We start from the raw sequence: 72,089 nt of genomic DNA on the forward strand, positions 1-72,089 counted from the left end.
AACAGAGAGCTTATTATCTTTCCTTTTAGTAATTTAGTCTAATTTCTCTGAAATGCCATCATCTCTTTTTATTTAAAATCTTTGGATTTTGCACATCACTAACAACATCTTGGCCAACAATCCCCCATTAAAATTGGTCATTTGCTTCAAGATTGTTTGTGGGATATTGCTGTGCGCAAATTGACTGCCGTGTTCGTCTACAAAAACACATAGTCATTTTGCAGTATAGTCCTGTGAAGCACTTTGGGACGTCCTAATGTGAATGTAACGATTATTATGATTATTATTATTAAAATCTTTATCGGTTCAGCAACCAGTTCTATTTCTTGGGAATTCAGTAAAGGCTAAAGGTAAATGTGCTGTATAATCACTCAATTTTCTTAATTGTTACCTCCTCTCCTTTCTTGAAGCCACAGATCCATGTTGCCAATTTCGAAATGGCCATTCATTTTATGCGGGTCTATTCAGTGAATGTGGGTACTCAGCAAAGCCAGATGCTGTCTTCATCTGACAGTTATACATACTTTCAACGAAGGCCACAGGATAACAGTAAGGAACCTTGTTGCTTGGTTCCATCCTGAAGCCAAGAGCGGTGAGGAACATTATAACATCCTAAATTAATAATATAGTAATCCTTGCAGTTGATACACTGACTTGTTGCATCATCGAAATGTCTCAAAGTGCTCATAGAATTTTATACATGTAATCACTGTGGATTTGTACACAAATGCAACAGCTAATTTTACACACAGCAATGTCCCACAAACAGCCATGAAGTGAATGGCTGGGGGATTGTTGGCCAGCACACCGGGAGAACAGTATGAGAGTTACCACAATAATCCCTCTTGTCTTTGTTTGTAAAACTATTTTGTCTTATAATGTAAGATTGTGCAGGATTATTTTTAAAAAATCATAAATTTAGCCTTTATTTGAAAGCCATTTTACTTTGGTCTTAAAAAAATAATCCCTACTACCAACTTAAATTCTATGCCGCTTAAATTTTAAGGTAAACTCATATCCAGGCTGAAAAGGAAGTAGGATTTTGTGGTCTCTGCGGACCACACACACTGAATGCACTGGCCTCCTGTTTCCTTTGCAAAATTCAGACCCATTTTTGGAATATTTGACGTCTCAGCACTCAATAGTACTTATCAGTATCTTCTCCACCAACAAAAGCATGAATAAATCTCCCTCCGTGAAATGCTTTTTTTTCCTCTTTGAGACAGGCTTCTGTAAATCCAATGTTAAAGAGCGAGGGCAGGACATTAAGCAGGTAGAGCACTCAGCTGAGGAATGCTGGACTTTGCCTGTTGTAATTGGTGACACTCCTATTATAACTGTTGACAATCCTAATATAACGTGTCCCAGAAGAAACAGAGGATTCGGGTCAGCTCCACGCTCCCAGCAAAGTATATTTTCAAGCAAGCTTTGAGTAAAATAAACAAAGTAAACAGTGGATTTTTTTTTAATGATTCATACTTACAGGTTACAAGTGGGCTGCAGCAGGAGGAATTTGAGACTGTTCTAAATAAATATTGAGTTGCTGGATTAGGTTTACTACACACCAGGTACTCCACTGAAACCAGAGCCATTATTCAGCTGCCTTGAAACAGAGACACTGCTGAGAACATAATCTGTTCTTCATTTCATCCACTGCTTTGTTGCACATCTTAATAATTCATTCTCTTATCATAAATGCTTCACAGTCTATTAGCAGAGCCTTGAGATTTCATTGAGCTTTCCACTGCCTTGAACTCCTTGCCCCATGTGTGATTATCACATATCTAATAGCGTTTAGACTGCGACACTGGCAAATTGTTGATATCAATATTAACTTCCTGTAGTTCTTAAAAGTACTTTGGATGAGACGTTAAACTTAAGACCTGCTTGTCCATTGAAGATCCCATGACAAAATTTGAAAATAGAAGAGAGTTTCTCCTGATATCTTGGCTAACTATCCCCCAGATAAAATTCTGCGAAGTACTTTGAGAGTTCCTCTTGCCACGAAAAGCACTTTATTAAATGCAAAGATTATTATTTATAATTAAGTTGTCAAAATCGTAAGACTAAATGCATTATGATATGAAAGCAGCTTTTTACTTTCTGCATCCTATGGTTAGGGTGTATTAAATATACACTGGTGAATGATAATTGTGCATTTAAAGTAACATCACAGTAGTTTAAGCAACTATGGTACCCTTAACTGTCCTGCAATTGCCATTACAGTAATAGAATTCTACGCTTGGCCAGCTATGATTGGTTGACCAGTGGCACTAAGCCCAGTGGTCATTTATTGCTAGAAACAATTTATATAATGCAGGAATATCCAACGAACCCCAGGGGATTAGCTGAAATGAGCAACCCCCCCCCCATTCAATACCCCCGTCCTTTTTTTCTGCTTAGTCTAACACAGAAGCTGGGCTAGATTGCTTTCCAGAGCAACCCAAACTCTTCTCTTGTTCCTTGGTCACAGGTAAGCAGTAGAAAGTTAGGTCTCAGTCTTTTCATAGATATCACACCGACCCGTAATCAGTCCAACATGGAACATTTCAATAAAATAAAGCAATATAGTTATTGGAATTCAGAGGGACTGTTTTCCACAATATACACACCACTGGATGAAATTACTTGGTTTGAAAAATTGTGAGGCTCCGCCTTCTACTGCATCTTTTATAGGATTTGTTCTGGAAACAGAGTACAAAAACATTAGTTACAAAGATCAAAGTAGTCAGTCTGTGACATCTTTTCTCCAGCAGCTTCCGTCTATATTAGGTTTCATGAAACTGAACAGGCTGGGTTGCAGGAAAACCTCAGAAGTGTCACAGTCATTAGAAGCTACCATTAAAATGAAATGTTAGACAGCACATGCTCTAAAGAGACGAAAAGTCTCTACGGAATCCATTACCTGTAAAACTCGTAATGAGAACTGAAGCTGGTGTATGGAAACACTAACCTTCAGGAACAACTGACTGTATATTTGCACTGGTAAGGATTCCTATGAATAAAGATTAGAGCTAGATCTGGGAACGGAAGCATTTGTTCTGTGCCATTTGCTCTGAAGAGGCTTGAATTAATAATAATAATAATCCTTGCATTTGATATAGCGCTTTTCACGTCGGGAGGACGTCCCAAAGCGCTTCACAGAACACACTGTAAAGTGAATTGACTGTATATTTGTGGGCGAACACGGCAGCCAATTGCGCACAGCAATGTCCCACAAGCAGTCGTAGATTGAAAATGGCCAATTTATTATTGGTTTTTTGGAGGGATTATTATTAGGCGTGTGGAGTAAGGAAACTTGCCCAAGGTTTCGCCCTGCCTGGAATTGAACTCAGGTCTCTCACTTGCAAAGCGAGTGCTCTAACCACTGAGCTACAGGACTCCACAAACCAACACTCGCTAAGCTTTAAAGTAACTCATTGTTAAATACTTGCATGTGGTTCGATGATATAATGTGCTTTATTGAATGCAAGTATTATTATTCTCCTAGAAATTGGTGTCCAAATGTTCCCAAATACTCATTTGTTCCAAAGAGCTATGAATTCTCCATTATAACATTCAACACTTTAAAATAACTTTTTGTCAAGCACTTTTGTATATTGACACAATAAGCATAATATTAAATATTATCATAGAAATATGCATTTCAATGCTGTTAAATGCCTGATGTTTATCTAAGTCCAATATTCACAAAGATAAGTTCTAAACATAAACTTGTCCTTCCGATGAGACTTTAAACCAAGGTCCTGTCTCCCTGTTCAGGTAGAAGAAAAAAAGCCCATGGGACTACTCGAAAAGAGAAGGGAGTTTCTCCCTGTGTCTTGACCAAAATCCCCTGAATAAAATTGGTCAATCATTTCATGGTTGTTTGTGAGGCATTACTGCTGCACTTATATTAATTAACTGTGGGAGCAATGGAGAATAGGGAACAGGATTTGGAGCATTTTGGGGAGGGGGTGGCAGCTCGGGTCAGGTGCGGAGATGAGGAGTGAGGGATTAAAGTATCAGAAGGGCATGGAGGTGCTAAGGAGAGAAGCACAGGAGGGTGAAAGAAAAAACAATTGTGGTTCTTTGGTTATGGGTAAATCATTAATAGATTAACAAAAAATAAAAAGTAAAAATAAATATTCAGGTCTTGGTCTGAGATTATTAGGTCTGATGGTCCCACTATCCTGCTGGACTTTGTTCCCTCGCTGGCCCTACTCACACTTTCCCACTCTCATCCAGCCCCGCTCACTCACCGGTTCTGCTGATCCCACACTCTTGCTTTTTTGGTAGGTCTGTGGGTCTTGATATGATCTAGCATCTGGACAACAGTGATCCCAACATCATTAGGTTTAGAATACTTATGGAAAGGGACAAGGAAGAATCAAAGGTGAAGATACTCAACTGGAAGAGGGCTAATTTCAGTCAGTTAAAAAGGGCCCTAGCCAAGGTGGACTGGAAAGAAAGATTGGCAGCTAAAACAGCTAATGAGCAGTGGAAAGCCTTCAAGGAGGAGACAGTTCAAGGACAGAACAAATACATTCCCACAAAGAGGAAAGGTAGGGCATCCAAACCTCCCTGGATGACTAAGCAAATTGGAATTAAAATAAAACAGATAAAGGAGGCTTATGATAAATGTCAGGCCCACAATACAGAAGATAACCAAATAGAATATAGAAAGTACAGAGGAGAACTAAAAAAGGAAATAAGAGGGGCAAAGAGATTGTATGAGGAAAGATTAGCGGGTAACATAAAAGGGAACCCCAAGGTATTTTATAAGCAAATAAAGAATAAAAGGTTAGTCAAAGGTAGAGTGGGTCCAATTAGGGACCAAAGAGGAAATCTTCTTGTGGAGGCAGAGGGTATGGCTGATGTACTGAATGAATACTTTGCATCTGTCTTCACAAAAGAAGAGGATGCAGCCAATGCCACAGTATCGGTGGAGAGGGTAGAGAAATTGGATAAGATAAGAATAAACCGAAAGGAGGTACTTAAAAGGTTGACGGTGCTCAAGGTAGATAAGACAACCGGTCCGGATGGGAAGCATCCTAGGTTACTGAGGGAATTAAGGGTGGAAATAACAGAGGTTCTGGACAGAGAGTGGTACCAGAGGACGGAGGGTTGAAATGTTACTCCCCTGTTCAAAAAGGGACAGAAGGATAAACCTGGGAACTACAGGCCAGTCAGCCTAACGTCAGTAGTGGAGAAACTTCTGGAGATGATAATCCGGGACAAAATAAATTTTGACTTAGAAATATATGGGTTAATAAAGAACAGACAACATGGATTTGTTGAAGGCAAATCATCTCTAACAAACCTGATAAGAGTTTTTTGATGAAGTAACAGAGAGGGTGGATGAAGGTAGTGCAGTTGATGTGGATTTTCAAAAGGCGTTTGATAAAGTGCCTCATAAGAGACTTATAAGCAAAATAGAAGCCCATTAAAGGGATAGTAACAGCATGGATACAGAACTGGCTGGAAGACAGAAAACAAAGAGTGGTGGAGAATGGTTGTTTTTCTGACTGGAGGCATGTGCAGTGGTGTCCCGCAGGGGTCAGTATTGGGACCACTGTTGGTTTTTGATCTACATAAATGACCTGGACTTGGCTATATAGTGTACAATTTTGCAGATGATACTAAGCTAGGAAAAGTAGTAAACAGTGAGGAGCATAGTAGCAGACTGCAAATGAATATAGACAGACTGGTAAAATGGGCAGACACATGGCAGATTAAGTTTAATATGGAGAAATGCAAAGTGATGCATTTTGAAAGGAAGAATGAGGAGGCAATATAAACTAGATGGCAGAATCTTAAAGGGGGTGAAGGAACAGAGAGACCAGTGGTTTCATATAAGTAAATCTTTGAGGGTGGCAGGAGAGGTAGAGAAAGCTATTAAAAAAGCATACGGGCTACTAGGTTTTATAAATAGGGGTGTAGAATACAAAAGTCAGGAAGTTATGATGAACCTTTATAAAACACTAGTTAGGCCTCAGCTAGAACTGCGTTCAGTTCTGGGCACCACACTTTAGGAAGGATGTCAAGGCATTGGGGAGGCTGCAAAGGAGATTTACCAGGATGGTACCAGGAATGAGGGACTTCAGTTATCAGGAGAGGCTAGAGAAGCTAGATTATTCTCCTTGGAGCCGAGAAGGTTAAGAAGAGACATAATAGAAGTTTTCAAAATTATGAGGGGATTCGATAGGGTGAACAAGGAGAAACTATTTCCACCGGTGGGTGGGTCGGTAACCCGAGGACACCAATTTAAAATAGTTGTTAAAAGAAACAGAGGGGAGGTGAGGAGACATTTTTTCACACAGCGAGTTGTTTGGATCTGGAATACATTGTCTGAAAGGGTGGTGGAAGCCGATTGGACAACAACTTTCAAGAGAGAAGTAGATAATTATTTGGGGAGGACAAGTTTGCAGGGCTATGGGGAGAGAGCGGGGGAGTGGGATTGATTCTATAGCTCTTTTGAAAGAGCTGGCACAGTCACGATGGGCCGAATGGCCTTTTTTTGTGCTGTATAATTCTATGATCATCCAATCCGCTTAGCTCCCACTCGCTAGTCTCACAATACTCGCCAGCATGAAGGCAAACTTTACGGGTCTCACACCCAAAACCCAGACACATGCACCTACCAGCACAGGTTAAACCAGACAAACAAGGTGTTTCCTACACAAAATACACAGTCAAAATGCACTGTATATCCTGAAGTGCCTTGAGACATCTTATTGCGTCAATATCAAATGCAAGGATTATTACTTCAATGGAACATATATATTTAAGACCATTCATAAAAGGGAATTCAGATCTGAGGCCAGATAATATAGCTTAATGATTAGCTAGTGAATTACCCCTTTCACGTTGATGTTGAGTATTTGGAGTTTCACTGTTCTCTTTGCCCCAGACCCCTCCAAAAAAGGGTTAGGCTCTAAGTCAATATAAAATGAGAGCATTGCACATAAACACAGCAGAACTGACTGCTGAGTCCAGTAACAACCTCAGACAATACAGTCCTAAAGAAAAAGCTTAAGAAAGTCATCCAGGAGAAATATCTTCAAAAGAAAAGCGAGGAACACTGGTCTTGAATTTCACATTCATTTAACTCTACAGAAAGATTCTGGCTATATTTCATTGGAAGAGACCTGGAGTAACAGATGCGATCAACAGGTGCTTGATAATACACATTCATTACAGCCAAATGCATATCAAGGAAGAATATGTGGCAACAGATGCTTCTGCTTTTTATATTTTCTCCTAGCAGGATTTCTGTTAAACTGTAATTAATGAATGTGTAGTCTTTTCTAAACAGGCGTTTTGTTCGTCAAACACCTGTCCCTGAATATAAATGTAATTCTAATAGTAAACTCCATTGCTGTCGAGGAGCTGTTAAACAGTGCTCTTATGTCCCCAAACAGCAACAACTTGCAGTTATATAGTGCCCTTCACATGAGGTAGCGTCCCAGAGCAATTTTCAGTGGCAGAGTCTGACACCGAGCCGGGGAGAGAGAGTGGAGAGGTGACCCTAAGTACGATCAAAAAAGAAGGTCTTTAGGTAGAAGTTGAAGGTGAGGAGGGAGGGGGCAAGGTGGAGGGATTGAGGGAGAGAGTTCCAGAATTTCAGGCAGAGTGGCTGAAGGCACGGCCACCGATGGTGGAGCAGAGGGGACGAGGGATAAACAGGAGGCCGGAGCCAGCCAAGCAGAGGCAGCAGATGGTGGAGTGGGGGATAAGCAGGTCAGATAGGTAGGGAGGTGCGAGGACATGGAGAGATTTGAAAACGAGTGAGAGATTCTTGAAATTGATCAGTTTGGCAATTGGGAGCCAGTGGAGCCTGGCAAGGACTGATGTGTTGGGGTAAATAACTTTTCAATATCAGGATGAAGAATAGCATTTGTAAATCTTGTGTAATGTAATTTACACACTACATTTCATCCCCTCAAAAAATATTTAATCAATGCAAATTGTATCTATAGACTGTCTTAAGAACCATAAAGGAATATTAATTATAGAGAACAAGTTTTTAAAAATTCCAACCTATAAACATCATCTGGTTAAGCTTTGCTTGTGGTTGTATTATCAACCATATCATATCATAGATAATCCAGAACTCTGCAGCCCGTGTCCTCTCCCGCACCAAACTCCGTGACCCCATCTCCCACACTCTCGACCAACTCCATTGGTTCCCTATCCTTCAGAGAATCCAGTTCAAGATCCTGGTCCTCACCTACAAAGCCCTCTATGGCCTCACCCCACCCTACCTCTGCGACCTCCTAACCCTCTACCAACCCTCCGCTCAGCCGGTTCCTGTCTGCTCCACGACCCCCGACCCACCCGCCCAGAGCCTTCAGCCACTCCGCCCCCAACCTCTGGAATTCCATCCCCCAGTCACTCCGCCTCGCCCCCTCCTTAGCCTCCTTCAAGTCCCGCCTCAAGACCCTCCTCTTTGACCATGCCATCGGCCCCCTCCCTTCCCTTCTCCCCCCCTGATCCCAGCTCGGGTCTGACATGCTGTACACTGTGCAGTGCCTTGGGACGTCCATTGCATTTTAAATAAGTGAATCTATGTGGATGAATGGCAAGTGCTTTACAAGGTTTGAGCTGAGAGCGAGATGATATTACCTTCCAGTTGATGAACAATTAGATACTGACATTTCAGATTTGTATCTCATGCCATTTTTAAATAGCGACATGGGATCTGATTAAAAAGAACCCTGGTTTCAAGTCTCATCCAGAACACAGTACCTCTGACAATTCAGCTCTCTCCTATTACCACATTCAAGTGTCAGCCTAGACTGTGAGCTCAAATTGTGACATAAGCTTGAACCCGCATCCTTAATCAGAGCTGCAGTACTACCAACCGAGGTGAACTAATACATGGACAGAAATGATGATTTGTTAAGCTCACCGATTCTCTCTCAGCGCTGCTTTCGAATGTCACCTAGACAGAGTTCCAAGTCTCCACGTGGAGCTTGAATCCACAACCTTTTGACTCAGAGACGAGAGGACTACCAACTTATCTTGGCTTAATCCATTTTGGGTCATTTCATAGTTCGGAATTAATTGCAATGTTTAAAACGTACCGTTCTTTGACCACCAGAAACACACAAGTCATTTTGTTAATGTGCAGTAACTTTATTTACATATTTAAGTGGGAAATCATTTCATAGAAATGGTTTTAAAACACTTCTATTACATTTTACATAAATAGTATTTAATTATAAACAATGCTAAACGCGCTCAAACGAGAAAATATTCAAGGTGCTTCTAAAGTTTTATCCAACCACAATCCCTTTGTGCTCAGACTTGGGCTAAGAACATTGTGCTGCTCTGAACCAATTGGTTGCAAGATAATGCGTGTGGAAGAAGGTACAACGCATGTGTCCAACACATGCATTGCACAATAGTCTAACAGCATTTGGATTACGGAGTATTTTTACTCCCAGTGACTATACCCCATCTAGAAAAGCAAGTTTTTATTAAAAAAATAGGTAGGGTAACATGAACACCTCTCTCCCTGTGTAACACTCCCTCCCAGAGACAATAGGAATGTTGCAGATCACCTATAGGTAAAGGACAGGCTGACATAGAATGCTTCATTGCACATATGATGGAAAACTGCAGATTGTTGAGAAAGAAGGTCTGTCAACTAAGCAAAGGATTCAAGATTTCATAATCCCAGACTCTGACCAGCAGAGAGTTAATTCAGAGTGTACAGTATTCCAGAGATTAGACTGTATGGTGTTTCAGAGTCGAAACCTGGCAGGCACAATGCATTGTTCTTTCAACAGTAGATCTGAGCACTTCACTCAGTCTCTTCCAGCAGTCTTTGTAGATTTTTTTGTATCTGAAGTCAAAGAAATAGAATTTTTTAAATGAATAACCTTCTTATACTAGCAGGATGTGCTCATTCATTCACCACAATGATGATCCAATTCTAAATGACCAAATTCATAAAATGCTCATTAGTTAATTCAGAACACTTATTTAAACACAATAAGGACCCTTTCCTTCAAAACAACATGTCATTGGTATGGAGTGTGGGGAAGAGAGAGAAAGAAGGTGGAAGATTTAGAGTCACGTTATTATATTGGCAGAATTAGGGCTGGGGGAGGGGAATTATTTTGCATTTTTTCAACAGATAGTGGCCCTAAAAATGTAAAAAAACAATCACTGTTGGTATGCTTTGATGCATATAAGGAAGAACGAGAGTGAGTAAGTGGTTTATATGCAGGTGTAGTTTCAAATTTGGGTCCACTTTCCATACACACAATATAAATCCTTGGAAGGGTAAGAAAGCTCGTAGTTAGTCACATTACACCAAGCGTTAATGATGAATTTACTCCGTTGTAATGTAGGAATTTTGCCCCACCCTTACTTTGACCTCTCATGTTGCGATGCAGTTCCATCAGCATTTCTCTGCTACTTTATAAGAACCTGATTTAGGATTCAATTTTAATGTAGAAATCCAGACAGCAAGTTTCATCATGAGGGAAAAAAATAACCTTCAAGTTAAATCCTGTTCTGACAGCAGCCCTGAATCACTGAATAGGAGTAATAAAAGTCTAATGGCAGACATTTGAGGCAGATTTCTAACAAGATATCTGAAGATTCTTGGTGGAACATTTTTTTTAGGTTTAGTTAACTATCTGTCGACAGAATGCAAAACATACCCCCTTACCCCTTCAGGAATCTTGCAAATGAATATTCACCATCCTCATATCAGTACATTTTCCTCCCTTCTCTTCCTCCCTTTCTGAAGACAATGACCATCTTTGAAGCACTGTTCAACTGGCATACTAAGCTGTCATGAGCAAGTCTGGACAGATACCATTGGAAGGTAAGTGGATCACTACCAAGATCCAACACATCCTTATCTGACTGTTTATAGTAACACAAGGAGCCAGAATCTTTGGCTGATAGCCTTCCCCCTTCCTAGCTTAAAGGTGCTGAAAGTCATTTTAGGAACCAAATTACTATCACAGCTAACTGCACAGCTCAAGGATCATTCAGGCCCGCATTGTACAGAACACACAATAACTGTAGGAATGAAGTTTTGTGGGAGGCCATCCTGGTTTTATTCATAAGTAGATAGGTTTTATTTAAAAAAAGCAACTCACTTTTTCCAATTTTGCGAGATTTTCCGTTAATTCGTCGTAGATCATGTCAGTATTAACTTGGAGCTGCAGTCCCATGTCACGCCGAGAGAACAAGCTGCACAAATCAGAGTGAAGTATACTTAATAAAAATAATCACTCCTTAAGTATTTTTGTAGGACATTTTCTTGGATAGTTTTAATAAAGTTCTATCAGACTTATTTTTGTGGTGAAACTGAAGTTTTTTTTAAAAACAGAAAACATTTGGTCATTACCAAGTTGCCATATTCAACATTTAGTACAAACTTTTACAACAGAAGGAAATTAAAAAAACACGAGTGACTTTTTGGGGTTTCAGTACTTATCAGCCAACCACATTACATGTACCTTTCTCCTTACCATAAATAACAATTAATCATTGGTAAACAGTGAGAACTTACTATATATTTAATGTTTTGTTATCAAATTGTTTAAACATTGAATTCACTATGAATGCATTAGTGAATATGAATACATTATTTAGAAAGTCATAACTGCTTATTGAGGAACACCACAAATTTAACCTCAGTAAGAACCCAATCTGGGTAAACTATTCATTCAAAGCCATATTCATTGTACATCGTTCAGAAAAAGTGGGCAGGAAGCTCTCTGCCAGTAACCAGAATGGTCATTTGCACAGAATAAAGAAACAATCCAGATAAGCACTTCCACCTTTCTCCAGAAGAGGATCAACTTTTTAGGAATGCTCGGATTACCGCACCATGTAAATACAATGCATTTACTTTTATATAAACGCCTTTCACGTGAGGAGGGCATCTCAAAGCATTTTACAGAGGTGGCTAGGCACCCAAGCTGGAGATTGGGGGAGGGGGGGGGAGAGGGGCAGAGCTGAAGAAGGTGGGGAAGGCAGATGACTGAAAGTGCAGTCAAAGAGAGGGCTGTGAAAGTAGGAGGGTGGGGGCAAGTTAGATATTTACGATGTACAATACTGTATATTGTATAGACTCAGTGCAACAACTGGTTCTAATATGGAGGAGCTATGAGAATTAACTTGTGATTTTCTGTGTGTAGCTGAACGTTTGATTCAGTTCTTTTAAACACTTTTTTAAAAAAATCACAGCTTCATTACAAAGCTTTACGTGCCTCAGTTACTACACTGAAGAGGAAATCCACGAGTCAAGGAAAGTAAATACTGAGGCAGCAGGTTTTAAGGCTACACAAGATCGTGAGATACACATGCGTGAGATACACATGCATCAGTGAATGGAATTCCATAATTACAGAACACAAAATGTCTTGCTGTCTCATGGGAATGATCTACTTTTGTCTACAAATACAGTCACTACACAGAGACATTGTCAAAGTGATAAGGGGCTATATAAATTGCAAAGGTTATTTTCAGCACAGTTTGTACAGGTTGGTGTGATGTATGTACTCCTGATCCCCACTCAGATTATTTAAGGAATCCTTCTTAGAAATTATGGCATAATGCATCAGACAAGAGGCAGTGTTTCCCAAAGCTGCATTTCTTCATTTGTCACATAATATCGCATTTGATATTGTGCCTTATCACATGTCGAGACAAAGATCACAAAAAGCTTCACAGAATTTTACTGTGAAACGTAGTGCTGGTGCAAATGAACACGACAGCTAATTCACACACAGTAGTGACCCACAAACACAAGAGACAACATTCCAGAATTCTAAAAATGAGCACTTAAAAACTGGTAAATCAGTTATGCTCACTTTGCAGTTGGAGGGCAGTTAGTACTAGAGGCCATTAATTTCATGTGAGGCACTAGTCAGCATTGCAATCAAAACTGTTCCAGGGAAGAGGTCAAACACCCCATCAATCCTTATTATTGACCGGACTTACAATCATTCCTGTGCTTTCAGTTTTTAAAAAAGCCTGGTTACAAAAGCAAAACAAAATAAACAGAGGCAGCTTCGCCAACTGGAAGGGAGCACTTACTCTTTGTGATGGTCCTGGTACTCTGGTAACGTTCCCATTGAGGCCAGGCGCTGCTCCAAAGCAATTATCTTTAAGCCCATGTAGCAAGAGGAGATAACCAATATAACAACCCTGTAAAACAGAGCAATCCTCTAACTTTGTGTTGCTTGGTGCAGTAAAATAAACAGATTCCTATGCAACTTTACACATGTTCAGAAGCTATTTAAGTTCAACATTTCACATTTGCAGTAGTAGCTATTGTATCCAGCAACACCTTTTTCTGAAGACCAGATTTATAGTCTGTTCCCGGTTTTAAATCAGCCATCCAGCTAATAACAAAAAAAAAGGTAATTTAGACTATTTCCCTCACACTTGATACAAGACAACAGCCTGGCTCAATTGGTAAAAATCTTGCCTCCATATCGGAAGGTTGTGGGTTCAAGCCCCATATCCCAGAGATCGAGCTCAAAGTCTAGGCTGACATTCCATTTCCAAGGTCGGGCAGCACTACATTGTAAATATGGCTCAAATTGTAGCAGTCTTGCCTCCAGACTAGAGGATTCAAACTCCACATCAAGACCCAAACTCAATGTAGACTGACATCAGATTGTACTGGGCAAGTGCTGCATTTCTGGGGTTTGGGTGAGAAATTTAGTTTCTCTCTGCCTGGATATTTGTGGAGTCCTGTAGCTCAGTGGTTAGAGCACTCGCTTTGCAAGCGAGAGACCTGAGTTCAATTCCAGGCAGGGCGAAACCTTGGGCAAGTTTCCTTACTCCACACGCCTAATAATAATCCCTCCAAAAAAAACAATAATAAATTGGTCATTTTCAATCTACGACTGTTTGTGGGACATTGCTGTGCGCAATTTGGCTGCCGCGTTCGCCCACAAATATACAGTCAATTCACTTTACAGTGTGTTCTGTGAAGCGCTTTGGGACGTCCTCCCGACGTGAAAAGCGCTATATCAAATGCAAGGATTATTATTATTATTATTATTAAAGCTTTTTGAATGAAGAGAACTACTTCCTCCTGCTGTCCTGGAGATGTGCCCTGTTTTTAGTGACCCTTCAAATTCTATTTTCTCTCACACACAGAGACTGTCAGGAATCTTGTATCCTAGCCAGTAAACCAAGACCACTGCTAATTCAATTTTAATAACCATTAATTTCTAATCAGATGATTTGTGGGATTATTCTAATAAAACTGATGTATGTTTGCCATCTCCATTTCCACCAAAGTTTCACTTATTTAAAATGCAATGGATTGACTCAAACAAAGTGGGATTTGGGGGGGGTTGGGGATTTTTCAGGAATCAAGTAAATGAGTGTTACGTTTCCCTCCAACTACGCCCTCCTCAGTTTTGCCAGTGCCAGGATCAAGAACTCCTTGATCAGGTGTGGCAGAATGAATGCCCAATGACTCAACCACGATTTACAGAATCCAGCATTTCCCACAATAGTCATCTTTGTGACCGCTTGGTAGGACTGACCCATTTTGACTAGTTTTGTGCTTCAGGTCTAAGCCTCATCAGAACCTGGCTCGAGACGGTACAAACCACACTGATTTTATAAAGATCCATTTACAACTCCAGAAGGAAATAAAGCTTCATTCCATAGGGGATAGATTCAAAGGCTGAGACAAGAGCTGGAACAGCAACTGCCTAACTTTAATCCAAGAAGCTGCAAAAACTCTGTAGCACCTCTCCAGCTGTATTGCAAAATAAATGAAGATCATACTCACACGATCAGGTAGAGCCCCAACAAGCTATTCACAGAGATGTATTGCAATACATCGTTGGGCTTGGCTTTGTCTGAAACATCCCACACCACTGAATGTTCTGCAAGGAGGAGAAGATCAGAAAGATTTGCTTCATCAAGAAAAAGGGATCACGTACGAGAAGCTATCAATAATTAGGGGTTGGAGGAAAGGAAAAATAAACAGTATTTTAAGGACACAGCAATACTTTGCTAATTGTTCACTCACTCTGAGTTTGTATACATTGCCAATGGCAAAAGTCACAGAATCCTTCAGTGAGATCGAACCAAACTCCTAATCTTGTATGTCAGACATTAATACCTTACTTTGTTTTTAAAAGGAGCACCACGCAAAAATACAATTTGATCTTTCATTCGATGCCTATCATTTGGGGAGCCACTGTTAAACTACGTAAGTTAACATAGTTGCAAAACTCTGAAATTTTTTGATTCTAACTTTCTTGTGAAAGTTGCCTTTTTGTCACATTATCTATGTTTTGTGGCTGGGAGCAAGCTCTTTTGTTTTCTTCAGTAACTGAAGCTGAAAGTCTATACAATGTCGCTTTTTTGGTTCTTTATACTGTTGGTCGCTAGTATGAGTGGGTCAGTCATGGTATGAACTCTGCCCCAGGGATCATTCCCCCAGTATTCTCAACACAACATCTGGTGTAAATGAAACTTAACAATAAAAAGCATCTTGCTTCAGAACAAAAGCTCCCACAGTGCAGCCTGGTGCTGGCATCTATTACAAGTGTGGCCCTTTGAAGTTTCCCATTACTGATTTTTTTTTAAAAAAAATGAAAATTTCAAAACGATTTCATACGTTTTTAAAGAAATGAAATGTATCAAAATAAGTAACCACTGAAGCTAACTTTCTACAGTGCATTTTCTGAGTTTCTTTAAACCAGAAAGTGAGGTTTAAAGTCAGGAATAAGGGGCAACATAAACATCGCTTCATACCACAAAACATCCCGAGGATACAACTCCTCCAAGGAATTCCAAGAATAACCTGCTGACTCAAGATAAGAGCAAAATTCTCCCAAGTCAGTATAACATACAGGATTTCTGCAAGAGATAAGCTTTATGTACTGAAGCTTTTTTTAAAAAAACTGAAATCCCAGAAAATGTATCTTTCAAAGTTTAAGAAACAATTGCCTTGTTTCCTCATTTACATGAATTAGAAAGCAATTTAAATCAGAGACATCTACTCCACATACAAAGGACATCACATACATAGGTGCAGAAACCTACAAACACTTAGCTAAAAGTGAACCATGTACTTTGCTAGACATTAGGTCACATACCAAGACATTAGAGAAGGATGTCTTTCGCCGGGTCCTGGCCAACAATCCCCCAAATAAAATCAGTTATTCACTGAATGGCCATTTGTGAGACATTGATGTATGCAAATTAGCTGGCAGATTCTTCCCAAAATACAGTCATACCACTTTACAGCATATCTTGTTAAGTGCATCGAGATGTTTCCACCTAAGGCATCGAATGCATAAATAATTATAATGTGTATTGTGTAACCCGATTATATACATGGATGAGAGGAAACAAAAAGTGAACTTTTGTAGAAAAGAATCCATTTCGCAATACATGCATCAAGTCACAAGGTAACTAACTGGAAATCATACATAAGAGATAGCAATGTTGAAATGGGTTTTGGGCCGTCCCATTAACCTGAGTCACTGCAATAACATCAGGCTCAGAAAATTCTCTTGAATGTAAAGACTTGGTGAACTCCTCTCACTGAATGAATTGCCAACAGAACTCACTATTCTCGTGGCGAATGTTTCTCTTTGTTTCGGTTGTGTCTTTTACTTGGACATCAGCTGACACAGGAATGTCAACATTCTTTGCGATTTTCAGCAGGGTTTGGGTCTCGGCAATAGACTCTGTTGAAAAAGAGATTCAGTTACTTGTAGTAGCTCATGCTGCAAAGTATAAAAGCTGCATTCGGAATATGTGAAAGATTGCTGCAATCTGGAGTGTGAATTTTGTACAGTTTGTACAATTCAGGGTAGCAATGCAACACACCCAGAGCATAAACAAACAACCCAATAACTTTGGCTGCATTGTTGAATATTCCAATCGCATCTGAGATTACTTGATTTAGAGATCAGACCACTTACGTATCAAGCAAACACTGAACTATCCAACCCTTGGGATGACCCTTTGACATGAAAGGCACAATCTAAATGTAAATTTGTTGTTGAAGGACTTTACAGGACAGTATGGAATACCAAGAAAATTGGAAAGGAGGAAAGTGACTAAAAGGGATGGTCGATTTGAAAAGGGTTTTGAAGACCGGGAGAGAAGGTGCAAGCCAGTGCAAGTTCTGGAGAGCAGGATCATCAGCTAATTCAAGGTATTCAAGCAGTCTTACTAAAAATGGCAGTCAGTAAGTTTATAACTTCAATTATACCTCTTGTGGGTTTCAAGAGGGAAGTGACCATGTACTAAAGATAGAGGCTTTAATGTGTATGGGGATATGGCAAGCAGGATTGAATGAACACCTTGCTTTGAGAGCTGGTGAAAAGTCAATGGGCCAAATGGCCTCCAATTTATATGAATGATCTACATAAATGATCTGGACTTGGGTATAGCAAGCACCATTTCCAAGTTTGCGGACGACACAAAGTTAGGTAGGGTGGTAAACAATGAGAAGGAGAGGAGCCAACTGCAGGAAAACATAGACAGAATGGTAAAATGGGCAGACACATGGCAGATGAGTTTCAATGTAGAGAAATGCGAAGTAATGCATTTTGTTAGAAAGAATGAGGGGAGGCAATACAGGCTGGTAATACAATCTTAAAGGGGGTAAAAGAACAGAGAGACCTGGGGGTGCAGGTAAATGAATCCTTGAAGGTGGCAGGACAGGTAGATAAGGCTGTAAAAAGGGCAAATGGGATTCTAGGCTTTATAAATAGGGGCATAGAGTACAAGAGTCAGGAGGTTATGATTAACCTATATAAAACACTGGTTAGGCCTCAGTTAGAATACTGAGCCCAGTTCTGGGCACCACACTATAGGAAGGATGTTAAGGCATTGGAAAGGGTGCAGAGGAGATTTACAAGTATGGTACCAGGAATGAGGGACCTTGATCATGAGGAAAGGCGAGTGAGGCTGGGATTATCCTCATTGGAGCAGAGAAGGTTACGAGGAGACCTAATAGAGGTCTTCAAAATCATGAGGGGATTTGATAGGTTAGAAAGGGAAAAACTGTTTCCACTGGTGGGTGTGTCGGTGACTCGAGGTCACAGATTCAAAATAGTTTCTAAAAGAAGCAGAGGGGAGGTGAGAAGAATTTTTTTCACGCAGCGAGTTGTTCCAATCTGGAATGCATTGCCTGAAAGAGCGGTCGAGGCCGATTCGATAACTACTTTTAAAAACGCGGTGGACGGGTATTTGAGGAGGACGGGTTTGCAGGGTTATGGGGAAAGGGCTGGGGAGTGGGATTGGCATTAATTGCTCTATTCAAAGAGCCAGCACAGACTCGATGGGCCGAATGGCCTCTTTTTGTGCTGTACGATTCTATGATTCTATGAATTTACTGACCTTGAGAATTTTCAGACTCTGGGGTTTGAGACCCAGAGCAACTGGACTGCTCCAACCCTCGTCTTCTGCGCACGTCCAGATCAGACAGATCTTCAATATTAAAATCCTTTTTTATAATAAAAAAAGGAAACAAAGGGTTATGAATAGGATAAATATTTGAAGGGAAACAATATGTAGGGAAAGAACAGCAAATCGGGTTTAGAATGAATAACTCTAACCCCAGATTGGCTTGATAATTTTTGGGGCATATTCTGACAATCTGAGAAAGCCAGAAGCAGCAGGTGTAACCTGGTACCTGAGCCAGTGGTTTACCAATAAATCACTAAAGCCAACCTTGCCCAGCTCCACATTCCCCAGCGGATCGAGTTCAAGAAATTCATCCTAACCTTTAAATCTCTCCATGGTCTTTCCCTACCCGAACTCTGTCACCTCCTCAAACCTTACCAACCTAGCCACTCCATCCATTCAGTGGCCCCAGCCTGGTTCACAGCATCCCTTGCCCCTCCAACAGTGTTTGGGCTTTCAGCGCATTTGCCCCCACTCTCTGGAAATCCATCCCAGAGTCCTTACAACTTGCCCCTTCCCTCACCTCTTTCAAGGTCTGCCTCAAGACCTTCCTCTAACTGCACTTTCAGTCACTTTATCCCTTCACCCCCCCCCCCCACCATGCATCCCCAATGCGAACCCTGGATTGTTCAATGCCTAGAGATGTTCTCCCTATGTGAAAGGTGCTATGCAAATTTACATTGTATTGGAGTCAGCTAGTTTCAGACTATAAAATGGAGCAGGATCAAATAGTTTTTGTAAGTTAAAATCTTCTTTTAACAATTCTTATCCTATTCTTCTCTGACAATGCAAGCTAAACGTAGGCAGTGTTTGCATACGATACATTCAACCTTAAAGAATGTCTTTACAATAATAATCATCCTTATATTTGATTACTTTTCACATCAGGAGGATGTCTCAAAGCGCTTCACAGGGCATCCTGTAAAGAGCTTTGACTATTTTGTAGGTGAATGTGGCAGCCATTTTGCACATAGCAATGGCCCACAAACAGCCAAGATGAGAATGACCAATTATATTTGGGGGCTTCTGGTAGAAACTCCCTTCTGTTTTCAAAAGTTTTGCTACGGGATCTTTAACATCCACGCGAATAAACAGACGGGACTTCGGTTTAACTTCTCATCTGAAGGACAGCACTGCAGCACATTCCAGCACTGTATTCGAGTGTTAGCCTAGAATAAGTTCAAAGTCCAGACTTGAAACTTGAACCCACAATCTTCCAACTCGGAGGTGAGAGTGCTGAGCCAGGCTGACACCCTAAGGTCACTAATACACATTATCATAAAGTAGCAACTCTTGGCATAGCTGATCAGATGATGAACACGTAGCAAACCTGGAAGTGGAGACCGTGAGGAACTGTGCGTTCCAACTTACCAGAGGTAATGATGTTGGTCGTTCTGTTCGGAAGCTGCTCACAACAGAAGAGGTTATTGTACTGCTATCGTCATATTTCCCCTAATGTGAAACACACAAGATATTATATTTGGTTAAAAACACCTGTATAATTTAGGTGAAAATAAATCTAAAGAAATAGTATAAAATTGAATTCTAGACAAGAGTTAAGTAATGTGAGTAGCTTTATTTAAACCCCTCAGAGTGAAGTTCATGCCGGCATTTTCAATAGCTCAGTGAATCGCTTGTTATAAGGCCAGGAAAGTCTCGGAGCTGATTGTCATCTGTGCTCAATTAGTTCTCTCAGACAGCTTAGCAGTAGTGGTGTGGCTCAATTGGAGTTTGACAAACATAATAATAATCCTTGCATTTGACCTGATCACATCTTTGAGACTCCACAAAGAGCTTCACAGGATATACTGTAAAGTGAATTGACTGTATATTTTGTGGGCGAAACGTGGCAGCCAATTGCACACAGTAGTGTCCCACAAATGGTCTTAGAATCGAACCCAGGTCATCTCGCTTGTGAGGCGAGCGCTCTAACCACTCCACAAACATGAAGCTTCTCTCACTCCACCCCCACAAAAAAAATGTATATTGACTGTCTAATGTACTCATTATTTGGAAAGCAAAGCAATTATTGTTCCTCCAGGTCCCGCCTTCCAGACTTTGGATTTGGTATCAAGCATCTGAACAGATTCATTCCTATAATGTCTACCTATAAAATAAACTTATATTGCGCCTTTCATGTTGACAGGACAATGTCACTCATGCCAACAAGTTGTATCTGTATAAGTTTTATGAAGGCAACAATAACTTCGCAGACCTAGTTACAATGCAACACTAAGCAAACACCTACTGAAATGGTACAGATCGCATAGATGGGTCAAGAGTAGCTCAACACATTGTACTTTCTAAATTTTTCACTAAATATCACAGGAATACCTATACCTTAAGGATTCTGGCTAAATAGGGCAAGATAACGAACATGCTATTGGTGAACACACATAACCAAAACATATTTTTCTCACATCCTCTACCCTTAATTTTAAAGCATACTAACCTCTAGATGCACACATACAGATTTCAGCAGTTTATAGGTTGCATCTCTGGACAGGAACGACACAAAAAAGTGCTGAAAAGGAAGAGTTTAAAAGAGTGTTAGCCAGTCTAAAAGGTATCTAATGAACTCTATCAAGTATTGGCCAGAATCGGTTGGGTTATTTCCATGACTACTTACTTTCTCAAGTTCTGTTGATATGCAGAGAGCATTTGGCACCAGCAAGGCAGTTTTCTGTTTCTTAACTTGAATCACAGTGGAGACGGGTATTGTAATCTGAAATGAAGATTGTGAAAAAAAATTAAAAGTTGAAGTTAACATTCCTAATTGGATATGGTCTTAAGATCTAAACATTAAAATTAAATATCAGAAACAGAACCCACCCCCTCCCCAGCTTTCGAAGACTCCGACATACATACATCTCCACAGGATTCGGTCCTTGCCCAATTCAGCATTGGTGCAGGTGCAAAAAATGTCTTTCAGCTGTACGTGAAACGGATAAACTTCAACAAAAGGCAGAAAGCTTGCTCTTGCTCTATAGTCAAGGCATTTCTACAAGGTACAGCTAATCTTTCTGGCTGGAAGCAGTTTGTAATAGGGTCTATTATAGCCACCATGTGTAATTGCAGAGGGAATTATGAGTATCTTAAGATGTTTTTTCCAGGAGTCTTGGTAACATCAAATAGCCAAATTGCTAAATGAAAATGTTGTGCATCAATGCAAAGCCAGGTATAATTTCAGAAATTAATAGAATACTTTGCATACATCAACACATTGAATGCAAATTAGACCTCCAAAGTAGATTTCAGTAACATTATACCTGGTTCAATATTTTCATATGATCACGTTCAACCTGATCTCCCTTTTACTTGAAGGCAACTGTTGTAGAAATTTTCTACCAAGTGTTGCCAATTTGAATCCCCCTACCCCCCCCCTGAAATAAAATGCAAATAAGCACTCCAAACCTTAATATCTCTGCCAAAGACCTTTGAATGAAAGCAGATCCAGTTCTGAGACACAAAAAGTTTCCCTTGGTACAGGATGTCTTTATGCAAGGCACAAGTGAAACCTACAAAACAGATTAGGGGTTATTTTAAAGTTTTAACAACAGCAAGTAAACCTGCAATTGCTTGGAATTTTCTGAGCCCATTCTCACTTGACCCAATTGGATTACAATCTTCGACTAAACATCTCCTTTGGCCACAAACCAACTTCACAGAAGTCAGAAATCAGACTGGTCATTTGAGCAGTGAGACAGCTGAGCGGAAATATCAAGTCCTACATGTAGCCAGATTAATCTTGTATTTTTCCAAATGTGTCCAGGGTATGCGACCGAAGCTGTGCGGGTGACCATTTCCTATGTAATCAGCAAGTCTACTCTTTGGATGTTCCCAGAGATGCCTGGTCTTTGATCAGCATTAGCCCCAGCTCAGATCAGGAATGCAGAGGAGAATGTTAGCAAGTGGCAGAAAGGAATCCAATGTTTTGCTGCTCTGTGGTTTGGATCTATATGCAAAAATTGTAACTATTTACAAAACCAGAGTTACAGGATTCCATCGTGGGGCAGGTTGAAATCAGTTGCCTGTTCCACTCCCCACTACCCATCTTCACCCCCCACACATAGAAAGGGCAACAACATCTTTAGTTACAAAATCTGTATGGATCAATCGTATGCTACAAGGTTTTTACTACTCACTTTGTTTTAGTACTTCCTCCTTTGGAACATTCTTAAAAAGTTTGTGATACGTTGCATTTGTCTTTGATAGCTGTAAGGGAAAGAAAATAGTAAATGAGACATCTTCCTTCTCCCAATCATGTTTAAAATCTCCCTGGATTAAAAGGGTTACATAATAATAATAATAATCCGTGTATTTGATATAGAGCCTTATCACTTCTTCGAGACATCTCAAAGCGCTTCACAGAATATACTGATTCTATATTTTGTGGGTGAAACACAGCAGCCAATTGTGCACAGCAATATCCCACAAACTGTTGTGGATTGAAGAGATCAATTTATTATTAATAATTTTTGAAGGAATTATTACCCCCGGAAAAGTGACCCGCCAATCGACTAACAACCAGGTTCCTACTTAGTGCTAGGTAAACAGAGGCACGTGGTGTAAGGGAACTTGCCCAACATTTTGCGCTGTCGTGGATCGCTTGCAGGTCTCTCGCTTGCGAGGCGAGTGCTCTAACCACTAAGCTGCAACATCTGGGAAAGTGACAAATTCGGGTCGAAATCAGGTGTGCACACATGTGTGCTAAATGTGGGATGTCTTTGCTGAAAACAATTTTCCAGTTGTAAAACACCAGTAATGTTACCATCTATCTTAGAAGTGTCCCCCACACCCACCACTAATTGACCAAAGAGAGAAGATGGAAATCCCACCTTTCCCAGTTCTCTCAAAGGTGCTGACATACATCTTCAGTCTGTCCTTAGCCAAGTTGACATTGGTGCAGGTGCAACAAAAGTCTTCGATTTGCATGTTAAAAGCAGATCTCAGTCTTGTGTTAACCAAACACTATTTGCATAAACAGACATTGGTCCTGTTCTCATTGGACATCCATCTTAACCAGCAGAGCATAGTGGGAATGGAACCCAGAGATGCTGAAGCCAAATGTACTTGAAATTGATCCGTTCTGTAATAGGGAGTAAGTGGAGCCTGGCATGGACAAAGGTGAGGGGGGAGCAGAGTTTGGCACTGGCAAGAATACTGGCGACAGAGCTATGGAGATAAACAAGGTGGGCATTTTAAAAAGGCAGGTGTTTCAGCTGTGTTAGATGTTAAGTATGGTTGGAGATGGGTGATGTGGCGGAGAAGTGGTCTTATTCAAGGCCTGGATGTGGGATAGGAAGAACAATTGGAGATTGAACCCGATACGTAGGTTAGGCACAGGTTCAGCGAGTCTGATGGATAGGCCAAGGTGTTAAAAGTCAGAGCCATATACCAAACTGGCAGACTCTGCTGAGTTTGTCAATATACACTCACATTGTTGTATTTTCAGAGCATTTTGAAAATTTTGTTTTACATGAAAATTACGTTACAAGTTCTTAACCTCCATCTCCTCCCAAATTAAAGGTTTGAGATAAATGTGCCATCAAATCTAAGTTTATTTTTAAAAGAAAGCTTGATAAAGGTTCACATTTATGTACCAAACATTTATGTGAAGATTTAATGGTACTTCTTTGAGGTGTGTGTATTGAGTCATATTTCATAGCAGTGCCAGTTTAAGCAACATTCACATGATTCCAATTATAATAATCTTTGCATTTGATATAGCGCCTTATCACGTCTTCTGAACTAATATCCGTAGAAATTAAAGCCAGTAATTGAATGGGATTTACTTTAAGTGCTGGAATGCTATATAAATACAAGTTGTTGTTAGATACATGATGATAATAATCCTTACATTTGATATAGCGCTTTATCATGCCTTCGAGACGTCTCAAAGCGCTTCACTGAATATACTGAAAAGTGAATTGACTGAATATTTTGTGGGCGAAACCTGGAAGCCAATTGCGCACAGCAGTGTCCCATAAACAGTCGTGGAATGAAGTGACCAATTTATTATTATTATTTTTTTGAAGGAATTATTGCCCCCGGAAAAGCGATCCGCCAATCAACTAACAACCGGGTTCCTTCTTACTGCTAGGTAAACAGAGGCATGTGGAGTAATGAAACTTGCTCAACATTTTACCCTGCCGGGAATCAAACCCAGGTCTCTCGCTTGCGAGGCGAATGCTCTAACCACTGAGCTACAGGACTCCACATTTATTGCATGGATTAAAAGATTCAATATTTTACAGAGATAAACAGTGCAGAAAATCCCAGATTCCTTTACTGATCTGTGCTGAGTTATATTGCATTTTATAGTATTCCAGCAGTACAATACCTTACCAACCTGTGGAGTTTGTCACATTTACACTTAGGCTGACCCCACCACTCCAGAGAACTGGATATGTGCAAGTTCACACTTGTGTTTTTAATTAAAGACAAGCAGTCCANTTTTTTTCAGACAGAATTTGAGGAGAAAAGTACTCCAGTTTTGTTTTGAATAGCCAATGCTTTCCCATGTCCCCTAAAAATATTCTTTATAGTGCTTTATTACTTTGGTAATTAGATATTTAGCACCAGAAAGCATGGTTTTGACATCTGAATTCAACAGAATCATTTTTTTCCCCAGCCATTCGTAAAGTGTAAAAACCCTTTAATAATTCACTGATATTATTACCTAGCACAAGTTTCTTACAGATGGGCTCGAGAATGAAGCCAAGAACAGGCACCGCATGAAATCTTAACACACGTTCAGAAAAACTAACTTAGGAAAATAAATACTTTTATTGCATGAGGATATTGTGCTCAGCCTCCACACTCTGGGAATTTCTAATCTTAGTCTTTCTGATATGGGAAGGAACAGTAATCACTCAGCCAGTCAGACTGCGAGTAGCACTCTCAGAGGCCAGTGTGTAGGCCCACCACATTAGGGTATACATGATCTGAGAGAGCAGAGATTAGGGGAAGAGTTGAGAGTTATTTAAGAGATCATAAAAAGTTTTAAAATACTCACATTAGATAATGACTTTTTGCGTTCAAGTTTTGGCTCGTACACTGTAGAACTTGTTGGGTACACAGCATCATAAGTCTTGGATCTAAAAATGGAGAGTTTCATATTATATCCAAGCCACTCATTAGCACGTTTGCTCAACCTCTACTAATTTAAAGTGCACAGGACTTCCTTGTTGAATACCATTTGTATATACACTGCTCTATTCAACAGCATGGTATGCAAAGTTTCAGGAATGCAAAACATAATGAAATCATATATGCAATGGGCAGGGTTTCTAGTCTAAATAGGTTGTGAAAGTCTCGACATCATCCCGATAGATATGCAGATTTCCCAATTTGTTTCATTTCCTGACAACACAATGCCTCTGATGCAACTATGTACTTTTCATTGCTGGAATAAACATTGTGCTGTCAATCATCTATGAAATGGCCAGGTATTTCACAATCAATGGAGGCGTGTGGCTACATTTTGCATTTTACTACCAGAATTCTTTAATAAGGAATCCTATTAGAATTCCCATCAACTCCGTAAGTAAACAAACAAAAATTACATTTGTATAGTGTCTTTCATGTTGGGAGGACATCACAAGGCGGAAGCAGAAAAGTCAGAGCAGAGTTCCTGCCTATTGATAAGATAATAATCCTTGTATTTGATATAATAATAATAATCCTTGCATTTGATATAGCGCTTTTCACGTCTTCTCGACGACGCAAAGCACTTCACGGAATATGCTGTAAAGTGAATTGACCGTACATTTGTGGGCGAAACACAGCAGCCAATTGCGCACAGCAGTGTCCCACAAACAATCGTGGATTGAAAATGACCAATTTATTATTGTTTTGTTTTTTGGAGGGATCATTATTAGGCGTGTGGAGTAAGGAAACTTGCCCAAGGTTTCGCCCTGCCTGGAATTGAACCCAGGTGTCTCGCTTGCATGGCGAGTGCTCTAACCACTGAGCTACAGGACTCCGTATATAGTAACTTATCACGTGTTTGAGACATCTCAAAGTGTTTCTCAGAATATACTGTAAATCAATCCGAATTACCAGAGGGTGTGCGATTTGGATTTAGTTCAGAATTGTAAATTAGATCAATATAATAATACCAATAATAACAATAACACTTGCATTTGATATAGCACCTTGTCATATCGTTGAGATATCTCAAAGCATTTCACAGAATATATGGTAAAGTTAATTGACTATGTATTTTGTGGGAGAAAACAACACCAGCAACATCACTACCTCAGGTTAATAATGATTAACTTAAATGTTTAAGTTCCTCTTCTCTCCCCACCCCCCCACCACCAATCAAGTATTGATTTTAAAAGACGTACAAATACAATTTACATTTATATCAAGCCTTTCTTGTCAGGAGGGTGTCTCAAAGTGCTGAACAGTGCTGGCTGAGCATCCGAACTGGGAGTAGGAGCCCAGATGTTAAGATTGTAAGAAGCAATATACATTTATAAACTACAGAGGTATGGGGAAAAGGGAAGAATTAAAAGGATTGCTCTTAACAGAGCCAGCAAAGCCAAATGGCTTTCTTCAGTACTATATATTTCTATGGTTCTACATGGAACATGCCTTTCGTATTCAGTTCACCCAAAGCTTTGCTGCCTTAGAAAAAAGAGCTGACAGGAGCAAGCTAAGATAGGCAGAGATAATAAATCAAATAAAACATTGTTTACCAACAAGCTTGTAAGGGGCTAAACTACCTGCTGATTTCTGCTAATGGTAACAGTAGAACTATGCTGCACTTATTCAACTGCGGCGGGGAAAATAATTAGTTTGGCTTGTATCCCATCCCTGCAGGAGAGGCAAACAAATGGCAGTTGCGAGCTTAACACTGTAAATAAAGCTCCCAGGTACAAGAGTCCATAGCACCAGATGGCAATGCCTCCTCTAGTGCGAGATTCTGATCTTGCACTCTGCATTTCTCCTATGGCTCTATGCCATCAAGTCATTGGAAGCTTAGGGCTCCCTCTGCCTCCTTGTCCTCCTCAACCTCTCTGGTGCCTTCGACACTGTCGACCACTCCATCCTCATACACCGCCTCTCCTCTCTACTCAATCTTCGAGGACCTGTCCTTGCCTGGTTCGATTCCTATCAGGAATCAAGAACCTCGGTGTTCTGTTCAACCCTGAGCTGTCCTTTCTTCCCCACATCCGCGCCACAATTGGCATCGCCTTCCACCACCTCCGGAACATCGCCAGACTACGGCACTACCTCACCCCTCACGCTGCTGAAACACTGGTCCACGCCTTTATCACCTCAAGGCTGGACTACGGGAACTCTCTCCTCGTCGGCCTTCCCGGCACCTCCGTCCACAAGCTGCAGGTCATTCAGAACTCTGCAGCTCGTGTACTCTCCCGCACCAGGCTTCGCGACCACATCGCTCCCACCCTCGCTCACCTCCACTGGCTCCTCATCCCCCAGAGGATCAAATTCAAGATCCTCATCCTCACCTACAAGGCATTCACGGCTTTGCTCCCTCCTACCTCTCCGACCTACTATCCTCCTACTTACCTGCCCGTACCCTCCGTTCCTCTGGTCCACATCCCCCGCCCTAACCGCCCTACCACCGGTGGCCGGGCTTTCAGCCTCTCAGCCCCTAGGCTCTGGAACTCCATCCCCCAGTGCCTTCGCCTTGCTTCCTCCCTTTCCTCCTTCAAGGCCGGTCTCAAGACCTTTCTCTTCAACCGTGCCTTCACCTCCCCTCTCGACTCTCTACCCCCTCCTCGCTCCCTCCCTTCCCTCCCCTCACCCTGACCATTTCCCCCCTGCTCGGGTCCCGACCCAACTGTCCAGCGCCTTGGGACGTCCTTCCAACGTGAAAGGCGTTATACAAATGCAATCTTGTTATTGTTGTTGTAGTACAATGCAGTACCTCAATTGCTGTGTTTGTATCATGCCTTATAGTAATAATAATCCTTGCTTATCACGTCTTTGAGACATCTCAATGCCCTTCACAGAATATACTCTAAAGTGAATTGACTGGATATTTTGTGGGCGAAACACGGCAGCCAATTGCACACAGCCGTGTCCAGTTGTGGAGTGAGTGATCAAATTATAANTTTTTTTAAATACATTTTTCTTTTTTCAAAAAAGGGATTATTACCCCTAGAAAAGCGATCCTTCAATCGACTAACAACCAGGTTCCTACTTACTGCTAAATAGACTCATGTGGAGCAAGGAAACATGCCTAATGTTTCGCCTTGCCCAGCAATCAAACCCTTGCCACTTTTGAGGTGTGCGTTCTAACCACTAAGCTACAAGATTCCACTTCTTAAATATAGCTTTAGAAGCAAATCAGATTGCATAGCATAAGGATTAAGCATGAGAAAAATAGTCAAAGAGGTTTTCCCAAATTATTTATTATAGCAAAGTACGTCACACTGCACAAGATCTAACAACCTGCTTTTCAAGCTCTACCCAGTTTTCTTCCATTTATACCCAAATACAAATTGTGGAGTCCTGTAGCTCAGTGGTTAGAGCACTTGCTTTGCAAGTGAGAGACCTCAGTTCGATTCCCGGCAGGGGGAAACCTTGGGCAAGTTTCCTTACTCCACATGCCTAATAATAATCCCTCAAAAAAAAAATAATAAATTGGTCACTTCAATCCACGACTGTTTGTGAGACACTGCTATGCGCAATTGGCTGCCACATTTCACCCACAAATATACAGTCAATTCACTTTACGGTCTATTCTGTGAAGCGCTTTGAGATGTCTAGAAGACGTGAGAAGCGATATATCAAATGCAAGGATTATTATTATTATTAAATTAAGCAAAACACTTTAACTGGCAATTTGTCCTTTAGGTAACAACAGGTTTGCGAAATGTATTGACTAGCACAAATGGAGATTACTTTTGTTAAATGGACCCATGTCACACTGACCTACACGAACTCCACTCAAACACAATCTACTTCTGGAGTGAAGTTCCCACACGTTAGAGAATTTGAATAAGGNTTTTTTTTAATTTAAAAAATCCCTTTCTTTTAAAAAAAATTGCAGTTTAGATCCAAATTGGTCCATTCAAAAGGCGCCCAATGATAGAAAGACTCCAAATAAGGCTGAGCCTGGCCTCATCCCTTCAATATTGCTATAACATGGAGTGAGTCAGACCAGATGAATGTGGACCACAAGACCAGGAAATGTGTTTCTCTGTAGCTTCACATAATTGAAAGGAAAAACAGATTAAAACACATGTTAAAAGAGTTGGAGAAAAGAACCTAAGAGCAAATTAGTCGCATAGACTCACTCACAAATCTGGAAGCAAGTAGTACAGAGAGCGAAAACTTTACACTTGCCCTCTTTGAATCTTGCTCACTGTGGACATAGTACATCTCTGAGCATGTGCACCTGAGCACAAGTGGAGCTCTACTACCAAGTGCCGAACACAAACATAGACATTAAGAGCTGGGAGTATCACAGGCTTGAAACATAAGTTGTAAAATAGCTATAAAGTCCTATTGACTTTGGCTGTAGAAAGTAACTTTATTAGCATGGGTTTGATTTCACAATAATCTCAAGATAGCTCAAGACAAAGACTAAAAATTTAGCAATGGATTAACTGTAATTACAGTCCTACGCTTTTATGTCGACATCGCAGTGATCGAGCAGATTGCAGAACAAGATTTTAAGTCCTGTCAATCACTGTCAGTTGAGGTGTATGCTGGTAGTTGTAGTCAGGGCACGCACTGAGCAGCTGTACCACAGTTCCCAGAGGAATCCTCCCTTGTGTTCCTTCGCATGTGCCACATGCCGCAAAGCTCAAGTGGTGCGTTTCAACGCTTCATTTTGATCGATAAATACACGTTGGTGACCCTGACACAGCGCGGGGAGGCAAGGGTTAAAACATGTCTGTCAACAGTAAAAAACAATGTTCAACGATGTTTGAAGGACTTGAAAACTTGCCAAAATTCATGTCAATGTCAACATATACGGTAAGTTTAACATGTTCCTATATAGGGAAGAGCCCGGGACTTTAAATATATTTGCCAACATACACAGGATATTGCTAAATGGGTTCAAGCTAAACGGGTTCTTGCATCTTATCATGTCTTATCATGCCTTATCATGTCTTCGAGATGTCTCAAAGCACTTCACAGAATATACTCTATAGTGAATTGACTGTATACAACAACAACAAGATTCGATTTATAGAGCGCCTTTCACGTCGGGAGGACGTCCCAAGGCGCTGTACAGTTGGGTCAGGACCCGAGCAGGGGGGAAATGGTCAGGGTGAGGGGAGGGAAGGGAGGGAGTGAGGAGGGGGTAGAGAGTCGAGAGGGGAGCTGAAGGCACGGTCAAAGAGAAAGGTCTTGAGACCGGCCTTGAAGGAGGAAAGGGAGGAGGCGGCGAAGGCACTGGGGGATAGAGTTCCAGAGCCTCGGGGCTGAGAGGCTGAAGGCCCGGCCACCGATAGTAGGGCGGTTGGGGCGGGGGGAGCAGACCGGAGCCAGAGGAACAGAGGATACGAGCAGGTAGGTAGGGGGATAGTAGGTCGGAGAGGTAGGAGGGAGCAAGGCCGTGAATGGCCTTGTAGGTGATGGTGAGGATCTTGAAATCGATCCTCTGGGGGATGGGGAGCCAGTGGAGGCAAGCGAGGGTGGGAGTGATGTGGTCCCGAAGCCTGGTGCGGGACAGTACACGAACTGCAGAGTTCTGAATGACCTGCAGCTTGTGGAGGGAGGTGGTGGGAAGGCCGGCGAGGAGAGAGTTCCCATAGTCCAGCCTTGAGGTGATAAAGGTGTGGACCAGGTTTCAGCAGCGTGAGGGGTGAGGTAGTGCCGTAGTCTGGCGATATTCCGGAGGTGATGGAAGGCGGTGCCAGTTGTGGCGCGGATATGAGGGAGAAAGGACAGCTCAGGGTCGAACAGAACCCCGACTGTATATATTGTGGGCCAAACACGGCAGCCAATTGCGCTCAGCAGTATCCCAGAAACAGTCATGGATTGAAGTGACTAATTTTTTTGTTTCTTGAAGGAGTTATTACTCCCGGAAAGCAATTCACCAATCGACTAGCAACCGGGTTCCTACTTGCTGCTAGGTAATCAGGGGCATGTGGAGTAAGGAAACTTGCCCAACATTTCACCCTGCCAGGGATCAAACCCAGGTCTCTTGCTTGCGAGGCGAGTGCTCTAACCACCGAGCGACAGGACTTCTATATTTCTCAATGCTACACACCTTAATGAACCTATAGCGTTCAACATGATCGTGGAGCATCAATATAAAGTTCCACTTCAGAGCACATGGAAAGCCCTTTGTCCACTGCCACAAACACAGCCAGCAGATCTCACAACATGTTGTGACATACAATATGTGTGGAGTCCTATAGCGAATTGGTTAGAGCAGTCGCTTCTCCAACGAAAGGAACCAGGTTCGATTCCTGGTTAGGGCGAAAGCTTAGGCAGGTTTCCTCACTCCACATGTCTCTGTTTACCTTGTAATAAGTAGAAACGCGGTTGTTAGTCGATTATCAGATGGCTTTCTGAGGGCAATAATCCCTTCAAATAAATAAATAATAGTTCACTCAATCCACAATTGTTTGTGGGACACGGCTGTGCGCAAATGACTGCTGCGTTACATCACAAAATACACAGTCAATTCACTTTACAGTATATTCTGTGAAGCAATTTGTGACGTCTCAACAACGTGTTAACGCACTGTATCAAATGCAAGGATAATTATTTTAATTATAAAATAATCCTAACCAAAACAGCTCAGTTGCTGCATACAGTGACTCATTCTCTTCCAAACAGTAAGGTTGTAAGAGGATTCGGTGGTGACACCTGTCCAGTTCATAATCAGCAGAGTAGTTTTTTTTCCCTAAACTAACCACTGGCAACAGAGCACCATTGTGCGCACAAAAAAACACCCATTTTTCTCCCACCCATTCCCAGGCCACTGCTGCTCTTGGCACTACCCTGCTCAGTAATGATGGGACCAGCTAAGCCAATATAGTACTAAGGGGGTAAATCTGGCATGCGATGTAATCACAAGGACAGAATGTGTGCAGGCATTTGGTTTCAGGGTTGTACAGTCCTCGGCAGTCCCTTTGTATTTTTACCAGCTTGATCCTCAATGTGGCACCTGTTGTGCTCACTTCCCCCGGACGGTGGTGTTGGTTCCTTGTTAAACTGGCAGTGAGTGGTGTCAGATTACTGTGTGTGTGTATGTATGAATCACCCACAAAAAAAGAAACTATAACCCTTTCAGGACAAGTAACTTGCATGCCACAAACTAACATTTGCTTCAGCTTTATTGGACTGCTGACAGCACAAAACAATAGCAAACTATTGTTACTTGCGGAGAAGATGTCGACCAGTGACCACATTTCACACTGCTGCCATCTCTCAACAAATTGAAGGCTTAAAAAAGTGGAGAGAAATACCACATCCATGCAAACTACAATTATCCAAACAAATACTGGCATGTACAGTGTAAGCTACATAAAAACACTTAGAAACTTGATACAGTCTCCAAAACAGCCAAAAACCAGAGGTCAGAGTACACCAGCACATGCAAATGTGCTCACCACAAGCATAAATAAGTCATGGGACCCTGAGTTCAAATGTGTCCAATTTCAAAAACAAAGCGATCTTAAAGCTGATCTGCTAGTGCCAGGACACTCCCTTGGCCATAATCCAGCTTCACGGATGTAGAAACGGAGATGGGCAGAGTTTCAGAAGGATGACCTCAAGCATATCCTGGTACCTGCAGGATTTCCTATTCACTAATCTTTTGCTAACCTACAAACTTGACATTATCCTTTTCAAACTCAACATTGTAGCATGACTGGATTATGGCCAAGGGAGTGTCCTGGCACTAGCAGATCAGCTTTAAGACTAAGTGACAACAGCACACGTTCAAAGTGGAGTTGCAATGGTCTAGGATCAAAAATAGCAGAATGATATGAAATCAGACATCTATCTAGATCTGATTGCCTCCAACGTAAAGTCCATCCCCACAGCCTACCAGCACCAAGTTGTAATTATGTTTAGGCCAGCACTTGAAGTCACACAACAGTTTGAAGCAGAAATAGACTACTTGTCAATCTGTCCACAGAACTTTCCAATAAGAGTTTTAGGAAGCCACAATATTCCAATTTGCACTATAAAACAAACACTTTGCAATGCTGAATATAATAAAACGCTCTCCCAGATTTTACCCCCTTTCCACTCAAGTCATCTATATACTTTAATACCGCTTGCAAATTTCCCCGTGAAATTTATTTTTAAAATGATTTTTCATTTTATTTTCCAGGAATTGTGTTATTTCATTTTATCACTACAGATGTTTTATTTACATTAATAAAATGCCTCAAATGACCATACAGAAAATCCCTTTGTTAAATTCCCTTTGGGAGAAATCTTTTTTTTCTTGCTTCCAAATTATTTTCCTTCTGCTTCGAACAGGTCCTGGCTTCCTTCCATTGAAAGCCTTGAGGAGGTTCCAAATAGCCCCAACCTGATGGCACCCAAAGGAACCCTCTTGTCCCTAACCCAACTCCTCAAGTGACACCCACCCATTTCCAGGCCCGCAAGCTTCTCATTAGGGCGTCATCGCCTTTGATTGGCCAATTGACCCGTCTTCCTGTGCTAGGTTTGTAATATTTTTATTTTATTTCCTTTTTTACACTGTTTTTCATTTCATGTTTTCATATTTGTGAAATAAACACAGGGCTCTACAAATACCTGCTCTGCATGATGAGTCATTACCTCGGTTAGACAGTGTCTGACACATGCCACCCACCCTAATACAGAGAGTATTAGGCAAAGGTTAAGCCTAGCTCTCGTATCAGCAGGATATTGGATTGTGAAGTGGGTGGGGGAGGCGGAGAAAGGAGGGAAAAAGAGAGAAAAATAAGTAATCAAGCCTGGCCTCCGCCTTCCCACTTATCCATACCATAGCAATTGGGAGTGGAAATACTAGCTTCCCCCATCCCCAAATCTCCTGATTCCAAGAGTTTGGAAGTCAATTGCGGCCACTGGGGGCAGGTATTCTTCCCACTCAGTTCCTGTTAACCTGCAAGCCAAAACTCTAACTAGTAGGGTCCTCCCTGGATAAGCAGCTTGCTGGATATAGTTCATAATGGCAAGCTTTGCAATTTTGGCTGATTAACTTCAACAGCACATCAAATTTCACCAACCTGCACCTAATCCTCTCTGGAATTAAGTAAACACCATACATTCCTCGAGGGAGAGAGTGTGCATACCTCCCAAGACACACAGACCTTTCTGGAGGACCTTTTCTAGTTTAGATACTGTTAAGCATGATGACAGGACACCCAGTTGACCAAAATAAAACTGTTAGAGTCCCTCAATGCTGCCCTGGCTGAGATAAGTTAACCTCAGCACTGAACCAAGATCAAACCTGGGCACCTTCTGCATTTTGGCATGACACCATTGGAAGGCAGAGTTGCTAAAATGTCAGGTTTCTTAACCTTTCTTACCTGGTTAAGGTAGTTTTCTTTTTGGTTTCGAAGATTTCTGCATCCAGATTGAGAGATTGCAACTGTTGGTTGAGCTGTTTCCCAGTCTTCTTCGGTTTCTCTTCCACGATTGCAGTCTCAGGCTCTGAACTGGGAACATATTAAACGTGCAGTCAGGATACTGAACAACAGCAACAACTTGCATTCATCTAGCGCCCTTCACATGGGGTAGCGCCTTGGAACAATCACATATTTGATAAAGCCGCAAACCCAGTTCTGACTGGCACAAGTAAATTACAGTGTTGAGCAATTATAAATGAGAGTTGCCAGTTTTGACAACTTGTTGCTGCTTAAACAAGCCAAGACTCGGTAATCCTAGGTTATTATATGAACACTTTTTACACCAGGCTATAGAATTAGTTGACAAACAGCTCCAGTGGTTTTTGCCTTGACAAATAGGTGTTTTTTGCCAATGCTTTCACTTTGTTTACAGCAAGAGAAAAGCCAAATAGAAATGCATCTTCTCATCACTAAATTTAGGAAGAAAACTACTACACAAGGCATAATTGAACAAGATCAGAGACTTGAAAATCCTCATAATTTTATTTAGTCTTTAAAATAATCAAGAACTGAGGAACATTCTTCAATTTAGTGTTAATATTTGAAAGCTGGTTCTTAAGAACTGCGAAAAAATGGCTTCCAAATCACGATTCTGCAATTCTGTGCAATCTTAAATTTTAAAATGAAATGGTTTTATAGGTTAAGACTGGGTGGAATCTTGAGCCCAAGGAATATATCTTCAAATTTGTTGAGGAGTGGATTTTTCTGGCTGAACAGAAACCAGGAAGCAGTTGGTTCTTACATATTAATCTTTCCCCCATCCTCGCCCAACTTCACTGGCTTCCCATCACGCAGAGGGTACAGTTCAAGATCCTGGTTCTCGCCTTAAAAACCCTCCTCTTCCACCGTGCTTTCGATCTCCCTGCCCTCCACCCTTCCGAACCCCGACCCCCAGCTCGGGTCCGTAACTCTGTCTGTCCAGAGCCTTGGGACGTCCTCCCGACGTGAAAGGCGCTACACAAATGTAATTTTGTTGTTGTTCCATCTCAGATCCCAAATTCAGTCAGCAAGAAACAGCAAAGGAATATTGGTCAGTACCTTTATTCTTAATTAGATTAAGGGTATAGAAACCAACACAAACAAAACATTTGCCTTTTAAATTTGTAGTATTCAACAAGGAATCAGTCGGGCTAACAGAGATTCCTTCCAGTAACTAAACTGTCTTCCTTGGGGATTATCTGGCTGCAGGGTGACATGCTTGGCAATGGAATGTGAGAATCAAGTTAATTCTTTGTGGCCATTTTAGTAGTCTGGTCCCTGAACTAAGCAGGATTGCAGTACTCCAGGACACTGCTGATGACAGACCAACTAGCTTGGTTAGCTGCAAGACTTGGAGGGACAGACCAGCCACTGGGTGCACTCATTCCTCTCACTCTGCACATGTTAACCCTGCAAGCCAAAGCCCCAACAGGTAGTAGGGTGACTCTACCGAGACAGGCAATGGAAAGCTTTTCAGACAATGCTCTCAATGGCAAACTATGTTATTTTAATTGTTTAAACTCCAGCCGAACCCTAACGCACAGACTGGAGTCCATAAGCCTTGGCTCTTGCCAACGTGCTTAATAATCTCTAAAGAGGTTCTGTTCCTCCACAGAGAGGGAGTGTACATTCCATCCAAATTTTCATGTGTAAGTGGGATGTACGTGTGGAACGCTGGTTTGGATACTGTTTTGCTGACCAAAAAAAGTTTGGCAACTAAATATATCCTCCAACATGAGAGGCACTATATCAAATGCAAGGATTATTAATAGTACACCTAGTTTCAGAACAGAGCTACCATGGTCAACAAAAATTCTAACAGGAAGAAATCAAGTTATGAAATATCAAGTTCATTCCCAATGCAGGCATGAGTATTGTAACATTCATAATTCATTTAGTTAGTTGGTACATTTTAACCTTATGGGGAGAAACACCCACACAGAGACACCACCAATTCTCTTCACCACTCTAAATCCGAAACTTTTACTGATTTCTATGCAATTCAATAATAATACTCACATTTTGATATAGCGCCTTATCACATCTTTGAGACGTCTCGAAGCGCTTCACAGAATATACTGTTAAGTGAATTGACTGCATATTTTGTGGGTCAAACATGGCAGCCAATTGCTCACATCAGTGTCCCACAAACAGTTGTGGATTGAGTGACCAATTTATAATTATTATTTATTTTTAAGGAATTATTGCCCCGGAAAAACAATCCACCAATCGACTAACAACCGGCTTCCTACTTACTGCTAGGTAAACAGAGGCATGTGGAGTAAGGAAGGGGGGTCTGGGACCCGAAATGTTAACTCGCTTTCCTTTCTCCATAGACGCTGCCTGACCTGCTGAGTGTTCCCAGTGACTTCTGTATTAAAAATGTGATGTTTTGCTATGTTTTTGTAATGGGGAATCAGATTAAAGATATAGAGAAGAGCACCATTTTTTTAAATCAATGAAAGGAAGGTAAGACCCCAGAATAATTCAGGCAGTCAAGAAATTGCCCCTTACATCAAGATATTGGCATGCAAGCCAATTGCCGTATGCACTGTCAAGTAATGTTAATAAAAGCATCACCAGGATAAATGCTTTCAATAGGCCATTTATCATCTGAATGGTAGACAATATCATGAGGCAAGATAGCAGCTTAACAGGTGCACAAAGTAACATTTTTTCTTGAAGCTATCCTAATCTTCTTTGCATAGTCCGTCTCCTACTTGAAGCTATTCTTAACAAAATTTATTTACTAGCCAGGTAAAGAGAGATTAATCAGGGGCAGAAACTTAAAGTCCAACAAAAATAACAAGGCAATCTTTGACTGGTTAGAAATACAAAGATTATTAAATCTTTACATCTATCTTCAAACCTGGTGATACAGGTTGAAGTAAGTCAACGAGCAGTAGTGGGGAAACCATTGGCTTTTCGAGTTCCATCCAAAAACCTCTTAAGGAAATGGAATTTAATCTGCAATAATAATCTTTGTACTTCATACAACATCTCATCACGTTGTTGAGACATCTCAAAGCGAATCACAGAATATAATAATAATAATCCTTGCATTTGACATAGCGCCTTATCACCCTGTAATGTGGGGTGACTGTGGGTATTTTGTGAATTTAGCAACTTTTAAAAAAAGACAACTACTTCCTCCAGTGTCAGGTCCTACAGTTGAGCCCATATATCTGTGCTGAGAGCTCTATCCACTACTGAGCCCAAAAGATTTTAGTGAGCCAGCCGAGTGATGAAAACTGCCCGCCAGTTTGAGTCACGGGATATCAGCTTTAGTTAGATATCCATAAGTCCTCAAAAAGTGCTGGTTGCATGATTTGGCTCATTATATCATTCTGAAGACACAACTTCCGAGCAGAGGCAGAATGAGCTCACACTGCAAAAAGAAAGTACAGCAATATTCTTCCAAAAAATGCCTCAAATATTCCAAAACAAAGCATTTTGCATTTGTGTAGCTCAGAAGATTTTTACTGAAATTGCACACATTTGCTGTGGGGGAAAAAAATGGTGCAACACTAACCATAAATCTTTCAAATAGCTAAATCGGGAAATGCTGCAAACACTCACATAATATGCAGAAAGCATCTCACCCCAAGCATGCACAGAGTTAAATATTTCTATCAATAGTCATGATTAGCCTAAAATAGTCATTTTCCTCTTAGCAATCAGCTCTACCTCCCTACTCTCCCCACCCCGCCTACAAACAGAAATAAACAGAACCACTTTATAAAAGTTTCAATTATAATACTGCAGTTTGAAGAATGGCAATTTGAAGGAACTTTTGTACATGGAATTCCCTGCAGATGTGCATTATGCCCAGGGGTGGGGTCCCATTAACAGTGCTATTTTCCCGCCTAGCAACTTCACTGACTTGAACAATGCTCTCTGCGATAAATTAGAATTGGACTAAAACTAAAACCGACACAGACACGCACAGACACACACACACACGCAGACACACAGCACCTTCAGTCAAAAACATTCTTCTGAACCAATCATGAAGTTAAAACCACTCTGAGATGCAGAATATCACTTTAAATCTCATCACTTCAAACAAATTAAGCTCTTCATTGAAAGTCTTTTGTGCAGGTTAACACCCAAGTTCAGAAAGAGAAAGAAAGAGAGCGAGAGAGAGAGAGCGAGCCCTTCTGGTTTGAACAACAAATACCTCACTTTCCAGACAGCTACTTTAAAGTCATGCTTCACTTAAATTGCTAAATTCACAGCGGCCGACTCCATACACTGCAACACAATATAAAGAAAAGTTCCCACCTCCCCATGTCAAGTGAAGTTGCTCCTGTTTCAAGGTCTTTTAAACCGTTTCGGTGGAAGTTTGAATGTCTGCTCACTTCCTGCAACACTGTAGCATCACAAAGCAGGCTTGTAATTTGATAGCATCTGACACATCCTGGTTCACGCCAGAGAGGAAGGGAAAACCTCACACCGTTCTGGTCACGCGAGTTCTCTCAAGCAGGAAGTAGATAAATGAACAGATGGGCCTGGGGCAGATCTTATTACTGGGTACCCAAACGTGCAAAATCGTCAACAGTAACAAAGTATAGATTAAGTTCGGGTGCACATGCGGTGATGGGTCAAGGCTACAATTCTGCCATCCAATGCGTCTTGACCGGTTGCTGCATGCACACTTACCAGCAAGCAATGGAATCGCAGGAAACAAAGTTCTTCTGCGCATGTGTTGATGGATCAAGACTACACGAGAGTTTTACTGGATATTAAAATGCAAGGATTATTTGTATCTACAATATTCATACAGAGGACAGAGGAACACAAACTTAAAAAAAATTCAGCGCATCTTTGTCAAAAAGCAAAACTATATTCATCTCCATCCAAATAACAAACTTTAAGGACAAGCCATCAAATCTCAAGCATCTACTGAAATACAATCTCAGCCATGAATCAGTGCAGGGGGAAAGCGCTACTATTAGCTTTAATAGTAATGGAAATCCCTCTCATAGGATTCCCATTACTTTTTGTGACCAGCTCAAGAAAGACCACCTTCCTCCTCCTCCCCAAAGACACACACACACACAAAAAAGTAATGATGCCATTAATTCAGAGAAGAAAATTCCCCAGTTTAGTTCTACCTTATATTATTATTATTATTATTGTTATTACCTTCAGTTGTGGATGAGTTTAAGTAAAATATGTGTTTCCATACTAGAGCGTTGCTATACATTTCTGTAAACATTTTAGATACACAGAAAAATGACAAGCTTCAGAAACCATCTACACACTCAATGGCAATATTGAGAGGATCAAAACAGCAAAACAACTGGTGTATGACAGAATGCAGTAAAGTACTTCTTACTGCAGACCTTAAAGCATGTAAAATAAACACTTGCAAATAATTTTTATTAAATTACCCATTTTAGTTTGAAACCTAATAATACCATTTAGAGGAAGGAAGCTTCCACATGGTTTATACTATTTCAAATCTCACCTTCTTTGAGCTGCCAACAGATGTTTACACAGAGACTCTTATGAAGTGAAGCTAGGGGGTGGGGCAATGAGAATGGTGGATGAAAACCCTAGGGAGATGGATCTTAAGTTGAGTTTTGAAGGGGCAGGGATTGTGAGATAGAATTTCAGAGAACAGGGTCAGAATGGCTGAAAGCTTGCCCACTGATGGAGGGGTGGATTGAGTAAGGGACATGAAGCCAGCTCCTGTCTGCTGAGATGAGGAAGTGTCGGAGCAGTAAGGTCACAGAGATAAGAGTTTTGGCAGGAGATCTGAGCTGAGTCATATGCAATACCCCTAAACCATTGCTTCAATTACAAACCACTCTTTCCTGTTCTCAGACTATGTATTAGAAGCAGTATTGTGAAAATTTTACTGAACATTTTAGGCGCTCATTACACCTGACTAAGCACAAAATTCTACATTAAAACAAATCTTCAAGCAATCAAGGAGCCGTCACTATGAGGGCACTGTGTTTCAGGATTACTCTGCTCCATGTATCACATTTATGGAGGTGTGCTGAGCACTGTGGTGAATTGGTCCCCATGCACCTATAAATAAACTAATGCAATATTAAAAAGTATAAATAGCAGGACACAAGACGTAAAATAAATTACTTTTAAAATCACATTATTTATAAGCGCACAGGGACAAATTTGTGAAACTTGCTGAATGGAAAAGAACAGCACTTAGCTCACGTCAGTGAAGCAACATACAGAACAGTACAAGTCCTTGTTGGGATTAAACTAAATAGATTGATGCTTACTGGTTCTGATCTTGTATCATGGCAGACTTTGTCAACATTAGTAATTGTAGCCATTTGCCACCATAATGGAAGAAATTAACCACAATCTCAAGTTACCAAAATGCCAAAAGTTACATAGCACAGAAACAGGCCATTTGGACCAAATTTTCTGTGTCTATGCATCATGGTTTTATAGATACCTCCACACTTCCTAAATCATTGCTCTCCAAACCCACTTATCCCTTTCACCCTCATGTATCAACCAGTTTTGATGGAAAACAAATCGAGGGCTAAAAGAAAGATAACTTCTAGTTTGTTACTCTTGTGCATTCTTTCTGAAAGTTTAATACCAGAAATAATTGGTTATATTCAGCAACAAAAAAGCATTTGATCTGAAGCTCCTTAAATAAGTCTTGGTGAGAGAGCAATTGGTCACCTAAATCTGTTGATAACAAACAGCACACTAATTATCCATCAGAATTGTTGGACATATTTGTATCCTTTTGGGTTTTGTAATCCAGTTTCATTGTGCTAACAGGTCGTTTACTAAAATTATCTATTTGTTTACAGTTACATCATAAATTCCATAAATTCCTTTTAAAATATATGCAACACAACAACTTGCACTCAAAATAGCAGTTTTCAAGAAATGGAATATTTAAAAGTGCTGTCACTTTGCCCCCAACTCTTTGGAGCTCTCCCCTCCCCCAACCTAAATCCCTCAATTTGGGGTGGGAGAGGAGGAAAATAAAGTGGCAAGGATGTTCTGAAAGGTGAGATCAGATGGGTCGAAGGGCCTTCTTCATTTGGAAGAATCTTGTGACCTCTCCACTTTCAAACCTACCACTTACTGAATCTAACCATCTCCATCGATCCTACCCCCTCATTTCTCCACCCTGGTCTGGCCTCCACTCCAGCCTTAGTAAAGCACTTTCACAAGTTTAACTATGTGAAAGGTGCTATTTAAGTGCAAGAAGTTGTTGATCGCCAGGCTTGTTTACAAATCTACTGCACCATCAGCCAGCCTTACCACAAAGCAAGTCATTTAAGACAGAGCAAAATCATAAGAATCAGTTTTAATTCAGGATGAGTTAAGCCAGATAAGAAATTCCTGAATTTGAAATAAAGAGCCAATGTAGGACACAAAAATACTAGCAAGCAATGAAGTAGCATTAAGTACAAACAGAGGCCTATTTCATCAGTTAAATGACAGAGATGATAAAGCAAGCCAACACAAATATTATGACAGGGAAACTATTAACTAAGATTTCCTGTAGGATTTCCTGTTTAGACATAATAAGAAAAAACAGAATCTGAACCAACGTTGTAAGAGGTTGTATTCATAAGCAGCCAAGCTAATTTATTCTTCTCTAAGACTTCCCGAAGTGTAGTCCATTTTAAAACTCAATATAGTCATGGATTTAAGAAGATTAGTGATCTGTACCCTCGAGGATCAAACAGCTTATTGCTAAAGTGGCTCATTTATTCCCAGGAGCACATTTAGTAACCTTCAATAATCGGCAGTTCAACCAAATGTTTGTTTAGTACTGAAATAATTGACTCGATTTCAGGTTGTAGTAAATATACTGCTGTATTTATGTACCATCTAATCACTGGGTTAACAATACTTTACGTAGGGTATACACACAGATTGATAACGGGCAAATGAAGTTTAATACAGATAAAATATAAGGTCTACATTAGGAAGTAAGAATAGAAACACAAATGCTTTATGGATGAGATAGAACTTGCCAAGGGAAAAGCTGAAGTGATCTAGGAGTGTTTAGTTGACATCGCTTGGTATGTCAAAACAGTGTGAGGCAGTAATAAACAGAAGTGCATGCAATTTTAAATGGGAATGAAAAAGTAAATCCAGATCAATACTTTTGGATGCACAAAGACAGTAGAACCAGAGAACATAGGTTGAGTTTAAAAGGATAATTCAGGACAGATAGCAGGAGATTTTGTTTTCACCCAAAGGGTAAATTAACAACTGGAAGACGTTGCTAGGAAGAGTGATTGAGGCTGAACATTTAAAAAGTAGCTTGATGCTGTGATGGGAGGATGGGCATTCTGGTGGGATGTGATCAGATGGGTCAAAGGTTCTTCATCCAAACCAATCTATTAAGAGATTATACAAAATAAAAACAATATTCTATTGTTAGTTTCCAAGAATACAGCAGCATATTCATTGGAGTGCAATTATGACAGTTACAAATTTACAAAAGGCATAACATAACTGATCTGTAGATATGAATCGAGCAAATCACTTGGAAAGTCACTGGCCTTCAATAATGGCAAACAGTCCACATTGATTTGGTAAATAGTTTTAAAGAATCTGCAGCTTTTTAAACAATGAGGGATCTATAATGACCACGATACATTTGGTCAATAATTAAAATATTAAACTGGCACTTTATATTCACCACGAATTACAGTCACACATGAACTGTATAATACAGTATATCCTATGAAGCACTTAAGAGACTGATGATGTGATAAGGCACTACATAATAATCCTTGCATTTGAAATGCAAAAAATACATCAAATGCATGGATTAATTATTATTATTTCAGGCACAATAAGAACGAAAGGTACTGGATCACTGGGTATTTTCAAGCTTATCTTCAATTTATTACCCCCTGGTATAATGAGTGAAACACTTAGTGTCATATAAACATTAGAATTACAGAAATGTATATTTAATGCGTTCAAAAACAGAACACTAATCCAGACCACAGTGGCGTGTATGATGAAGCTTTAATATTGCACAAATCGTGCTTCATGATGACATGAATAAAACATGTGCAATAAGAGCACAAGCCTTAAATATGATACCGCAAGTTGAACATTGATATTGCGACATGCAACATAATGTGTGCCTCACATAGGATCACTGTGGATATTAAAGACAAGTATTTTTAAAGAAGGGTCATTTGGGGAAAACGGCTATTTCAGTAATGTTCATAACCATAGAAAATATACAAGACAGAAGTAAACATTCATCCATTGTACCTGGGTTAGGTCTCTGAAGGAACTATTTATTTAATCCCATCTCCAGGCTCCTCCCCTACCCACACACGTATTTCAAATACTTATCCAATTCCCTCTTAATTCCCACACTGTCATGTCTGGCGTCCCCAGGGCTCTGTCCTTGGCCCTCTCCTCTTTGATATCTACATGCTCCCCCTCGGTGACATCATCCACAGACATGGGGTCAACTTCCATATGTATGCAAATGACACCCAACTCTATCTTTCTGCCTCCACCCTCAACTCCAGGACCACTGCAGTCCTGACAGACTGCCGGTCGGACATCAAGTCCTGGCTGAGGGCAAATTTCCTACAGTTGAGTGTGAACAAGACTGAGGCCCTCCTGATTGGCTCGCGCCAGCGCCTCTGCACCTCAGGCTCTGGCAGCATCAACCTCCATGGTTGCACACTACAACTCACCAAACCAGTCAGGAACCCAGGTATCTTGTTTGACCTTCAATTGTCTTTTCTTCTCTACATCCAAGCCATGACCCGCTCTGCCTTCCCTCACCTCCGCAACATCGCCCGACTCCGCCACTACCTCACCCCTCAGGCCACTGAAACTGTTGTTCATGCCTTCATCATCTCCAGGCTCGACTATGCAAATGCCCTGCTTGTCGCCTCCTCAACTCCTCCCTCCACAGGCTGCAGATAATCCAGAACTCTGTGTCATCTCCCACACCAAACTCCATGACCCCATCTCCCCCACTCTCGCCCGACTCCATTGGCTCCCTATCCTTCAGAGAATCCAGTTCAAGATCCTTGTCCTCATCTACAAAGCCCTCAATGGTCTCGCCCCACCCTACCTCTGCGACCTCCTAACCCCCTACCAACCCGACCGCTCCCTCCGCTCAGCCGACTCCGGCCTACTCCACATCTCCCGACTCACCCACTCCAACATTGGCGGGAGAGCCTTCACCCACTCTGCCTCCAACCTCTGGAACTCCAACCCCAATCACTCCGCCTCATCCCCTCCTTAGCCTCCTTCAAGTTCCGCCTCAAAACCCTCCTCTTCGACCATGCCATTGGTCACCCCCCTTCCCCTCCCCTCACCCCCGTGACCCCAGCTCGGGTCTGAAATGCTGTACACTGTCCAGCACCTTGGGACGTCCTCCTGACGTGAAAGGCGCTGTACAAATGTAATCTTGTTGATGTTGTTAAAAGCCAACATGGATTCAAACCTCCATTGTAGGTTAGGTATTCCCTGTCCCAACAATCTTCTGTACAAAAAGAATATTTTAACCACAAAACATTGCATTTGTATAGTGTCTTTCACATCGGGAGGATGTCCCAAGGCACTGGATAGACAAAGAATTTGCCCCAGAGCTGGGGGTTGTATTTAGGAGGGGAAGATGACTGAAAGTGCAGTCAAAGAGGAAGGTTTTGAGACAGACCCTGACAGAAGGAATTGAGCAAACGGCTGAGGCAAAGGGACTCTGGGACATAGTTCCAGACAGAGGCTGAAAGCCCAACCATCAATGATATGCAGACATGACGACATGACAGATCAGTGCTAGCCGAGTAGATGGATTGTCCGGGTTGGTAGGGTTTAAGAAGTTCGCAGAGGTAGGGGAAGGACAAGAATGTGGAGGGAATTAAAAGTGAGGATGATGATCTTGAACTCATTCCTTTGGGAGGGAGCTGACAGGCTGATATGGGGTTATGAGGTTGCAGAGGCCGGGGGTGGGGGGGGTGGGGGGCTGGTGGCAAGTCCATGAAGATAAGAACGAGGGTTTTGTACTCGATTCTCTGAGGAATGGGAAGCTAGTGAAACCAGACAAGAACGGGGGTGATAGGTTCCTGGAGCCTGGTGCAGGAGAGGATATGAGTTGCAGGGTTCTGAATAAACTGCAGCTCGTGGAGGGAAGAGTTGAGAAGTCCAGTGAGCAGGCAGCCGGTGTAGTCAACCTGGGACGTAATGAAAGCCCATCAAGTTATTTTAATAGATCGTGGGTGATCTACAAGTTGTTAATACTCCTTCCCTTGCCCGTTCACCATACCTCTTGGCACCCCTGCCTACCAAACATTCACCTAGCTTCCTCTTAATTATTTCAGCATCATCCACCATTCTAATGAATTCTACATTTCTACAATCTTTTGTGTCTTTTCATTCCTAAAATGATTTTAGGAATCTTTTCATTCTTAAAATGATTTGCTGTAATTTGTTATGGAGTTAGTCTGGATCCATTATTGACAATTGACTCTAGGGCAAATGCCAGGCAGCAAACTGGTGGTATTGGTTTTCACACAACTTTAATTCTTGGCTCAATGCCACAGCACAGGGCACATGATGCTTCTCAGATTTTACAATAAAACTAATTGTACAACAGAGCACAAGATGTCCCTCAGATTTTACAATAAAACTAAAGCTCCCAAAATTTTGGTTGTGACAGACAAGTAATAAATCTTGGTTTCTTGGATGTGAAAGCGCAATAGAAGCAAGGATGGATCGGTTATTTTAAAACATATTAAAAATAAGGCCAGCGTGAAACTGAGCCATGAAGACCAGCGTCCAGATTAATTTATCATTCACTTCATGTCTGTTTGTGGGATCTTAGCACATTTGTCTACAAGAACACGTCTCTTGTCTACTGGACCTTACAATTACCTGTGAGTTGCTTTTGAGACATTTCAACGTAAGAAGTTATAAAGAGGACTTTGTCTCTTTACTGTGCTATAGATGAGATTTCATAAAGCAGCTAATTTCTCTAATGTCTGCTTTCAATAAGCTTGGATTGATAGCTACAGAAGATGAAATTCTCTTTCTGCCATGTCTTCCAAAATAATTAAATTCTTATTTTGCTGTAGCATTGACCTTTAAGTTTAGGTTGGTTAGAAATTGGACAGGTGGGAGAGGGGGTAAGGAGGGGAAAAAAAGCAGTTTTTCATAAAAGAAACACAAATGAGAGAACTGACATGGTAATGGGTTCGCTAAACATCCGTACTGAATAAACTGCATTGCTAATGAGGGGAGGGGGAATGTTTTTAAAAGGACAAACATGTTACTGGTTATTCTGTTGTTTGCACATAAGACAATAATCGTTGCATTTGATATAGCGCCTTATCACGTCATTGAGACATCTCAAAGCGCTTCACAAGATATTTTGTAAAATGAATTGGCTGTGTATTTATTGGGGGAATCGTGACAGCCAGTTGCTCACATCAATGTTGCACAAAACAGACATGGAGTGAACAGCCAATGTTATTTGGGAGTTTGCTGATCAGGACACTGGGAGAAACTCCCTTCTCTTTTCAAATAGTGCCATGGAATCTTTGACATCAACTGAATAGACAGACGGGACCTCAGTTTAACATCTCACCAGGAGGACGACACCTCCAACAATGTAGCACCACCTCCCAGGACTGCAATGGAGTGTCATCTTAGACTATGCAATTCCAAGTTCCTACATGGGGCTTTTGTCACGGTGACCTTGTTTGAATTGATGCTGTACCTCTTTTATTAAGGTTATTAATGTAAATATTCTGTGTATATCGAGAGAAAGACGCTTTCAGAGCATTTATGGTCTAGGGACCAAAATATAATTTAAAGCGGTAAGGCCGGCCTTGGCGATGCAAAGTCTATGACCTGGGTGAGTTATTGAAACAAAAAAGGTGGAAAAGGATCACGTGGCTCCTAGAGGGGGAGCCTACTGATACATTGAAATAGGAGGAGACTGAAAATGGAGGGGAAACGTATCAATGCGATACATTGGAAAGAGGAGGAGTTAGAAAATATAAAAAAAAGGCATTCGCTGAACTCGGGTTGCTTTTCGCCTTGTGTGTCATCAAGGAGGTACATGCCTGATCTGAAAGCCTCGCCTCCAGGTCAAGGTTGTTTTTTTTTTGGTAACTAATCTTGGGTAAAGCTGCTGGTGTCATAGTTTAGCATCGGGGTATTTTCTATTTCTTAATGTTGCGACAGTTATGTTCTGGGCAACGTAAATTTGGCGTAGATTTAAAGAACCAATAAGATACCTTGAGTTTTCTTTACAGTGCTTCTCGAGTCTCTTTAAAAGATCAAGGAGGGAGGAAACACAAGCAGGTTATAGCTGAAGTCAGGTGTCTGGTAGTGCGAAGGATGCTGATGAATGCATCCCTTTGTTGCGCAATAAAACACTGGGATTATCTGTCGTGTGCATTCTCATTTGTGGAGTTTTACTCAGAGAAGGAATTTGCACGCTAGTAATAATTCTTGTATTTGATACAGTGCCTAATCACGTCTTCTAGATGTATGAAAGCACTTCACAGAATATATTGTAAAGTGAATTGACTGTATGTAGCCAATTGCGCACAGTAGTGTTCCACAAACAGCCGTGGATTAATTGACCAATTTATTATCATTATGTTTTGAGAAGAGATTGTTACCCATGGAAAAACAATCTGCCAATTGACTAATAATTGTTCCTAGGCATCTTGTTTGACCCTCAACTGTCCTTTTTACCCCACACCCATACCATGACCCGCTCTGCCTTTGCCCACCTCCGCAACATCGTCCGGCTCTGGCACAGTCTCACACCAAAGGCTGCCGAAACCCTCATACATTCATTCATAACATCGAGGCTTGACTATGCAAACTCCTTGCTTGTCGGCCTCCCCAACTCCTCCCTCCATAGGCTGCATATCATCCATAACTCTGCAGCCCGTGTCCTCCCCCGCATCAGGCTCCGTGACCCTATTACCTCCATCCTTGCTCAACGCCACTGCCTTCCCATCACAGAGGATACAGTTCAAGATCCTGGTCCTCACCTTCAAAGCCCTCCATGGCTTTGCTCTGCCCTAGCTCTGTGACCTCCTAAACCCATACCAACCTGACCGCTCTCTCTCCACTCAGTGGGCTCCTGCCTGCTTCACGTCCCCCACCTTGCCCCACCATTGACGAGCGGACCTTCTGCCACTCTGCCCCCACTCTCTGAAACTCCATCCCGCAGTCCCTCCGCCTCGCCCCTTCAAAATCCATCTCAAGACCCTCCTCTTTGACTGTGCTTTCGATCACCCTGCTTTCCCCCTTGCCCTCCACCCTCCCCAATCCGACCCCCAGCTTGGGCCCGAAACACTGACTGTCCAGCACCTTGGTTCGTTCTCCTGACGTGAAAGGCGCATACAAATGTAATTTTGTTGTTATCCTACTTACTGTTGGGTAACCAGGCATGTGGAGTAAGGAAAGTTGCAAACGACACAGAGAAAGGACTGATACAGAAGCCACCTAGTACACCAAATGATTTGTCATAATGAGGGGGTACAATTAGGGGTGAAAACTGTCGCAGCTTGAACCCAAAACCTCTAACTCAGATGAAAGATACTATCACTATACCAGCCTGACACAATGGAAATCTATCATGGGTCAATTGCTAATACAGTAATAGCAAACGTTGTTGAGTTAGAATAGAAATTATGTGTAAGAAGGGACTGAATAAGATGACTTTACACATCAACTAGCTTCTGCTGTTTCAGATATTGACCCAATGTACTCTATTTTATTAGCCTTTGATGCATTTCCAGCTATTTTGTTTTCCATTGTGGATTCCTATTTTTTCCCCCCGATGTCTATGGAACTGATGAAACTTAGTTTAAACACAGACTTGTACAAGTCAATTCAAGCAGATGTTTTGCTCTCAGTAATATTCATGCTGCGTTTATATTTCACATTGACAGAAAATTACCACAATTTGCCCACCAGGAAAGAACCTGAATTTTTGTAGCATCTGCAATCATTGAAACATCACTTGACAGTAATTACTGTCAATGCGACTGTCTAGGCAAAAATAGCCTCCATTTTGCATGCAGAAAAGTCTCATAAGACAGCCAGGAGGTGCATGAGCAATTTATCTGTATGATTGTTGAGCAGGGCACCGATAGAAACCTCCTTCTCTTTTCAAATGGGTTATAGGATCTTTAACATCCACCTGAATAGGCAGACAGGATATCTGCTTAACATCTCATCCAAAAGTTAGCATCTCAGACAATGCAGCCTCCTCCCCCCCCAGTACAGCATTGGAATGCCAATCTACAATCCAAAGTTCAAGTCAGGACACGAGTCTTGATCACAAACTTATTTTGCACAGGCTGGAATGCTAAAAAATGAGTCAAGACAACACTTAAAACTTAAAACGTACAGTACAAATGTGGTGGATGGGGGGGAAGAAGACAAAAAGGATATAAGAAAGAGAATCATGCAGGAACCCCACTCCAAACAGTACCTGGGAGGAGATTGTTCCAATAGGAATCCAGCTTCCCATTCCGCAACACTGCTTTAGTTCTGTTAGTAATAATTTTTGCATTTGATATAGCACCTCATCATGCCATTGAGACCTCTCAAAACGAATCACTGAATATATTGAAAAGTGGATTGATTTTTGTGGGTAAAATGCAGCAGCCAATTGTGCACCGCAGTGTCCCACAAACAACAACAACAAAATTACATTTGTATAGCGCCTTTCACGTCCCCAGGTGCTGAAACAGTCATGGATTGAGTCACTTTTTTCAAATAGTTTGTATCAAATTACAGCAGCTCGTCTTACTTCATGCTTCTGCTAAGATCCTTTACACAAATAAAACTTGCTTTAAAAAAATGAAGTGAGAGATTTCTTGTGAGGTTATCAAGAGTTAGCCATCTGCAGCTGTATCACTCGAGTCCCTCCGTATTAAAAACGCTTATCCAGAACTAATGGTTTATTTAATTAATAACTGGGGTAAGAACAGTTATGGTTAGAAGCAGATTGTTTTTTCCAATTCTCTGCAGGTGAGGGCATTTTTTTTAGTTCTACTGGCACTCAGTACAGTGTTAGAATAGCACAGTTTAAAGTGAAGCTTTGATCAGCATCTCAAGGAGAAAAAACAACAGGTGAATGTTATAATAATAATCCTTGCATTTGATATAGAGCCTTATCACATCTTCGAGATGCCGGAAAGCACTTCACAGAATATACTGTAAAGTGAACTGAGTGTATATTTTGTGGGCGGACTGTTATGGCATGAGTTACCATTAGAACTAAACAATGGCATTTACAGGAATTAAAGAAAATAACCAGGACAAGGCCAGCACGATAATAGTTTTCTTTTTTCAAAGTTCAGCTTCTAAGCCAAGTGCATGCAACTTAATATCAGCAACAGGTGCGACTGGCAGCTTGTCTCACTGCACACTTTCAGCACAATTCTTTACATAACAGCAGAATTTTTAATGCGGGTGTAAGTTTTTTGAAAAAAAGCAATTATGAAGCAAAAAGATTTCTTGACTCCAAGATTTATCCATCTATAGCTGTACTACTTCAGTCCATTAGTGTTCAAAATATTTGTCCGGAACTAACAAGCCACAAAAACACGTAAAGACAACTTCTATCCTCTCGCCAATCTTAGTTCTCCTGTTCACAACAAACTCCAGCAGTTAGTCAAGATTTTAGGCCCTAGGTTTCCCACACAACACAGTCAATACAGTGACATTCAGTAACTGTAATCTGAGAGGCTGCACTTACTTAAATGAAACATATTTGGAGTCTTTCTTACTGGGAAGTCTCACAGGCTTAATGTCCTCCCCAGAAACACAGCTCTGACTTTGCTGCTGTTCAGTCATTAGGACCTTCTCCTGAATATTGCTCTGCTCACAGTGAACTGGTTTGCTGCAAGGCTCCTCCACTCCTCGACACTCTCCCTTTTCCTTATTCAGTAAGCTCCAGCTAGCAATGACGAGAGGAACGGGAGGGGGGGGGTGCGCAAAAAAGAAAAGCCCAGCTCTTTGTTTGAGTCAGAGATGAACAGATTTCAGCTAGTATTGGGCCGAATCCAAGAAAAGTGAAAACAGCCAACCTATTTAACTGGAAGGAGGAAGGGTTAAAAAAAACTTCTCACCGCACTTTTATGAGCGCATAATTGGATCAAACAGCTGCGTTCAATTTATTTTCCAGACAGTGTTGCTGGAAAGTTTTGTTTCAAGTTTGCTTGAAGAACCACCTATTTTGTGGAGGGAGAACTGGTGAAAACTGCAGAGGGGGAAAAAAACACTTCCCTCAGTGAAGTGAAGTATTGTGCTCCAACCCCCATTCCTGAAGACTCATCCAATTGTAAGCAGAAGCCAGCTCCCCACAGCAGGGATAATTTAAATACAAGCACAGACAGCTCGCAGATGTCCTGTAGCTGCAGAACATTGCGACAGGGACTCTTAAATTACCCACACAGGTTGCCACCTGACCAAATGCCTCCACTACATCTCGTGACCATAGGTGATTTGATCGCACAGTTCAGGTCAATATTGAAAAAGTAATGTGATTGGGGAGCATTGGTTCAACCCAATTACAACAACAAGCTTACATTTGTATAGCGCCTTTCATGTTGGGAGGACGTTCCAAGGCTCTGGACAGAGTACAGCATTTCACACCGCAGCTGGGGTCAGGGGGGAGAAGGGAGGGGAGAGGAAAGGGGGTGGCCGATGGCATGGTCAAAGAGGAGGGTCTTGAGGTGGGACTTGAAGGAGGCTAAGGAGGGGGAGAGGTGGAGTGACTGGGGGATGAAATTCTAGATGTTGGGGGCAGAGTGGCTGAAGGCTCTACCGCCAATGGTGGAGCGGGTGGGTTGGGGGACGTGGAGCAGGCCAGAGCCGGCTGAGAGGAGGGTGGGTTGGTAGGGGGTTAGGAGGTCGCAGAGGTAGGGTGGGGCGAGGCCATGGAGGGCTTGTATGTGAGGACCAGGATCTTGAACTGGATCCTCTGAAGGATAGGGAGCCAATGGAGTCGGGCGAGAGTGGGGGAGATGGGGTCACGGAGTTTGGTGCGGGAGAAGACATAGGCTGCAGAGTTCTGGATTATCTGCAGCCTGTGGAGGGAGGAGTTGGGAAGGCCGACAAGCAGGGTATTTGCATAGTCGAGCCTGGAGGTGATGAAGGCATGAACAAGAGCTTCAGTGGCCTGAGGGGTGAGGAAGTGGCGGAGTTGGGCGATGTTACGGAGGTGAGGGAAGGCAGAGCGGGTCATGGCTTGGATGTGGGGAAGAAAAGACAGTTGAGGGTTGAACAAGACACCGAGGTTCCTGACTGGCTGGTGAGTTGTAGTGCGCAACCATGGAGGTTGATGCTGCCAGAGCCTGAGGTGCTGAGGCGCTGGCGCGAGCCAATCAGGAGGGCCTCAGTCTTGTTCACATTCAACTGTAGGAAATTTGCCCTCATCCAGGACTTGATGTCTGACAGGCAGTCTGTCAGGACAGCAGTGGCCTGGAGTTGAGGGTGGAAGCAGAAACATAGAGTTGGGTGTCATCTGCATACATTTGGAAGAGGGGCCAGAAGGTGGAGCTGGGAGATGAGGAGAGAGGTGGGGATGGGATCGAGGGAGCAGGTGGTGGGTTTGAGTTTGCGGACAGTCGTGGTGAAGGAGGAGGGAGAGATAGGGTCGAAGGAGTTTAGGGGGAATGGGTGGAGGGTGGGTCATGAGGGAGAGGTGATGTGGGGGTGGCTGTGGACGGGGCTGAGATGGCTGAACGTATCCCCTCGATTTTAGATTCGAGGAAGTCCAGCATCTCCTCACAGTTGGAGTTTGAGGAGAGGATGGGCGAGGTATGGGAAGGTGGACAGAGGAGACGGTTTGTGGTGGAAAAAAGAAGCCGGGGGTTGTCCTTTGCCTCCAAGATAACCTTGGAGTAGAAGGAGGATTTGGCAGAGGCAAGAGCGCAGCGGTAGATCTTGGTGTGGTGAAGCCAAATCTGCCGATGGACAGTTAGTTTGGATTTGGTCCAGGTGCGTTCGGCAGCTCGCACTTGTGCCTTGAGGGAAAGGAGATGGCTGGTGTGGAGTCCTGTAGCTCAATGGTTAGAGCACTCGCTTTGCAAGCGAGAGACCTGAGTTCAATTCCAGGCAGGTCAGGGCGAAACCTTGGGCAAGTTTCCTTACTCCACACGCCTAATAATAATCCCTCCAAAAAAAAACAATAATAAATTGGTCATTTTCAATCCATGACTGTTTGTGGGACATTATTGTGTGCAATTGGCTGCCGCGTTCGCCCACAAATATACAGTCAATTAACTTTACAGTATATTCTGTGAAGCGCTTTGAGACGTCGAGAAGACGTGAAAAGTGCTATATTAAATGCAAGGATTATTATTATTATTACCAGGGGGATTTACGGGAGTATGAGGCAATTCGGGAGGTGAGGGGGGCAAGGGAGTCCAGAATGGAGGAGAGGGAGTTGTGGAGAAAGAAGAGTGAGGAGGGGAGATCGGTCAGTGAGGGCCAGAGGTGTAGGAGTTCAGATGACTCCAGGGCAGTGGAGAGGGAGAGGGAGGAAATATTTTTCCAAGGACAGTATGTGATGGTGGAGGGTTGGGAAAGGGGGAGGGGTACTGAGGTGTTGAGGGAGATGATGTGGTGGTCCGAGATGGCTTTATCGACGATGGTGATGTCCGAGACGGTGAGGCCCCGGGTGATCACCAGGACAAGGGGATGGCCACGAACGTGGGTGGGGGGGTGGATGAGGAGGGAGAGGTTAAGGAAAGAGAGGAGGGAGGAGAAGTCGGCAGAGATGGGACAAAAGGGGGTGAAGTTGCTTAAGGTTAGGAGGCGTTCAGAACAGAGGAAGAGGGAAGATAGGAGGGTGATGTCCAAGAGGAAGGTGGGGGAAGGCTTGGGGGGGACAGTAAACAAGGAGGATTTTGAGAGAAAGCCTGGAGGGGTGGTGTAGGGTAAGGTGTTCAAAGGAGGGGAAGGTTCCGGAGGAGTAAGGGGAAATGCCAAAGGGGGACCGGGAGATGAGAGCCACACCACGGCCATGGCGATTAGGCCTTGGGGTTTGGTGAAAGATGTAACCTGGAGGTGTGGCCTCAACTAGTGGGAAGGTGTCGCCTGGGGTGACCCAGGTTTCGGTGAGGGCGAGGATGTCGATATTTTCCTCGACGGTGAGGTCATGGATTGTGAGGGACTTGTTGATTAATGAGCGGACATTCTGCAGACCGATGCGGAGTCAGGGCAGGCGGAGGGAGAGGAGGGTTGAGCGGGAGTAGTGGAGGGAAGGAGACAGGGGTCGGGAACATCTTGGGGAAACAGCTCGGGTCAATCGCGGCAGCCAAGGTGCGCACGCTAAGACTCGGAGAGGACAGGAGTGTTCAGAGAGCCGTGGTTTGCCCACTGGGCTGGTGAGGCTCAGTGAGGAGATGGGAGCAGCTGACATGGATAATGCCTCAATCACCAACCATGGCATTGCAAACTCACAACTAGCAGAAATAAGTTCTCTCTCTGTTATTTATTAAACCCCTCACAACTTTAGAAACCGTGCGACCGCAAATATACAGTCACTGCACTTTACAGTATATTCTGCGAAGGGCTTTGAGACAGCCTCAAATTAATCTTATTAATAAAGAATAATCATGGAATTTGATTTTGAGACTGATCCAAATTTCGAACAGCCCGGTTTAAGCATTCCGGGACACTACATCACGTGAAGAGTTCTATATAAATGCAAGTTGTTGTTGTTGTCTGTGCAAAGAAAGAAAATCCTTGATTTAACTGTCTGATGGCATGTTTAGCCTGTGCCTCCGGAGGCAGTGAGATTTTGGCTAAAGTCTGTTCCACGTTGGTTTCTATTAAAGTTAAAAGTAACGTTTAAGTGGAAGCATTAGATTCAATTAAAATCTTTTATTTATAGGCTTTTGGCTGTATACAGATTTTGTGATTCAATCTGCTCCAGTCCTTTTAAGATTTGATGCCTTAGAATGAGCATTAGAACCATGCAAAACTTACAGCACAGAAGTAGGCCATTTGGCTCATCATACCTGTATTGGTTTAGTCCCATTCTACTGTCTTTTCTTATATCCTTCTATATTTCTCCATTTCAGATATTTACCCAATTGACTCTTAAAAGCTGACATGGATAATGCCTCAATCACCAACCATGGCATTGCCAACTCACAACTAGCAGAAACAATTTCTCTCTCTGTTATTTATTAAACTCCTCACAACTTTAAAAACCATGAGACCGCAAAAATACAGTCACTGGACTTTACAGCATATTCTGTGAAGCGCTTTGAGACAGCCTCAAATGTAATTATTATTATTATGATTAACGTGTTCTCACCTTTCTCCGTTCTAGGAAAAAATAACAACAAATTACATTTGTATTGCGCCTTTCATATCAGGAGGACAACCCAAGGCACCAGACAGTCAGAAATTTGCACATGAGCTGGTGATTCGAATTCAAGATCCTCATCCTCACCTACAAGGCCATTCACGGCCTTGCTCCCTCCTACCTCTCTGACCTACTATCCCCCTACTTACCTGCCCGTACCCTCCGTTCCTCTGGCTCCGGTCTGCTCCACATCCCCCGCCCCAACCGCCATACCATCGGTGGCCGGGCCTTCAGCCTCTCAGCCCCGAGGCTCTGGAACTCTATCCCCCAGTGCCTTCGCCGCCTCCTCCCTTTCCTCCTTCAAAGCCGGTCTCAAGACCTTTCTCTTTGACCGAGCCTTCAGCTCCCCTCTCGACTCTCTACCCCCTCCTTGCTCCCTCCCTTCCCTCCCCTCACCCTGACCATTTCCCCCCTGCTCGGGTCCTGACCCAACTGTACAGTGCCTTGGGACGTCCTCCCGACGTGAAAGGCACTGTATAAATGGAATCTTGTTGTTGTTGTTGTTTATTGGGATCAGGGGTGGAGGATGGGGTTGGTGGGGAGGGTAGGGGTAGGAGGGTGACCAAGATCCTCGCGTGAAGGGCTCTATATAATTCTGAAGATCGTCTCAAGATCCTCCTCTTCACGGTCGAAGAGGAGGATCTTGAGACAGGTCTTGAAAGAGGCAAGGGAGGGGATGAGGTGGAGCGACTGTGGGATGGAGTTCCAAAGGATGGTGGCAGAGAGTCTGAAGGCTCGTGGTGGATGGATTAATGCTGACATGGACTACAAGAAATTGTGACATGCTGTACAATTTTGCTTTGCGTCTCTATAACTGGATTTAAGAGCTGAGGAATGTGTGTATTTACCAATCATGGTCAAGCAGCTTTCAGGGTGTCAGGAATCGTTCAAGTTACTTTAATGCAAAGCGCCAACTATCAATTGGTTTGCTGAAGAAGATATCCTTTTTAGGAGAATTGATCACAGGTCAAACTGTTCAAATAGTAATTCAACTGCCAGCAACAAATAAAAAGCAACATTACTTTTTATGTTGCTGAAATTGCCTCAAAACCCCAGATAAATGGGAAGAATAATTATTGTCATTCAATATCTCTAGCTTGGCGTGGCGGGGGAGAGAGCAGACAGAGAATATAGGCTTGAGTAATTAAGAGCAGTGCTAGCAGCAGGTTTCGTTGCCCTCCTGCGCATTAACCTAATGGAATAACTTCTGGCCTGAACCTACCTTGCTCCTGTGATAACAGATCACCACAGAGCCAGCAGGAATTGCAGGTGTAATCCTAAACTTGACTTTAATACATTTTGAATCGAAGAAATGCTGACGGTTAAAATGGTAATAGGGGTGATGTGTACTTAACTCCCGCTAGTCTTGGAGCTAATACAATTTTACCACATTTTGGAATTAGAGTTCAGAAAATTGACCTCAAATAGAATCACATGTTACATTTGGAGTCCTGTAGCTTAGTGGTTAGAGCACTCGCCTCGCAAACAAGAGGACCTGGGTTTGATTCCCAGGCAAGGTAAAACGTTGGGCAAGTTTCCTTACTCCATATGCCTCTGTTTACCTAGCAGTAAGTAGGAATACGGATGTTAGTTGACTGGCAGATTACTTTTCCAGGAGTAATAATCCCTTTTTAAAAAAAATAATAATTTGGACACTCAGTCCACGACTTTCTGTGAGACACTGCTGTGTGCAATTGGCTGCAATTCACAACAGTCAATTCACTGTACGGTATATTTTGTGAAGCGCTTTGAGACATCTCGAAGACATGATAAGGCGCTATATCAAATGCAAGGATTATTATTATTATAAATATCAACACATTCACTAGCTGACCTGAGATCAGAAATATGTCTAATAATTCTAGCCTTTTGGAAGATTTGGATTTGATATTATAACATTGAAACAACAACAACACTTTACATTTATGTAAAGCACCCTTTACATATAGCAACATCTATCAGTGCTTTACATTGATGGTGATGGACACTTTGGGTGGGGGTGGGGGGCATGGGGGTGAGGAAGGAGTTAGATCCAAAGGCACGGTTGAAGAGTTAAGGTTTTAGGTAGATTTTGAAGTTGGATAGTGAGGGGCGGATTACGGGATGTTCATGAGGGAGTTCCAGGGGTATTTGAAGATTAATAGTCAGATTACTGTTTTGGGGATTACCTTTCATAAAATCTTGCTACTTATTAAAAATTAACAAAATTGCATTTACATTCACCAATAAAACACTGACGTACTCGTGACAGAGAAAGCACAAGATCACAGAGAGATAGCAGCACCATACAAACGTCACAGGAGAGTCTAGGAATAGGTAACAAAATGTACACTGTGTGTCATCAAAATATTGCCAAACGAGTACAACGTGGGTTGCCGGAACAACTTTAAAAAACATGAAAAAAGGTTCCCAATCACCATAACCCTCATGTGTTTGCTTGACACTGTTCTGAAAACAAGCATTGTACAATTGCTGTTTGTTTGGGAATACTAAACACTGCCAAATATTGTGTGGGACAAGGTCACTTGGAAAAGGTACAGAATTAATTTACAGTATTTCAGAAGCACAATTTGTTTTTGCTAAATACTGTAATAATAATAATAATATTTGCATTTTGATATAGCGCCTTATCACATTGTTGAGATTTCTCAAAGCGCTTCACAAAATGTTAGTGTGAGGTGGTAACTGTGCATTTCTAGGTGAACAAGAGAGCCAATTTGTGCACAGCAACATCCCCCAAACAGCCATGAAGTGAATGACCAATTTTACCTTTTTAAATAGTGCCCTGGGACCGTAATCCACCTGAACAGGCAGTTTTACATTTTATCTAAAGGACAGCACCTGTGCAGCACATTCCCAGAACTGCTTTTGAGTGTCAATCTAGACTGTGAGCTCAATGTCCCGATGTGGGCTTGAACTTACAACCTTCTAGTTTTGAGCTGAGAGTGCTACCAACTGAACTAGGCTGACACTTTATATATTAGTCTTTGGAGAACCTGATGGGGGAAGAGTAGCAGAGCAGACTTTTGGGGACCTTATAGAAGTATGTAAAATATTAAAAGGGATTGAGAAAGTAAACCCAGAACAATACTTTCAAATGCACAGAGGTAGCAGAACAAGAGGGCGCAGATTTAAAGTTGCAAAGAACAATGTCAACAAACACCGGAATATATTTCTTTACCCATGGGGTAATTAAAGAACAGGTTACTAGGAAGAGTGCTTGAGTAAAGAACATTGGATTTATTTAAGAGGCAGCTTTTATGCTGTTGTAGATGGATTTTGGGGTGGGCATTCTGGAAGGAATGGGCCAAAGGGCTTTTTTGATCCGAACCATTTTTTTGAGCTTGTCAGTAAGAAGAGGCCTGAGAAATATTACCTGGAGGAAGAGCAGACGAAGAGTAAACCTACAAAACAGCTAGTCAGGTGAGCAAGTTATACGATTTTTACTGTCAGCAAATTAAAATTTGTGAATCACATTTTGTGACAATATTTTTGATGCTGGAAAAAAAATCAGTATCTCTGACCATTATGTGCCCACTCAACCAAACCCTATTCTGACCTCTCACACCCCTTTCTCTTCTTGTATAGGTCTCACTGGGAAATGTATGTCCTTCAGTCACATGGATGGATGGTCATGTCCCAGTCACGATTCTTCCTCTTTAGCTGCACAGATTTCCTCCTGTCCCCAAGACATTTGAGTCCTTCAGTTTTTCTTTTTATCTTGACCTCCTAAATATTGGGGGGATTTTACTCTAATTTATTTCCTTTAATTTATGTAGCATGTCAGGATGATCGGAATTTGGCAGATTCTTAAATACAGCCTTAATGTTGAAGCCTGTAAGTTTCTTTTAAGAATGACAGAAAAAAGGCTTTTATATTTACTGCTAGGTAAAGTTCAGACTGAATTCAAATAAATGATCATTGAGCAAACTTAAAATTCTGAATATTCTTTATATTTGATTTGTTGTGATGGAAAGTACCCTCTTTGCTCGGGCTCTCGCTCAAAGCCCTCCAAATGCAGGTTTCTCCAGAATTACACTTGGCAAGTATTGGCCGCATTGTGACATCTAGGGTTCTTAAAGTGTTTCTTATAAGAGGAATATCTTTTATGTGATTTGCCCTTGGATGGAGTCATAAGAAAATAAAAAAGCATGGAAGAAATGCAACACATAGTAGGATTAGGTGTAACAAGGATTTTACACCCAATCCAATTCTCATTGTTACACCATTTACAATATGTAACCTGAGATAAAAATAATAAACATTGCGTTTCTAAGGGACAATACACAATAATCCCTTTAAAGGATTATTTCATTAAAAAACTGACAAAATTCCCTTGAATATTGTGAAATAAAATATAAAATAAAATGTACTCTTTGTTTAAACGTCTAGTTTATAGCTCGAGATTCAGCCTCCCATTTCACTTCCATTTGTTTTTGCTATGTCTATGGGGTCAATTTTGCAGTGTTTCTTAGTAGGATTTCTTAATTAAGAAAGGATGTTCAAGTTAAACCATTTCCTATCACTCTCTCAGGAATGCACATTGCTTCCAAACCACGCTGAGAGTTCCATTCAAGCACACTGTAAATGGGTAACAGACGTTTAGAAGGAAAGATGTTAATAAATTAAGATAACTTAAACAGTCATGGATTTTTTGGAGGGATTGTTACCCCTGGAAAGCCATCCACAAATCGACGAACAATCGGGTTTCTATTTACTGCTCAGGTAAATAGAGGCGTGTGGCATAAGGAAACGTGCCTCAGGTTTTGTCCTGCCTGTGAATGGAACTTAGGTCCTCTTGCTTGCGAGGCGAGCACGCTAACCAACAATAACTTGCACTTATATAGTGCCATCCACGCAGGGTAGCGTCTCAGAGCGCTTGAGCCAAGATGCCATGGGCCTCCAATTGATCAACTTTATTTTGGAGATTGTTGGTCATGGGACTGGCAGAAACTCCTTTCTCTTTTTGAATAGTGCCATGGGATCTTTGACATCTATCTGAACCAAGACATTAAACCGGGCTCCCCCCACCCCCAACCCACCACTGAACTGGAGTGTCAGCATGTATGATAGGTACTTCTCCACTTTCAACTTTGCAACCCACTGGTCAATTCACAGAATTGTAAATATTATCCCTTTAGTTATTGATCTATTTCCCTTAATATATCCATTGTATGGAACCGACTTAGAGACTGGGTTAGTGGGGTTCTCCTGAGGCTGAACTGGTCCTTGAAAGACACCCTGACGAAGGTCTGCAATAATCAAAGACACGTTTAGAGGTTGACCAGTCTGACTGGTTTATCCATGAGATTTCGAGGAGTAGATGTGTCCTAATCTTGCAAGACAAATCCTTATTGAATAAGCTGTCCTAGCCCAAGCTATGTGGTTTCCTTCTTTCATACAGTATATGAATTTGAATGACCTAGTTACATAGTTCTGGTACAGGAACAAAGGGAATCACACCATTTACATATTATTTCATGCAAACATATTTCATGAATCTATGGTGGTGGCAAACGTAATAAGCTTCAGTTACACAGTTAAGTAGTTCATTCTTTTGCAAACATTATCAAGCAAGCTAGAAATTCTCATAGAAGTTAAGAAAAAGTTGGTGAAGGATTAGGCTGTTCACTGAAATAATACCGAATGGAATCTGAAGCTGGTAATTTTTACAGGATTTTTTTAAAAGGATTCTGAGTCAGAAATGAGGAAGTCGTGCCAAACCATATTCTGATACAATCTAAATCTGGTCGCAATTAATAACATCAAATCTGCAATCAAGGTCAGTTGTTTTTACTTTTGGGACATATCTTTCCCAAGTAAAAGCCTCTAAAAAACTCCACCAGAAATTCAGAGGCTTGAAATTCTACCTAATCCTGATCTGTAAGATGATCATCTTTGATTCTGAATTTGTAATGTAAAATTCCAACTCCAAATAAATAATGAATGAATACAGAAAGAAAGAATGGGACATAATCAGAAATTTTCAATAGACAAAGCAGATCCTTAGTCTATTACCAATAGCTGTGTTTTCTTTTGGTTACAAGGAAGCTTGTAAGATTGTATAGCACTGCTCAAAAATAGAAGGGAGTTTCTCCCGTATCCTAGTCAATAATCCTCCAAATAAAATAACAAATGTTCCTGAAGTTAATTATTTAATATATTGCAAGTCTATTAGTTAAAATATTAATAATGGAGTTTTAAAAATGCAATGAAAAATCCTAACCACATAAAAGTCACTAGCATTGATTAAAGTGGAATTAACTGATTTTAAGGTTTATAAGTAATATTAGGAACAAAGATCCAGAGAAGGCTCTAATGTCTGATCATTTCATCTCTTTTCCCCATCTTTTCTCCACAACCCTTTATACCCTTGTTTATCTCCTTTTTAAATATCTTCTGAGTCTTGTATCATTCCACATTGTCGCAACACTTTGTGTGACGATATGTTTTTCTGGTCTTACTTCTAAGTGGTTTAGCTCTGATGCTGATAAATCAGGGAAACGTATACACTTAAAACTCAACGTTGTTCAGCGAAATCTCTGCAGCACCAAAAAGACCATTTGTTTTCTCCAGTAACAACAGAGACATATTTTGTGTTACTAATGTTACTGATCTGCTCTTGCGGATCTGAAGGATTAATTTTGCACAGGGTGTAATGTTCCCACTTTCCTGATGCTGCAGACGACTAAATCTTCCTTATCAAATATTAAGCACACTCATAAGCTGCTTGCATAAGGGAACGTAAACCAGACCAATATTAAATTCTGTGGTGTGCACTCAGTTTGTATTCAGGATAATAGGACATGGTTTACTGATCATTGTAAAGTTCTCAGCTGTATTTATAAAGAGATAATTAGAAAATATATAACACGGATTCATAATATGTCTGGATAAGATTATTTTTTTAATGAAGTATTATTAACCAGTGTTTTATATTGTGCTTTGTTTTCACAACTGATAAGGAGCCAACGAGCATGATGAGTTTAATTCTTTTAAATACAACAACAACTTGCACTTATATAGCGCCCTCCATGCAGGGTAGCATTTTAGAGAGCTTAATAGTGGCGGAGCCTGACTCCTGTATGTAGTTGGGTCAGAGGGCTTCATTTCTCTTTACTTCACATTACATTTTTGTAAAAGATATAAGAATTTGATTTTTTTAGGCAACACTGAGCTATTGATCTTTGAGTGACTGTTCTAGTTCCACTTAATAGTACATCTGCCTGTTCTTCAAATTATTATGACACTACTGAAAAAGCGAAAGGAGATTCTAATCCTAGTGAACTGGCTAATAACCCTACAAATTAATTGATGATTGATGTCATAGCTAAAATTAACGGGACCTTGCTGTGGGCAACAAGGCTGCCATGTTTGTCTACAAAAATGATTACTACACTTAACATTAATTATCATGAATTGCTTTGAGGTGTTTTAATGTGATTTGGCTATTTTAAAACAAAGCAAATTCTTTCTCTCTACACTCTATTACTCCAAACCCCATGGAGGAAGACCAGTCACATTAATTGACAATTTAGTGCATGGCAGATATATCTTCTCTCCAAGGCTTCAGAGTCACACATGTGAACTACATAAACTCCTGCTGGCCACCATCTATAAACCAAACACTGAATGATACCTTTATTCCAATGTTTCTTTCAAACTTCTGATTTTTTCTAAAAAAAAGCACAATTCATTATTAATAAAAACGATATGAAATGAATGTATTATTTATTGGGAATTATTCGGTTTCAGCACTGCATAACCTCAGATTTCTACTCATTTCTGCCTTCAGTGTTGAACGTTAAATATGACTTTATTCAAATGACTTTGCCCAAAGCAGTTGCTGCAGTCATTGAGTCCGTCAGTGCCGCCTTTGAAGCTGCCACCATGCAGATCAGAGCATTTCTGAGTCAATTCACAGAATAGAGGCTCAGCAATAAAGAAAATGCTATATTTGGACTTATTATTCAGACACTGATGATCTGCAGCAGGATATTTATTGGGAGGCGGGGTGAGTTGGATTTCGTGGCTCGATTTTGCATCACGAAAATTATAATCTCTGAAGTAAACCAATATGACGGGGTAACAATAATTATCCTTTTATTTAATCAATTCCAATTATAATGAATTTTTAACACGTCCAAAGATCATTAATTTGCTAGTAATGTGCAAAGGCATTTAATGTCCAAGGCAGATATCATCAAGGACACAAGTCTGAAAAGGTGAAGGTTTCAACATGATCAACCTTATCTTATTGGAGCAGAGCATTCAAGATAGCGACACAATGGAATGATTCCTTCATTATGCGCGTTGATAATTTCAGTGATAAACAGGCCTGAGAGAGACAACGCTGTAAGGCACATTAATATTACCTAATGAAGATGACAATCAGGTTAGTACACAATGTAATGTCATCTTAATTGAACTGCCTAAGCAACCATTGAAGCTGACAGATAGGTCCCCCGAAACAACCAGAATGATAACAAAACCTATCAGACCGGCTTGATTTAAGAGCAAGCAATCTGAATAAATAAAAACTCATTAAAAGCGATACCATTGATAATGACCCTGCTGGGTAACAAATCTGAACAGATTAAATTACATTATTAGATATATCCAACAGGTACTTTAAAAACCATTAAAAAATAAAAGGGGACTAATGCACTCCAAGACTCTGCCTGTGTGAAGACAACGATATAAATGCAAGTTGTTTTCAACTAAATTTATCAGATTACATCTGTGTTAACGCTCATCCATTAAAGTCAACAGGAAATTAAAATAACTTCCTCTTTTGTTGGTTTAATAAGCCATTGTGCTCTCTATGTAGGTGTGCTTTATGTCAATCACTGGTGGCAAATATTTCACGTTGCTCAATACCTATATTTTTCTCCCCATCATTATCCACAAAGTAGCCTTCAAAATAACTTTAAAGGAAAGCTTCAATACAGTAATAATATAATGAGGGAGTGGAGCAGTGGGAGGGACTTCCACAAAACGGATGTCAAGGGGAATTTTAGGACACAGACCATTTTTTTTTTGGAGCAGTTGGAATGGGCTGCCAGGCAAGGTGCCAGCATGGATTTTCGGGAAGCACAAGATCAAATGGATAAAGAGCCTTCATCTGAATCTCTTGTAATCTTGTTTCCATCCTCTCCCCTCCTCTTCCCCTCCACCCACCCACATAGTCTTTCTTTCAGTACCTTAGTTTAGATTAACTAACTCAGTACATGCCAGGGTTTGAACCCAGTACATTTTTTTTCTGTGTGACGTAGGAGCATCACACTGGGCCCGTACCTTTACTCACTAAGGTGTCAGAGCCACAGGTCCTAACACAGCTGCAGCTTTAACAGTCCAGCCAGAGCAAAGCACTGCTGGAAAATGTGGTGATTTCATGGTTCAGAGAACTCTTGGAGACAACAAGCTGAACAGATGAAGGAAGCTGTGGTGGAGCAATCTAACAATCTCAAAGATGTATGGAAAACAAATCAAGCTCTCATTAGTCAACCAGTGGAAGGCGACACTTTCCTGACTGTTCTCGGGGTGGGGGGGAATAGCATCTTTCATATTGGCTTTTGTCATTCTTATAACAACTTACCTGGCACACATACATTTTAAAAACCTTCTGACATAACCACTTACATGCAACATAGGTTGCAGGTGCTGAGTACAAGAAAATCAACATCATGTAGGTGAAAGAATAATACTAACACAGGGACTCAAAGGGTTTGAAGCCTTATGTGATTGGAGTTATAGTCATAACAGGTTTAATTACCTTCCCCTCCTCTCCTGGGTATTGTTGCATACACACCAACCACTCTACATTCTTTGGCCTAGTGGAGGATATATCTTACAATGATCCTTAAATACTAATCTTTTCCTTACTCTTTTATAATGGGGGGATGGGGGAATAATCACAATTGAGCCTGGTACAAAATGCAGGAACCTGAAGGTCTGAAATTACACCTAATCACAGCCAGTAATGACAATTTTCATCCTAAAATTTAAGATGGTGCAGGATTGTGGAAAATTCATAAATTCATTCTTAATTTGGAAGCCGGTTCTTTCAAACTTGTCTTTCAAAGTTGAAACTCCACCAGGCTAAGTCTGGGTGGAATTTCATGCCTTGAATACACGTTAAACATTACACATACAGTTCAGTAATATTCACTGTAAGTCTACCACTGGGAACTTTACATAAAGCACAATGTACTTCAGCGCAGTGCCGTTCAAGGTTTGCCTGTCAATGAGGCAACCATCAAAAATGCATTTTAGATCAGAAGTCATATATCAGAGAGCGCCATAAAGACGAGCTATGTAATTATTAATATTGTGTAAAGCCAATTTACCAGGCCAGATCTTTTCCTCTGCAATACCTGATGATGTTATGCATAATGACACAAGTAGTCAAACTCCCACTCTGAAAACACTTTGAATATACCCTAAAGGCCTGTTACACTTTTTGGGTCTGCATGAGGATATATATTACTATAGCTTGCTAATTTTTATGGCAGCGCTGTAATTAGATGGCATAAGCAATGCATGCAAGAATGGACTTGTGGTCCTGCCATATCCTGTAAGGAGCAACATGTAGCTGAATGAAACACTGCATGTCATCTCTCCCTTCAACAACAAACAACTGATCACATAGCAAAAGAATCCAGAGGCACAATGCTATTGAGTGGCTGTTATGTGCACAGTAATCAACTCTTTCTTGCAAACTCTACAACATCCTTAAATTTGACGCAAAGCCTGAAAGGTGAAGGGTCTCAAGGTGTTTCAAAGGTAACCAAAGGTAAATGTAGTGACTGTGTGTATTTTTACGTAAATGTAGTAGCCACTTTGGATACCACAGGTTCTCATAAACTTTATGTGAATGATTAATTTGTCTGGAGGATTGTTGGCTTCAACACTGGGGGGAAAACAACCTTCACTTTGAACTCCCTTTCATGAAGGATGGAATATTAGTTTAACATTTTATCCAAAGGACATCACCTGATGTTGCAGATCTCTGAAATTCCCAGTTTTACACTGAAGTGGACCCTACTGCCCCGGCTGCTCAGCAAACACTGGCCTGCCATGACTCGTTCTCGTTCTCTCGTCCATCCAAAATTTCTCCACCCAACTTTTCCACCTTCAAAACATACCTTAAAGCCTATTTCTTCTATTATATTTTGGACACTTCTCCAACCTGCAACAAGCCCTCCCCAGTCAGTTGTATGAGACATCCTCAAAGCAAATGGATACATTTCCGTATATATGAGACACTCTTCTGACATGAAAGGCATTATAATCAATGTAAATTGTTAGCGTCAGCCTAACTTCATCTTTACCTTTCCTTATAATGGGACACCAGTGGAATATATTTTCTGTTTACCAATAAGACCATTGTGGATCTTCTGTTCTGCTCTTGTAGATGTGGCTGGTGATCCATTTTCACTTTTAATGGGACCAAGTCTAAGATAAACACCCCTTCCAACACTCTTTCTCACTGATATGGTGGCTGACATTGATATGTACTCAAATGGCCCTAAGAGCAGAAAGTGAATGTAGGGCACTAGAGTACAAACAAACACATTGCATTTTGCTGAGTGGGAATTTAAAAAAATGGTGTTTACAGTCTCCAGCTACTGAAACTGTTTGATTCTTCTCTAAAGGTCATCTAACAGTGTGCCAACAACAACAATGCATTGTGACTATTTAACCAACCTTCAACTATGTATCTGTTTGCCAGCAGATGCTCTGTCAATTGTACTGGATAAGAAGCACCTCTGGGGGTGCTGGTGTATCTCAATGATTTACAATAGGAAAAACTTTGTGTGCAGTAGTGTCTTGGGTAACTCAACAACAAAAACTTGCACTTATATAGAGCCCGACACACAGGGTAGAATCTTAGAGCACTCAGAACTCACTCCCCAACAAAACAATTAGGCCACGATTGATCAGTGGTTAGTAATTTTAAGGTAATATTTGTTTATCATTTGATGTGTTATTTGGACATGGAGAGGTACCATTACTGGTTCTTGATTTTCCATATATGTCTAAATAACAATGAGGAGATCAATTAGAAACAGACTTAATTTTTTTTGCTGCTCATTTTACATCCTTCTAACTTATCCCCCGGTTAGCCCATTGTGGCCTTCTCTCTGGAACTCATTTCCAAGATCCCTTTGCCTTCTGCCCTCTCTTCATGCCTTTAAATCCCTTCCCTGATAACCTGGAAGTTGGCTATTTTTCTCTCGGAAAGAATCTAAGATGGCTGACTTCCAGGTCATTAGCTTGGCAATGCACAGCAAAGCAGGAAGTGACGTCGGCCGCAACCTAATGATCCAAGAGTCATTTTAACATAAAATCCAGCCGGTGAAGAAAGGTTATAATGCAGCATGTTGCAATGTGGCTGCAATGTGTTTAACAGCCTAGAAATGCACCAAACTGGATGACTTCTGGGTCATTACGTTGCCACCTATGTCACTTCCTGATTTGTAGCTGCACAGCAAACAGAAAGTGACATTGGTAGTGGCCTAAAGAGAGCAAGGTTGCCTGCATACCAGCTCAATGAAACTGGCCATCAATTCTATAGATTCCAACCACTGCGTTATAATGCATCGCCACTATATTTGCTGGTCTCAGCCTGCACTTAAACAGATACCATTCTTATTCAGTTCAGCAAGGTAGAGAATTAAAATTGGGTTAAATTCCCATAGTAACCCAGTGCAATATATTGCACTATATAGTCCCATGATCTCTGGTTTATGGGAAAAGATGCACTGAAGATTGCGAGAAATCCTGAGAAAGGAGAACAATAGCTGCAAAGAGGCCGCGTTTCACTTAATCAGTTAACAATGTTAAACCTTGCTTAATGGATCCTCGTGCTCGAACACATTGCTGCCAGCAGGCTGGTCAGAGTCAATAAACAACATTCTGGATTGACTTCAATGTCTTGCTTTGTGTTTAAATCTCCATTTGATCCATAAAAATGAGTAGCAAAGTTCAATCTCTCCTCGATTCACATCACTAACATTCCCATTCGTGGGAAATGCAGGCAACATCGGTTGTAATTTCTATTCAAACTGCCTGACTGAAGTAACCAGTGATCCCTTGCTCAGGGAAAATGGGAAATGGCTGTAAATGAATACCATATGAGTTATCTTAAGGTTAAAAGAGGGATATGGAAAGCATGTGTTTGTGTGTATGTGTTGTAAATGGATAACAGGTGACAGCAGGTTAGGGTGCAGCATCTCACAGCTGAATAACAGCAGACACTCATAGGATGGAATTCCACATGGGTCTAAATTTACTTTAATTTTGTGGCATCTTAGAGTTTCTAGAAATTAGCAAATTCTTCAAGAAACCATCGATTTCCAAGATGATTTTCTTAAGAAGATGTTTTAAGAAACTGAGGAAAACCAACCTCAAAGTTAAATTTGAATTCCACAGTTTGCAAGTTCTGGAAGCATTAAAATGTTACATAAATAAATAGAGTAAATCTAGACCCGGGGAATTTCTTGCCACTGTAGAATAGGGCTTTAAGAAATTCCACCTAGTATTAGGCTGGTTAGACAGCTTTGTTTGATTTTAGAATTACGGGAACCCGGTTTCCAAATTAAGACTGAATATCTGATTTTACATCATTTTGCTGATCTGATATTTTAAGGCAAAATGACCTTAAGCGCGACAACTATGACAGTATTTAACTCTCCTGCTTTTTCCCTGTACCCTTTTATATTCATCTTCTTGATACAAGCATCTATCTAATTCCCTTGTAGGGGAAATTGTGAACTCTGCTTCAACTGCAGTTTGTGCCAGGAAACTCCACATTCCAGCCACTCTCTGTAAAGAATTTGAATCGCTTTAATTCTGTCATTTCTTAAATGTGTTCCAGCTCATTATCAACTCGCTGAACAGTGTGAACATCTATTACTTCTCATAACCCTTCATAGTCTCAAACCTCTGTTTACCTAGCAGTAAGTAGGAACCCAACCGATTGGTGGATCACTTTTTCGGGGGTAATAATTCCTTCCAAAAAAATCATAAATTAATCACTTCAATCCACAACTGTTTGTAGAACACTGCTGTGTGCAATTGGCTGCCGCGTTTCACCCACAAGATATAGTCAATTCACTTTGCAGTATATTTTGTGAAGCGCTTTGAGACATCTCGAAGACGTGATAAGGCACTATATCAAATGTAAGGATTATTATTATTTGAGATTGCTGTTACTAGGGAATCCAATGCCCAGCATGAACCTTGGCCCTCAGGAGTGGAGGGGAGAACAAAATTGAAGGACAAAACTCACAGAAATGCTTGTAATAATAATAATAATCCTTGCATTTGATATAGGGTCTTATCTCACCATCAAGACATCTCAAAGTGCTTCACACGATTTTACTGTGGAGTGCAACGACTATGTATTTGTAGATGAATGTGGTAGTCAATTTGTACACAGCAATGTACCACAAAGAGCCATGAAGAGAATGACTAATTTCACATTTAGGGGCACAGTTGTAGTGCCAACAGTACTCATAATAATATATAATATATAATATAATAATCATAATAAAGCTGGCTCCAGCCTGCTCCACGTCCCCAGCTCGGGTCTGAAAAGCTGTACGCTGTCCAGCACCTTGAGATGTTCTCCTGACATGAAAGACGTTGTACAAATGTAAATTTGTTGTTGTTGTTGCGTTGTTAACATTTAGCTTCTCTTAATGGCGTATTGTCCTGTCAAACTGTTAAATATAATAATCATCCTTGCATTTGATATAGCGCCTTAACATGTCTTCCAGACATCTCAAAGCTTCATAGAATATACTGTAAATAACTGGAACATATTGGTATCTTCAAAACTACTATGGCCTATTCCTCCCTGATCGAGCATGAATTTTAAAACCTGTTTTATAAACTGTTTCAAGTAATTCATTGCAAACGATTTCATGCAGCAGTGGACAGAGAAGCTTCTCTCATGAAAAGCCCCTGGAGTCAACCCTTGGGTGTTCCTGCTTCAGGCTCCTATTAAACATTCCAGGGCTTGAGCCAACCTGAAAAATTCCCAACCCTGACAACGTTCTTTTAAACATGAAAACCCAATAATTGCCATGTGCCACAAAGCATTCTACAGCCAACGCTGGCATTCTGTCATGGCTGAGAGATTTACAGAGAAACTCCTGTCACTCAACAGCTTGTTAAACAAAAGAACGGAGAGAATTGGTTTAATGAGTCAGGAACACACCAGAGAATGGAGGTGGAGCTGGTACATGGACCTTGTGAAGTGCTTAAAAAAAGCAATGCAGAAAAGTGCAGTTAAAAGTCAGACAACTGAAACACTTTCAAAATGAGCAAGAGGTTTGGAACTAAAATGTGAACAAATGACAAATAGAGAAGCTAAAAAAGAAAATCTACTCTTTGACTTGCTGATATCCTCTCTCGTTCCCCTGTTGTGTCCATAATTGTCCCCAATTTGTATTGTCGATTACTGCTGATTTTGTTTACAATAAATTTATTTGCAATTTCTGAAGAGATGAAATCTGGTTGATGCAAACTCTGTGGTAGCATTCAATGGTCAGGAATAATTGCAACTCAGCTTTAGAGTGTTTCGGAAGCAACTACCACAACAACAAAATTATATTTATATCGAAACACTTGGTAAAGGAGATGGACTAATATTAAAAGCATTGGAAAGTACTGTGAAAGAAAATATTTCTTCATCCAGAGGGTAATTAACTCCTGGAACAGATTATCAATAAAAGTGGTTG

At 41.2% G+C, this 72,089-nt stretch overlaps 1 protein-coding gene across 1 annotated transcript; it reads right to left on the reverse strand.

Annotated features, from left to right (window-relative positions):
- Nucleotides 1-9,104: 9,104 nt before the first annotated feature.
- gramd2b (GRAM domain containing 2B) lies at nt 9,105-51,923 on the reverse strand. Its single transcript, XM_007899353.2, has 14 exons — nt 51,712-51,923; nt 34,896-35,024; nt 25,436-25,517; nt 22,563-22,632; nt 21,832-21,935; nt 21,047-21,142; nt 20,870-20,941; nt 19,789-19,869; nt 18,352-18,457; nt 16,569-16,688; nt 14,774-14,870; nt 13,054-13,164; nt 11,106-11,199; nt 9,105-9,832 (listed from the first exon to the last, which is right to left on the reverse strand). The coding sequence occupies exons 1-14, from the start codon at nt 51,807-51,809 to the stop codon at nt 9,791-9,793; spliced, it is 1,302 nt and encodes a 433-aa protein (XP_007897544.1). The 5' UTR covers nt 51,810-51,923; the 3' UTR covers nt 9,105-9,790.
- Between the last annotated feature and the right edge of the window lie 20,166 nt (nt 51,924-72,089).

Source organism: Callorhinchus milii, unplaced genomic scaffold (assembly GCF_018977255.1).
Source record: "Callorhinchus milii isolate IMCB2004 unplaced genomic scaffold, IMCB_Cmil_1.0 Scaffold1, whole genome shotgun sequence".
NCBI classification, from domain to species: domain Eukaryota; kingdom Metazoa; phylum Chordata; class Chondrichthyes; order Chimaeriformes; family Callorhinchidae; genus Callorhinchus; species Callorhinchus milii.

Excerpts from the sequence above, each read along its gene's own strand:
- gramd2b (XM_007899353.2), bottom strand. The coding sequence starts at position 51,809 with ATGACTGAACAGCAGCAAAGTCAGAGCTGTGTTTCTGGGGAGGACATT. Across the intron at positions 25,518-34,895 it reads AAGAAAACTACCTTAACCAG|ATCCAAGACTTATGATGCTG; the intron begins GTAAGAAAGGTT and ends CTCCATTTTTAG. Across the intron at positions 21,143-21,831 it reads TCTTTGGCAGAGATATTAAG|ATTACAATACCCGTCTCCAC; the intron begins GTTTGGAGTGCT and ends TCTTCATTTCAG.